This window comes from Papaver somniferum, unplaced genomic scaffold (genome assembly GCF_003573695.1).
Source record: "Papaver somniferum cultivar HN1 unplaced genomic scaffold, ASM357369v1 unplaced-scaffold_33, whole genome shotgun sequence".
NCBI lineage: Eukaryota > Viridiplantae > Streptophyta > Magnoliopsida > Ranunculales > Papaveraceae > Papaver > Papaver somniferum.
Window position 1 is genome coordinate 4003457 of NW_020644373.1, and position 72089 is coordinate 4075545.

A 72089-nucleotide genomic window follows, 5' to 3' on the forward strand; every position below is an offset into this window, starting at 1 on the left:
ATAAGTTTCGATCTAACGGTTGAAAGATATTAGCTTGGAGAAATCAGGTTTTCATCTAACGGTGAATATTGAATACTTTGTTATCAAGGTAACTTAGATTGCAAACCCTGATTTGAAAACTATATAAAGGATACATCTAGCAATTGGAAAAACTAATTCGCACACATCATGTGTGATACTAGTTAGTTTGCTAGAGTTGATTCTCCTTTAACCTTAGGTTTCTTCCGGAGACCCTGTAGGTTAACGACTGAAAGACTTCATTGGGATTGTGAAGCCAGGCGAAACTACTTCTCTTGTAGTTGAGCGATATGATCTTTCCATTTTCTATCGTACGAGTTCAATTGAATAATTGACTTGAGATTATATTTCTGATAGATAAAGATAAAGAGAAATCACAAACATCTTCGTCTCATCGTTTTTGATTCCACAACATCTTGTTTCGCTACCATACGATTAAGATTGTTTTGAGGTGATTGATATTTCTAGGCTGTTCTTCGGGAATAGAAGTCCGGATTATCAATTAGTTTTTGTGCACCTTGATTTATCAAAAGACGAAACAAAAACTCTTAGGTCTATCTATGGGAGACAGATTTACCTATCATAGACTTTTCTGTGTGATACAAATTTGTTTATTAAAGTCTTCGACTTTAGGTCGTAGCAACTCTTGGTTGTGGGTGAGATCAGCTAAGGGATTCAAGTGCGTAGCATCCTGCTGGGATCAGAGACGTAAGGAGCGCAACTGTACCTAAAATCAGTGTGATATTGATTAGAGTTCAACTACAGTCCATATCGAAGTTAGTTTGTAGTAGGCTAGTGTCTGTAGCGGCTTAATATAGTGTGATGTTCAATCTGTACTAGGTCCAGGGGTTTTTCTGCATTTGCGGTTTCCTCGTAAATAAAACTTTTGGTGTCTGTAATATTTCTATTCCGCATTATATTTTTATATATAATTGAAATATCACAGGTTGTGCGTTAAGATAAATCAATTAAATATCCAACCTTTGGTTGTTGATTTAAATTGATTGACACTTGGATATTGGTCTTTGGTACCATCCAAGGTATCTCTCTAGTATTTTATAAAGACTCGCACATTTCGATTTGCTTGATCGAGATATTGTACTCTTTGTGTAGATGGTGGATTTTCGACAAAGGTTAAAATCGTAAAACCATAATTATACATATTCCTGATCCAGCAATCAGATGAGTATTGAGGCTCATGTCTCTCGTTAAAGCGTGAAATGTCACACTCTGATCGAGCGTACTCATCTCAGAATATCTCCAAAAGTCTCTGATCGAGTATATTACTTCTCAGAGCATATATATACAGTCTTCCAGCTGAGACCACGACATATTCCATTAACTGAGCAATTTCAGTAATCACTTCTGTAAAGAATCGAAATGATTGGACGGCTCCTAGATATATTACTCACTAGTATAGAGCATCACGTCTTCAGAACATCGCAATGTTCCCTGACTTTACAGAATAAACATTCAAATCGAGCGTTCTGCTCCAGCTAGCTTATACCTAGATTTCTGAATAATTATAATGCTCCCAGACAACATGCCTGCTAGTATAGATCCATCAATTAATTATTTCTAGTCGCAAGATTCATCAATCGAATTCCTAGAAAATATTCTACGTTTTGTATATATTTCGTGACTTTAATTTATGGATTTTCCCAGCAGAATTCCATGGGTTAGTAATAAATATTCAATGTACGGGCATCTGAGCCACCATCGAGTAAGCCCCGAGAAAATGGTGCAAATGTATCAACAATAAATGCACTAACGAGCACCTGAATGCGCGAACGAGCATTCCAAAACATGAAGGAACGATGAAACCATGGAGAAAATAATAATAATAAAATATTTAAGGAGGCGTCTAAGGGGATCAAGCCTACTGGCCGGCCGGTCATGCCGTCGTGGCTGGTCCCACGCCCCTTCTTTTATTTTATTATATTTTATTATTTTCCTTGATCCCATGAAAATCCTTTCGTTGAGAAAATCCCTTCAATTCGTGGTATTTCCTTCACATCAAGGAAATTATACAAAAATTACATAAAATTAGGAAAGGTGTCACGGGACCGTGGTCACTAGTCGGACGGCCATGCCCTAGTCGTGACCGGTCCCACGCCTTGTAATTCCTAATTTTATTAATTTTTATTTCCATCGTCTCATGGAAATTCCTGGATCTCATGAAACTCCTCAGTTTCATGGTATTTCCTTCACATCAAGGAAATTATGCAAAATTACATAAAATTAGGAAATGTGTCACGGGACCGTGGTCACTAGCCAGACGGCCATGCCCTAGACGTGACCGGTCCCACACCTTGTAATTCCTTATTTTATTAATTGTTATTTCCATCGTCTCATGGAAATTCCTTGATCTCATGAAACTTCTCAGTTTCATGGTATTTCCTTCACATCAAGGAAATTATGCAAAATTACATAAAATTAGGAAAGGTATCACGGGACCGTGGTCACTAGCCGGACGGCCATGCCCTAGACGTGACCGTCCCATACCTTGTAATTCCTTATTTTATTAATTATTTCCATCATCTCATGGAAATTCCATATTCTCATGAAACTTCTCAGTTTCGTGGTATTTCCTTCACATCAAGGAAATTATGCAAAATTACATAAAATTAGGAAATGTGTCACGGGACCGTGGTCACTAGACGGCCGTCCATGCCCTATCCGTGACCGGTCCCACACCTTGAAATTCCTTATTTTATTAATTATTTCCATTGTCTCATGGGAATCCATTGATTTCATGATATTTCCTTCAAATCATGAAAATAATATAAAATTAGGGTAGACTCACAGGACCGGGCCTTATCCGGCCGACCATGTCCAAGCCAGTCCCACACGCCCTTATTTTATTATTATTAATATTACTTATTTCTCTCATCTCATGGAAACTCCTTCACTTCAAGGAAACTCTTTGATTTCAACAAACTCCTTGATTTCATGATATTTCCCTAAAATCATGAAAATAATAATAAATTAGGAAAAGTTCCATGGGACAGTGCTAATTGGTCGGCCGACCATGCCTTACCCATTTCCGGTCCCAAACTTCATGATTCATTCATTTTATTATTATTTTCTTCATCTTATGAAGTTTCCTCAGTTTCAGCAAAAACCCTGATTTCTTCGTATTTTCTCAAAATGTTGCTCAAACGCACATTAGAAAATATCAAAATTCTCAGGACTGAGACACAGACACTTTGGAGACGTGAGCATGTTAAGGTTGGCTCTTTGGCTTGCAAGGAGCCGGTCCTACGCATTTTCACAATTTGACCTAATTTGCGCAATTGCTTGTATTAGATCTAGAACTTTTCCAAACAACTTGGAATTTTATGAAATGATCGTCAGTCGATCCCGTGACCAACTAGGGCCGGTTTCATGACCCCTTGGTCGGTCCTTCATCTCTTCATAATTTATTAGGTTTTAACACCTAAGGTTCAGATGAACATTATGAAAAAGCGGGGGTCTAACAACACCACCCAATATTTCGCTTAGCAATCTGTATGGACTAAATCCAATATAATTTACTAGAGAATCAACTAGACAGTCAGACTCAATCTAGACTAAATAATATCGAGGAGTAAATATCTCTCTCTTGTTTTGATTTACTCGAGCTAATAGAAATCAGCGAGTCTTTAATCAAACACAAGGAATAACTCGGATGGTACCAAGGAACAATATCCAAGGATCAATCAATGATAATCAACAACCAAAGGTTGGATTACTCTAATTGATGATCTAATGCACAACCTGTATTATTTCAATTATAAAGATAAAAGAATATAATAAGGAAATTGAAATAACACAGACACCAGAAATTTTGTTAACGAGGAAACAGCAAATGCAGAAAAACTCCGGGACCTAGTCCAGATTGAACACACATTGTATTAAGCCGCTACAGACACTAGCCTACTCCAAGCTAACTTCGGACTGGACTGTAGTTGAACCCCAATCAATCTCCCACTGATTCAAGGTACATTTATGCTCCTACGCCTCTGATCCCAGCAGGATACTACGCACTTGATTCCCTTAGCTGATCTCACCCACAACTAAGAGTTGCTACGATCCAAAATCGCAGGCTTTGACAATAAACAAATCTGTCTCACACAGACAAGTCTATCAAAGGATCAATATGCCTCCCACAGATAAACCCTAAAGGTTTTTTTTCCGTCTATTTATAATAATCAAGGTGAACAGGAACAAATTGATAATACGGTCTTATATTCCCGAACAAAAGCCTAGAGTTATCAATCACCTCACAATAATCTTAATTGTATGGTAGCGAAACAAGATGTTGCGGAATCACAAACGATGAGACGAAGACGTTTGTGATTACTTTTTATATCTTTCCTATCGAAGATATCAATCTCAAGCCAATCAATCTGATTGTACTCGTACGATAGAATATGCAAGATCAGATCACACAGCTACGATAAAAGTAGTATCGGTCTGGCTTCACAATCCCAATGAAGTCTTTAAGTCATTAACCCGGTTTGAGAAAATAAAACCAGAGGTTAAAGGAGAATCGACTCTAGTATGCAAACTAGTATCACACGTAAGGTGTGGGGATTAGTTTTGCACAATACTAGATGTCTCCTTTATATAGTCTTTCAAATCAAGGTTTTGCCTTGGTCACAAAGCAAACAATATCCACCATTAGATGAAAACCTGATTTATATTCAAGAAAATATTTCTCAACCGTTAGGTCGAAAACTTAGCTTGTTACACACACTTGACAATGCACACTTCTAGGTTTGTTGACCGTACCCAAACGTATGCACTTGTTGGTTCAATAATAGTTAACCAAAAGGTTAACCATATGAGCATATCATATCAACCATGTTCTTCTTCACCATAACTAGTTCAAATGACTTCAAATGAACTAGTTAGAGAGTTGTTCAATTGCAATAAAATATCATGTATTACACAAGACACAATTGAAGCAAAAATGATTTGATTCACTTGAATTGGTTCATGAACTTTTATAGCCACGGTTGCAAACTACATTCCTTAGTATTTTTAAGTTTAAGTTCAGAAATCATCTTCAGATATATAACCTTTCTCAAGTTTACGGACTTAAGTAACCGGGAAGAGTTTACAAACTCCAGCAGAAAATATCGGCAAGAGACTTTCCGCCGGTTCGCAGACGCAGCTAGTTCGTCAACTCCAGCAGAATTTTTCGGGATGAGAAGTTCGGCAATTCACGGACTGAGTTCACGGACTTGGAAACAAGCCATTCTTCCGGTTTCTCTTGATTAACAAAGTTCGCAAACTTTGGTTCAAGGAATAGGACTTATACATAAATGTGTTTCCAAAACAATGTTTATGTCCACTATTGGTTATGTAATCTAAACTCTCATTTCAATCATTAAAACATTCTTAGAGGACGTTATACAGTTGTTAAACCATTTCTCGTCAAAGCAATTTTCAAAGTGATTGAAACATATCATGACTTTCGTCACTCGGTAAAGATAAACTTGATCGAAGCGAAAAGCTTACCAACACATATTTCGAGATATAGATAGGCGAGGTACTCGGCTCGAAATACCAAATGTGTATAATCCAAGTCTATATATATAACATACGACTTCTTGTCTCAAAGAGTAGGGGATAGAGTAGATAGACTTTTGAGTGATAGATAAGTTCAAGTCTTCACATACCTTTTTATCGAGAAGTTTCACCGGTTCCTTGAGTAGTTCTTCTGCTTGTATGATGAATCTCCATGAAGTCCTTGAGCTCAACTACACTTTCTATCCTAGTATGATACTTAGCTATAATAGACTAGAAATCAAGGCTTATAGTTTTGATCACTAACATTGACAAACATGCTTGAGATAGCAACGCATGCGAGGTTGACCGAGCAATGCTCTAACAATCTCCCCCTTTATCAATTTTAGTGACAAAACTATCAATAGATATGGAATACAAAAAAGATAAAGAAACTTTAGTAGCTCCTATTCCACATGTCTAATCTTCAACATTCCTCGAAATCTTCGTTACTTCCAAGAACTCCAATGATCCCAAAGGTTGTAAGTTTAGTATCACCGTTGTTGAAGATCCGTAGCTATAACAATGAGAAAGCATCGGTCTCGATCATTGTTATACAGTGTCATAGTATTATTACACAGTGTCAAAGTCCAATTGTATCACAACTTCAACAATAATACTATGGTGATATGTATCACTCCCCCTTAGTCAATACTCCATCTCACATGGAAACCACTCCCCCTTACAAAATGATCTGAAAACCATATGTATTTGTGGTGTGAACTACATATTAATACTCTCCCTTTTTGTCAATAAAATTGGCATAGGTATAAGAACGGGGTCATATTGAAATTTCTGTAACAGACATTTCATGACTAAAAGAAAATACATACCATCTAATTTAGATGCAATCATATAGTCGAAGCTAATAGCATTCATCAAGGAGTTTAAAGATACAAGATAATCCCTCTAATATTCCACAGCCGCACTCCCCTCAAGATATTACCATTAAGCCCAAGTTCAAAAGAACTCTCCCCCATTTGATGTCATTCTCGAAAGAACAACAAGAGCGACCTTAATTTCAAAATAAAAGAAGGATTTTATTGGACACCAAAAACCATGAGAATGATTTTTTATATACAAAAACTCAATCAAATTAATCATATGTAAACCCATGATTAATTTAATTGGAATACTCAATCAAATTAAACACAAAAAGTGATCAACTTAATTGATTATGCTCGACATAAGAGAACTTACGGAGCATACGACTAACATAATCATTAGAAAATGAATAGGATAGTCGTTCATATACTCAACATAAGAGAAATCTTACGGAGTATGAAGATACTCAACTAGATTAATTACAAGAGAATCCATAATTAATCTAATTGGAATACACAACCAAACTAATTACAAAATTAATCAATTCAATTGTCATTTGTTTTGCTCAACATAAAAGACTTATGGAGTAATAACTAAATAACCAAACAAGATGATTAATTTAGTTCAAAAATGCTCAACATAAAGTACCTTACGGAACAACCAACAAAGCTAATCAAAAATTAATCAACTTGGTTGTATCGTGCTCAACATAAGACACATTACGGAGCCTCACAGTAATACATAAAATATGGATCAGGGATGATCAATACTGCGGAATACTCAAGGATTCATTCTATCTTCAATCACTATTTGCATAACGATATGAATAGACATAATCCTTGAAAACAAAAGATTTTAACCTATCTTCGATCAAAGAATTGACAATATATGCTTAACTTTTGTATTTGTCAAAAGTCTATTCATTCTTTTACCAGTACGTGAATACCGATCACAAACGACTTTACTTTTGACAGAATATGGGACCTTTAAGTTCATGGACGCAAACATACATATCCCATAACAATTTTCAATATGTAAAATCATAGATATTAATACTACAAAAACATCATCCTCCAAATATTTTTAGAATTTAATACCAATAAACCTAAAAGATAAGAAGATGAAAAATAATAGTTATGTGTAATCACAATCATGGATATTCAAGCACTAGTTATTCTTCCAACTAAATCAAAAAGAAGACATACTAGGCAACAATATCTTTGAGAAATTCCTTATCATTCCCGAACTCCTTGTCGTCAACAGCAATTGGAATATAAGGTTCATGGAGGAAGGAGTCAATACCAACGAACCGTCTTGGCTGATGATGTCGAACCAGGGCCTTCTGAATTTCCAAAGATCTTAAAACGCAAGCCTTTATTTCACTAATCTCCTTTCTTCCTTCCTTAAACTCATCAAGAACATCGGAAAACTTCTGAGAGTTAGAAGGGACAGCCCTTGGATTTCTTGTATTCCTCCTCTTTCTTTTCAAGGAAGGAGTTACCGAAGATTTTTCTTTTTCCTTGATTGATGGCTTAACAATCATATTGACATATTTTCCATCCAAACATATGATGCTTAGAGAGAAGTTATAAACAACTGGTTTTTGTGAGTGGAATTCACAATTTCATCAAGCAGTCTTAAGATATAAAGGATATCAGAGAAGAAAAAGGAATGTAGGGTTCGTAACCTTTAAACAGGTTCGTGGATGCCCAATTCTAAACCCTATAAAGAGTAGAATTGTCGATAATAACCCTTTACTTTATTTGATATACAGGAAAAACAAACCAAAAAAAAACTTTTCCAAAAGCCTGAGTGGTATACAATCTTATCTCTTTTGATCAGGCACATGAGACAAGATTTTTCAAACAACACAATCAATTTGTGTTGTGGTGAACAAAAATTTGTCCACCATTTTTCTCTAGAGAGGAACCCTCAGACTTCTGTCTATCAACGCAATTTGACCACACCTTCTTTTCCAATGGTCTTATTTTGTCTTTGGAAACCAACTTCTTAGACGAAGATAAAATCCTACATACCTCTGCAGTCTTCTGAGCAATTTTAAGCTTCCTTGCCAATCGATTTGCTCTTCTTTGAAGTTTGTTGGCGTGCCTCAATTGATGTTTGTACTTGTAACATCTTGATAGTTCATGACCTTCCTGAGAACAGAACGAGCACGTCAAACTTGGATAGTATTCAGACATCTGTGGTGTGAGCGCAGCTAGACACATAGTAGATCCTGAAACATTACAACCAAAGTTTCCAAAGGATGGGTCAATTGATTCTTCCAGCTTGATTGGATTCTCCTATTCACCGAAACCATCAAGGTTGATATATGTATTGCTACAATTATCAAAATCAATGTTTTCACATAGAAGACTGACACTTGATTTCCTGTCTTCCTCACAATCATATATCTCAGAAATCTCATCAAGTGTTACAACAAGACCTTTGTTCCCAGTATATTTTCTACGATTTGGGCACTCGTTTGCAAAATGACCAAATCCTTTACACTTAAAGCACTATGGCATATCCTCGTCATCAGCCTCGTCAGCATCCCTTTTTTTAGGAGGAGCGCGATTGTGAGGTTTATCTGATGACCTAGGTTTGTCTCTTGAAAACCGTTTACTTCTCTTCAATAGAAAATCCCTAAACTGTCTGTGATCAAGGAGACTGATTTGTAAAGATATTCATCCGAAAAATCATCCTCAGACCGATCATCCTCAGAGACATAAACACTTTTACCTTTATCAAGTAATTTAGTGTTCTTCTATGCTTTAAAGGCAACATCCTTTCCGATTTTGGATGTTTTCTCATGATCAAAGATCTTTAGATTTCCAACCAATGTATTTCTGGAAAAATTATCAAGGTTATTTCCCTCAACAATGGCATGCTTCTTAGACTCGTATCTAGATGGCAGCGATCTGAGAATTTTCATAACAATGTCCTTTTCAGGAATAGTCTTACCCAATGCAAAAAAAAGCATTAACAATTTCAGACACTCTGTGATTAAACTCATCAAATGTATCTTTACTAGAAAATCAACTAGACAGTCAGACTCAATCTAGACTAAAGTATATCGAGGAGTTAATATCTCTCTCTTATTTTGATTTACTCGAGCTAATAGAAATCAGCGAGTCTTTAATCAAACACAAGGAATAACTTGGATGGTACCAAAGACCAATATCCAAGGATCAATTAATGACAATCAACAACCAAAGGTTGGATAACTCTAATTGATGATCTAACGCGCAACCTGTATTATTTCAATTATAAAGATAAAATAATATAATGCGGAAATTGAAATAACACAGCCACCAGAAATTTTGTTAACGAGGAAACCACAAATGCAGAAAAACCCCGGGACCTAGTCCATATTGAACACACACTATATTAAGCCTCTACAGACACTAGCCTACTCCAAGCTAATTTCGGACTGGACTGTAGTTGAACCCCAATCAATCTCCCACTGATCCAAGGTACAATTATGCTCCTACGCCTCTGATCCCAGCAGGATATTGAGCACTTGATTACCTTAGCTAATCTCACCCACAACTAAGAGTTGCTACGATCCAAAATCGCAGGATTTAATAATAAACAAATCTGTCTCACACAGACAAGTCTATCAAAGGATCAATCTTTCTCTCACAGATAAACCCTAAAGTTTTTGTTCCGTCTTTTGATAATAATCAAGGTGAACAGGAACCAATTGATAATCCGGTCGTATATTCACGAAGAACATCCTAGAGTTATAAATCACCTCACAACAATCTTAATCGTATGGTAGCAAAACAACATGTTTCGGAATCACAAACGATGAGACTAAGACGTTTGTGATTAATTTTTATATCTTGCCTATCGGAGATATCAATCTCAAGCCAATCAATCTTATTGTACTTGTACAATAGAAGATGCAAGATCAGATCACACAACTACGATAACAGTAGTATCGGTCTGGATTCACAATCCCAATGAAGTCTTTAAGTCGTTAACCCGGTTTGAGAAAAGAAAACCATAGGTTAAAGGAGAATCGACTCTAGTATGCAAACTAGTATCACACGTAAGGGGTGGGGATTAGTTTTGCACAATACTAGATGTCTCCTTTATATAGTCTTTCAAATCAGGGTTTTGCCTTGGTCACAAAGCAAACAATATCCACCGTTATATGAAAACCTAATTTAGATTCAAGCTAATATTTCTCAACCGTTAGATCGAAAGCTTAGCTTGTTACACACACTTGACAATGCACACTTCTAGGTTTGTTAACCGTATCCAAACGTATGCACTTTTTGGTTCAATAATAGTTCACCAAAAGGTTACCCATATGAGCATCTCATATCAACCATGTTCTTCTTCACCATAATTAGTTCAAATGACTTCAATTGAACTAGTTAGAGAGTTGTTCAATTGCAAGGAATCTCATGTACTACACAAGATACAATTGAAGCAAAGATGATTTGATTCACTTGAATCGGTTCATGAACTTTTATAGCCACGGTTTGCAAACTGCATTCTTTAGTCTTTTTAAGTTTAAGTTCAGAAATCATCTTCAGATATATAACCTTTCTTAAGTTCGCGGACTAGGTTCGCGGACTTAAGCAACCGGGCATAGTTTACAAACTCCAGCAGAAAATCTCGGAAAAAGACCTTCCGCGGGTTCACGGATTGGGTTCGCGGACGCAGCTAGTTCGTCAATTCCAGCAGAATTTCTCGGGATGAGAAGTTCGGTAGTTCGCCGACTGAGTTCGCGGACTTGGAAACAAGCCATTCTTCCGGTTTCTCTTGATCAACAAAGTTCGCAAACTTTGGTTCAAGGAATAGGACTTATACATAAATGTGTTTCCACAACAATGTTTATGTCCACCATTGGTTATGTAATCTAAACTCTCATTTCAATCATTGAAACATTCTTAGAGGACGTTAAATAGTTGTTACACCATTTCTCGTCAAAGCAATTTTCAAAGTGATTGAAACATATCATGACTTTCGTCACTCAGTAAAGATAAACTTGATCGAAGCGAAAAGCTTACCAACACATATTTCGAGATATAGATAGGCGAGGTATACTCGGCTCGAAATACCAAATGTGTATAATCCAAGTCTATATATATAGCATACGACTTCTTGTCTCAAAGAGTAGGAGATAGAGTAGATATAATTTTGAGTGATAGATAAGTTCAAGTCTTCACAAACCTTTTTGTCGAGAAGTTACACCGGTTCCTTGAGTAGTTCTTCTGCTTGTATGATGAATCGCCATGAAGTCCTTGAGCTCAACTACACTTTCTATCCTAGTCCGAGACTTAGCTATAATAGACTAGAAATCAAGACTTATAGTTTTGATCACTAACATTGACAAACATGCTTGAGATAGCAACGCATGCGAGGTTGACCGAGCAATGCTCTAACACATTATTTGAATAAATGATTAAACCAGCATTTAATCATCCTTTCACCAACTGGTCCTCAAGAGACTTTGGTATTTTGCTCACTTGAGCATCTGGGCGTTACATGGTCGACTCATCATCCCATGTAGCCGGTCCCTCCTTCACTCTGTGGTTTATTTTCAATAAATCATCAATTAATCAGCAATAGATCAAAACTATGGTTTCAAATCCAAAGCTCTGCAAAACATAATTCTGAGCAGATTCAAACACTAATAATTTTACGTTGATCCCATGATCAACATTCTAATTAATTATACTTTATTTGGTCTTGTTACCAAAAATTCATCAAACGAGCAACATTCGTTCAGATGAGCAATATTTGCTTAGACTAAGGAATATTGGTTCAACTATCAATATTCAACAATCCATCGAATGAACAATATTTGCTCACCTTAAGTATCAACATTTACTTGAAAATTATACCTCTGTCTCAACAGACACATTCAACTCATGAGTTCTAGAACATTTTCAAACCACGTTTGACTCAGCAATACAAGGACTCATCGTCCCATGAAGTCAGCAAATGACTAACTAAATACACGTCTGCCCTGCAAACTCCACAATCACGAGACATTAATCGTGTCATATGGAGGGATATTAACTAGGGTTTTGGTCTGGCGGTCTACGACACGTGTGTTCATCCACGATGAGAATGTGAGCAAGTCGTGCAATCAGTTGAAGGAGTTAGCAAAGTAGTGGGTAGAAAATTAACCAAGTCTCCGCACGATGAGCAACTGGTTTTAACACGATTTCCACTTTCCCACTCTTTGACTCCAGCAACTGTCACACTTCATGGGATCAAGGTGTTTACAAGTCTAGCGACATAAATACTTCTATGAACCGATGATTGAAAGACACAAAAATTATTGCAAACAAGACAACGTTCATACAGATAATCTTTTGTCTACACGAACTCATCGTATTTGCAATTACTCAACTCAATCGTTCAGAAACTATTTTCACGCAGAATACACAACACACCTACAATCTTTGATCACCATTGATCTCACACATTTCTCAGCTTCCCTCCTACAGATCGACCCATCCTCTCTTGTGACCGAATTGACTCTGGAACGCTATTGTCTTTGTTTAGGACGGAGTCCTACATATTGGTCTCTTGAACTTAAAGCGCTCCCTTCTTGCAGTGCATCTGTGTGAGGTTAAATATTTCACTCGGTTCAAGGAGACTCCTCCGCACGGACGTCTCATAAATTACGTAAAAACCAGCAAATCATTTTTCCCTATCTACAGATTGGCGATCACAGTGGGAGATCATTCTATCGGTTGCAATATCAGTTCTCACAAAGATGGTCGGTCTTAGGTCTACTTCAGAATCTCCAGATCCTCGCCAGAGTCTTTCAAATAAAAACACTCCTCATGCTCGTTCGAACGACTCTGGTAACGTTCATCATTCTTATTTGACTACTATTTTTCTTTCTATTGATGCATTCGATGGAGAGATCCCGTTATTGGCAGAATTGGCGCGGAGGCAAGAAATATTGGCCGGAAACATCAATCGGTTAAAAGAAGCGATCGATAACCTCTTCACCTGTATGGTGGAATTGACAAGGCTTTTGTGAGCAGAAATGGTGGAACGTCCAAACTCTACTGACGCTACTCAAACCAACAGTTTCACTACTTACGAGAAGCTGGTGGATCAGGAAGTCACACACTTGATTAAAAATCTATGTGAACTCCTGCACTTCTCAAGGGATCAACGTACAAACACGTTTGCTGCACTCAACCAAATATCATCAGACGTGCAACTAACTCTGTCATGCCTAGCAGTTGAAGAAACATTCATGATGTCTGAGCATTCGATCAACAACATCACATTCGGAGAGGAAAACCGCATGGCAGATGAAGGGCATAATTGAGCCTTGTACGTGACTGGTTTTATCAAAGACTCTGAATTCAAAAGAGCCCTTGTCGATACAGGCGCTTCTACAAATATTATTACTATGAAGACTCTCAAAGCGTCCAAGTTCCCACAGAGTAAAATTGTTCGCCATCCTATCTTGATGACAGGTTTTGAAGGAAGCCAGATCCATACATATAGATATGCATACATAGACCTGAAGATAGGGCCTATTCAATCAAAGACCAAATTTCACGTGATCAAACAAGAGCCTGAATATCACATGATACTCGGACGACCGTGGATCCACGACAACAAGATGGTTCCATCGACATACCATCAATGTATGAAGGCTCTGCTCAACAACAAAATTGTTCGTATCGCGGCTTCATCATCTCCTTATGCTCCTGTCTATGATGCTGAATTCCTTGAGTTTCAAAAGGATATCTCTGAACCTCCAAGCAAGATTTAGAGTACTCCACTCCCAAGCTGGAAGTCCATTGAGGAAGTTGCCGACAAACCATCATCCTCAGGCGCTAAGTCGATCAAGTCATCTGTTATACCGAGTAAACGCTGTAAGGATCGGGTCTCAGCTCCGGGATCTAATTTCATAGCCATTCATGATGCGGAGGGGAGGATCATTTACCACCGACGCAAATATTAGCAATTAACATGGGAGAACGATGAAAAGTCTCCCCGCCCCAAGGAATCATGTCAGAGCGAACCATCACTCGATGACGAAGAGGTTCAGGATGCTCCAAGACAATTGCAAGACGACACTGATTCCACCACTGATGATCTCGAAACAATCAACATCGGGACGGAGGATGATCCAAGGATAATTTTAATTAGTTCCATGTTGTCACCAGAGGAATGGACAGAACTGATAAGTCTGCTTAAAGAGTATCAAGATGTCTTCGCTTGGACATACGAAGAAATGCCTGGTCTAGATGAAAAATTAGTTACTCGTCATCTGCACATCACTCCTGGATCCAAAGTTGTCAAACAACCGCCTAGGAAGTTCAGACACGAAGTCGAGGAACAAATCAAAGCCGAGATTCAGAAGCTATTAGCAGCAGGATTCATCAAACCTATTCAACACCCAACATGGCTAGCAAACGTTGTTCCTGTCAAGAAAAAAATGGCCAAATCAGATGTTGTGTTGATTTCAAAAATCTAAATAAATGTTGTCCGAAGGACGATTTTCCCTTACCCAACATTGATATGCTTGTTAATGCAACCAGTGGTCACGGTATGTTCTCATTCATGGATGGTTACAGTGGATACAACCAGATCAAGATGTACGAGCATGAGGCCAACAAGACCGCATTTCGTACTCCTATTGGGAATTTTCACTACACTGTGATGCCCTTTGTATTAAAGAATGCCGGTGCTACCTATCAACGATCCATGACTTCCATATTCCACGACATGATGCACAAGCAAGTGGAAGACTACGTTGATGATGTGGTGGTGAAGTCGAAGACTCGAGCATCCCACCTTGAATTTCTGAGGCAAATTTTTGAAATATGCATAGAATACAAATTAAAGATGAATCCTTTGAAGTGTGCTTTTGGAGTTTCCTCCGGAAAGTTTCTAGGGTTCCTGGTCACAGCAGAGGGAATCAAATTCGATCCAGACAAGACAAAAGCTATTACTACCATGCCTCCCCCACGCACTGTGAAGGAACCCCAAAGTTTTATGGGCAAGGTAAATTATATTCGACGCTTCATTCCTGGATTGGATCAACTCATTGCTTCCTTTACCCCTCTACTGAAGAAATGAGCAAGTTTTACATGGAAAACCGTCCAACAAGAAGCATTCCAGAAAATATAGAAGATACTATTATCACCTGCTGTCATGAATTCTCCGGTCCAAGGACGACCACTGATACTTTACACAGCTTCCAGCGATGTTGCTATCGGAGCACTTCTTGCTCAAGAAGACGAAGAAGGTATCGAACGACCGATCTACTACTTCAGCCGTACAATGAGAGACGCTCAACTCCGATACCCAAAATCTAAAGAGCATGTTTAGCATTGGTGCATGCAGTCCAGAAATTCAGGCACTATTTACTATCCAACAGAGTCGTGCTCGTTTCCAAAGCCGACCCTATAAAGTTTTTATTATCAAAGCCAGCCTTGATAGGGAGACCAGCAAAGTGGCTACTCCAGATGTCGGAATTTGACATAGCTTGTGTACCGCCTAAAGAAATCAAAGGCCAAGCAGTTGCATACCTGCTCGCTGCTTTTCTAGGAGAAGATGCAACAATGTTACATGAAGATGTGCCTGGTGAGTTTCCAGAGATCTTAGTTATTAAAGAATAGACGTATCTTTTATACTTTGACGGATCTGCCACCCCTAGAAACGACACTGGAGGAGCGGGCATAGTGCTAGTATCTCCATCTGGCGAAGTTTTCTCACATTTTTTCAAGTTGGATTTTCATTGCACCAACAATTCAGCAGAATATGAAGCTTTCATGATGGAATCTTATACCTCAAAAGCTTTGGTAGAAACTTACTGAGATGCTTAGCTGAGCATGAAATCCCAACAATTTTAAAGAAATACACGATGGAGAACATCAAAGAAAAAGGAAATTATTTCTCCAAATCCATGAGAAATATTATTGGCCGACCATGGAAGACGATGCAGCTGCGCACATTCAGAGGTGTCATCAATGCCAAGTCCATGGTAATCTCATCCACACTCCTTATCTCCCATTGAATTCTGTGAATAGTTCATGGCCTTTCTGTAGCTGGGGACTAAATATCATCGGGAAAATCAATCCAACATCTTTGAAGCAACATGAATACATCATCACTGCAACTGAGTATTTCATCAATTGGGTTGAAGCTATTCCTCTTCGAAGTACCATTGGGGTCACGATTGCAGCCTTCATCAAAGAATACATAATATGTAGGTTCGGTGTTCCTAAACACACTGTCACTGACAATGGGACTCCTTTTGCTAACAAGCACGTGATAGAATTGCTGAGGAATACGGCATCAAACAAGTTTTATCCACACCGTACTATCCCCAAGGAAACAGAAAAGCAGAGAGCACCAACAAGACTTTGATCTGAATTCTCAGTCGAACAATTCATGATAATCCTTGAACGTGGCATGAACAACTGCCTATGGCTTTATGGGCCTATCGGACCGCACCAAGAAGCTCTATCGGAACTTCACCATACTCTTTCGTCTATGAAGTTGACGCCATACTCCCAACAGAAATTAAAATTCCTTCAGCAAGGATTGCAACAGCTAGTGGAGTACAATGGGATGAAGCCTAGGTATCCAACTCAAGAATTTCTGAACTGGACATGCTTGAGTCGAGGAGGGCTAAGGAAGAAAAATACGTGGAAGCATATAAACAAAGGATCTCCAGAGCGTACGACAAAATGGTAAGACCCCGAACATTACAAGTAGGAGATTTGGTATTAAAAACAGCAAAACACATTCAACAAGATATGTCTTCTCCCAAGTTCTCTCCAAAATGGGAAGGCCGTATGTAATCATCAAAGCGGTGTCCAGCGGATACTACAAAATCTTAGCAGTTAATGGAGGAGTAGAAGGAAATATAATCAACGGAAAATGGCTCAAGGCCAATTACGCCTGACCAACAACAAGTAAACTAATCTTTTATCATCATTCAAGCACATTTCAAAATGTAATTTATTTTCCTTCAAAAGAGCGTGCAAAGTGTTCATTTTTTCATTAAACGTTCATTAATTGAACAAAATTCCTTCATACTGTCAGTTATTCTACCTTACCAAAATAAACCTACAACCCTCTCAAATACTCACTTAGAGCAAACCATCCAACAATAGATAATTCTTATAGAAAGCCATGTCAAGCCTCTGCTGAATTTTTTTAGTTTTCACTTTCAAGTTCTGAACAGCTTTCTCAACCCTTGCCGACTCCAAGGAAAGTGCCTTCTCCTCCTCCAAGATAGCAGTTGTAGCAGAAATCGCGTCAGCAGCAGCCGCTGCCCTGTCAATTTTGATCATCTCAAGACGATGATGAAGCCAGCCTATGTTGAATCGCAAGGTCTCACAATTCTAAATCATGACGTCCCATCTATGCAACTCATGATTCTTAACGTCTCGCAGATTCATCTTGATCATCTCTTCAATGATCGGTAATAATCCGGCGACGGTAGTAAAGAGGGTCGGTAGAAAGTCTCTCCACACTTCGGTTGTATCAATGTTCCCATACCTTCTCCAAATCTTCGTGTACAGAGAGGCATGACATTTGGGAATGACGAATCGCCAATTACCTCGTTGTTCGGGCAAGTATTGGTCATGGGAGTTTCAAACAGAAGTCCAGCTGTCGGGTACTCAGGAGAGCGAACTCTAGTTCCAGTCCCCACGGAATTAGTAGAGTTCTCATCAACACGATTAATGCCATCATCATCAGCCACGGTCACAAACTTCCTATTCTTCCTAGCATCGACAACACATGAACATCAACCTATGATGAAGAAGTTTTCAATTTCAATAAAGATTGGATAGCGTGATAAAAGCTTCAATCAAGAGGTCATATAATTACTTACGGATGTTCCGGATGCACGAGATGACCTATACCGGGCAGGAGCCTTAACAGTCCACTGGGGTCTCAAACAACAAGAAGAAGGCTGATTTCTCTGATTATCCTGCAATAAGTTATTTTCTTTGATCAGTCATCCTGATCAAATGAAGATGGAAGAAAACGTTCAACTCACCGAGACGGACACTTCTACATCATGCTTTTCCCGATGTTCATTTTGAGAAGAAGCACTACTGCTAGACATGGTGATGAGAGTTATGATCGTGATCAAAATTTCTTTCGATAATACACAGGGCCAGAAGACGATGTGTCGTGTAAATATAAAAACCTAAACATTGAAGGTATGGATACTTATCTTATAGCGGATAGTCAAATCTGTTGTGGTTTTTATTGAAACCCTAATTCTAGAATCAGAGTGTATCTGGTAACATAGAAGAAGTGCGACAATACTGGGGGCTGACAGTTCAGGCATGTTAAACATGGCGATACTGGGGATTGACACTTCGGATATAACCAACGTTGCAATTGTGAACTGATGGTTTGGCGGGCCGTGCGTCTCCTAGCCAGCTCGTATAATTATACTTCGTGGATAATTATTGTCTACATGGACATTGGTCCATCCTATTCAGCTGGGTGTGAAGAAGATTTGGCAAAAAATACGATAAAGGATTATTGTTCAAAAATAATTTCTAACGCAACATCTCTACAGCCAAACTGCTCAAACAACCAGAAAGTATCTACTGCAATGAAAAATAAATGATCTTAGAAAGACTCGCGAGCAAGACTAATCATCAGATGCATCAGATTCATCGGAATCATCAGATTTGTCAGAATTATCAGATTCATCATCATTATTATCTTTCGAAGAATCTTCATCAGTTTCTTCCTCAGAGTCACTGTTAGAGACATTGACGAAGTCCGATCTCTCATCAGGATCGCTGTACATCATATCCTAGTACTCTTCTTCTTTACGCTCAGCTTCGAGGTCAGATTCAACCAATCGCTCAATCTCCCTTGTACGCTGATGTGGCTTAATTTTTCTCTCCCGTGGCACCCATACGGGTTCGTATTCCGAAGCATCCGAATCCTAAGCCACACCGTCAGCACGAGATTGAAGTTTCTCCTCAGCTTCTAACCTTCTACGCTGGAATCGGTCCCTCCTTTGTCGATAATCAGCTAATGTCTCATCCTCGGCTTTTCTCTTCAAGAGTTCATCACGAGTAACTTTATGGTCGTTAATAGGCATGTTGTGTTTCGTTTCCTTAACATGATCCGTCTTGGCTCGAGCTTTGGCTACAGAAGTCTTGGAATCCTCTTCGGAAGAGCTAGAAGAATAGTAATAATCATAATCGCAGCTGCTGGAAGTCACCATTGTTAGAAACCAGGAGCACAAAATTACAGATATGTTGATATCGAATTCACTACAAAATGGTAATTCTCAACTCTTACCTCTTTACAATTCCACTAGCGCAGTGATTGTGATGTAAGAGTTAACACCCCAAAATTTGCTCGTTCCTTGAAACCTGCAAAAACGAATGAAGCCTTATCATTTGAAAATTGAAACCTGATTTTCCATAAAATCATGAACATAATTTTCATAGTGTGAACAGCCACAGCTGAGTTATAAAACTTACACCAAGGCAATATTTCATCATAAATAAATTGTCTAACTTCAAGGGTTGCTCAAAACCTATTATTCACGTAAAAAATTTCAAATTTTTTATTTAACGTGAGCACACTCACGTAAATAAAATATGTTATATATTTTATTTTTTGGAACATGCCACAATTTCATATAAATTTTTTTTTCCTTCGACACGAAGGTTTATGCTAATTTTTGTGAAAGCTCACGCCTTTAAGATGAATTTTGGTTCTCATGAAAGCTCATAAACAAAATTGTATCATTAGACACATGTCTATTTAAAATAAAATCTCTCCTAAATCAGGGATTATTGCTATTTTCTTAAACTAACGATCAAACGAAAGTACGTTCGTAAAACGAGGTTTTTCATAAAACTCGCGTCCAAAAATATGTACATACACATATGACTTTTATGATGAACAACTCATGAAACTTCTAAAAAAAAAGAATTTTTTTTTGCATACCTGCCGGTGCCGGCCGGACGGTGGTCGGACGGTCGGCGACGGTGATTTCCGGCGAATTTTCCTGCTCTCTTCTGTTGATGACGTGAAAGGAGGAAGAAGATGAAGGTGGCGGTCGAACGTGTGAGGAGAAACAAAAAAAAAAGAGAAAGGATTAGTTCCTTTTATATCGAATTTTGTTTCCAAAACCTAATTTCACAAGGATTTCCTCTCTTGAGCCGGGCCCGTGAATCCTAAACCGACCAAGGTTCCATCACCAAATTAGCGGTTCTACATCAACTTATGCTAGTTAGACGATACTCTATCATGCCATTGGGATCTTCGTTCAATCCATGGTCCTTTCATGCGATCGAAAATACCGTAACATCGTATTTTACGACTAAGTTCAACTACTTACTTTCGTCTGTAACTGTAACGAGAAAATCACTACTCAGTGCTGACTGAGGAACATGACTGTCCCTCACTAAGAAGGGGACTTAATGTAGATGGTGGATTTTCGACAAAGGCTAAAATCGTAAAAGCAATATTATACATATTCCTGATCCAGCAATCAGATGAGTATTGAGGCTCATGTCTCTCGTTAAAGCGTGAAATGTCACACCTCTGATCGAGCGTACTGCCTCTCAGAATATCTCCAAAAGTCTCTGATCGAGTATATTACTTCTCAGAGCATATATATACAGTCTCCCAGCTGAGACCACGACATATTCCATTAACTGAGCAATTTCAGTAATCACTTCTGTAAAGAATCGAAATGATTGGACGGCTCCTAGATGTATTACTCACTAGTATAGAGCATCACGTCTTCAGAACATCGCAATGTTCCCTGACTTTACAGAATAAACATTCAAATCGAGCGTTCTGCTCCAGCTAGCTTATACCTAGATTTCTGAATAATTATAATGCTCCCAGACAACATGCCTGCTAGTATAGAGCCATCAATTAATTATTTCTAGTCGCAAGATTCATCAATCGAATTCCTAGAAAATATTCTACGTTTTGTATATATTTCGTGACTTTAATTTATGGATTTTCCCAGCAGAATTCCATGGGTTAGTAATAAATATTCAATGTACGGGCATCTGAGCCACCATCGAGTAAGCCCCGAGAAAATGGTGCAAATGTATCAACAATAAATGCACTAACGAGCACCTGAATGCACGAACGAGCATTCCAAAACATGAAGGAACGATGAAACCATGGAGAAAATAATAATAATAAAATATTTAAGGAGGCGTCTAAGGGGATCAAGCCTACTGGCCGGCCGGTCATGCCGCCGTGGCTGGTCCCACGCCCCTTCTTTTATTTTATTATTTTCCTTGAACCCATGAAAATCCTTTCGTTTGAGCAAATCCCTTCAATTCGTGGTATTTCCTTCATATCAAGGAAATTATACAAAAATTATATAAAATTAGGAAAGATATTACGAGACCGTGGTCACTAGCCGGCCGGCCATGCCTTACCCGTGATCGGTCCCACACCTTGTAATTCCTTAATTTATTAATTGTTATTTCCATCGTCTCATGGAAATTCCGTGATCTCATGAAACTCCTCAGTTTCAAGGTATTTCTTTCACATCAAGGAAATTATGCAAAATTACATAAAATTAGAAAAGGTGTCACGGGACCGTGGTCACTAGCCGGACGGCCATGCCCTAGCCGTGACCGTCCCACACCTTGTAATTCCTTATTTTATTAATTATTTCCATCATCTCATGAAAATTCCTTAATCTCATGAAACTGAGAGGTATTTCCTTCACATCAAGGAAATTATGCAAAATTACATAAAATTAGGAAAGGTGTCACGGGACCGTGGTCACTAGCCAGCCGGCCATGCCCTAGCCGTGACTGGTCACACACCTTGTAATTCCATATTTTATTAATTGTTATTTCCATCATCTCATGGAAATTCCTTGATCTCATGAAACTCCTCAGTTTCATGGTATTTCCTTCACATCAAGGAAATTATGCCAAATTACATAAAATTAGGAAAGGTGTCACGGGACCGTTGTCACTAGCCGGACGGTCATGCCCTAGCCGTGACCATCCCACACCTTGTAATTCCTTATTTTATTAATTATTTCCATCATCTCATGGAAATTTTTCTTAATCTCATGAAACTTCTCAGTTTCATGGTATTTCCTTCACATCAAGGAAATTATGCAAAATTGCATAAAATTAGGAAAGGTCTCACGGGACCGTGGTCACTAGCCGTCCGGCCATGCCCTAGACGTGACCGGTCCCACACCTTGTAATTCCTCATTTTATTAATTATTTCCATCATCTCATGAAAATCCCTTGATTTCATGATATTTCCTTCAAATCATGAAAATAATATAAAATTGGGGTAGACTCACGGGACCGGGCCATAGCCGGCCGACCATGCACAATCCGGTCCTACATGCCCTTATTTTATTATTATTAATATAATCTGTTTCCCTCATCTCATGGAAACTCTTTCACTTCAAGGAAACTCCTTGATTTCAACAAACTCCTTGATTTCATGATATTTTCCTAAAATCATGAAAAATTAGGAAAAGTTTCATGGGACCGTGCTCATTAGCCGGATGGCCATGTCTTGGTCATATCCGGTCCCATACTTCATGATTCCTTCATTTTTATTATTATTTATTTCATCTTATGAAGTTTCCTCAGTTTTAGCAAAAATCCTGATTTCTTCGTATTTTCTCAAAATGTTGCTCAAACGCACATCACAAAATATCAAAATTCTCAGGGCTGAGGCACGGATACTTTGGAGACGTGAGCATGTTACCTTGACCGACCAAGGTTGGCTCTTTGGCTTGCAAGAGGCCGGTCCCGCATATTTTCATCATTAGACCTAATTTGTTCACATTAGGTTCAAACTCTACCAAACAATTTTGGAATTTTCATGAAATGATCTTCAGTCGATCCCGTGACCAACCATGGCCGGTTTCATGACCCCTTGGTCGGTCCTTCATCTCTTCATAATTTATTAGGTTTTAACACTTAAGGTTCAGATGAACATTATTTGAATAAATGATTAAACCAGCATTTAATCATCCTTTCACCAACTGGTCCTCAAGAGACTTTGGTATTTTGCTCACTTGAGCATCTGGGCGTTACATGGTCGACTCATCATCCCATGTATCCGGTCCCTCCTTCACTCCGTGGTTGATTTTCAATAAATCATCAGTTAATCAGCAATTGATCAAAATTATGGTTTCGGATCCAAAGCTCTGCAAAACATAATTCTGAGCAGATTCAAACACTAATAATTTTACGTTGATCCCATGATCAACATTCTAATTAATTATACTCAGTTCAGTTACAGGTATTTTAATTTAATATTTTATTTGGTCTTGCTACCAAAAATTCATCAAACGAGCAACAGTCGTTCAGATGAGCAATATTTGCTCAGACTAAGGAATATTGGTTCAACTATCAATATTCAACAATCCATCGAATGAACAATATTTGCTCACCTTAAGTATCAACATTTACTCGAGAATTATACCTCTGTCTCAACAGACACATTCAACTCATGAGTCCTAGAACATTTGCAAACCACGTTCGACTCAGTAATACAAGGACTCATCGTCCATGAAGTCAGCAACTGACTAACTAAATACACGTCTGCTCTGCAGACTCCACAATCACGATACATTAATCATGTCACATGGGGGGATATTAACTAGGGTTTTGATCTGGCGGTCTATGACACGTGTGTTCATCCACGATGAGAATGTGAGCAAGTCGTGCAATCAGTTGAAGGAGTTAGCAAAGTAGTGGGTAGAAAATCAACCAAGTCTCCGCACGATGAGCAACTGGTGTTAACACGATTTCCACTTTCCCACTCTTTGATTCCAGCAACTGTCACACTTCACGGGATCAAGGTGTTTACAAGTCTAGAAATATAAATATTTCTCTGAACAGATGATTGAAAGACAAAACAATTCTTTCCAACAAAACAACGTTCATACAGACAATCTTTCGTCTACACGAACTCACCGTCTTAGCAATTACTCTCAAATGATTAAACTCAATCATTCAGAAACTATTTTCACGCAAAATACACAACACACCAACAATCCTTGATCACCACTGATCGCACACATTTCTCAGCTTCCCTCCTACAGATTGACCCATCCTCTCTTGTGACCGAATTGACTCTGGAACGGCTATTGTCTTGGTTTAGGACGGAGTCCTACATATTGGTCTCTCGAACTTAAAGCGCTCCCTTCTTGCAGTGCATCTGTGTGAGGTTAAACATTTCACTCGGTTCAAGGAGACTCCTCCACACGGTCGTCTCATCAATTACGTAAAAACCAGCAAATCATTTTTCCCCATCTACAGATTGGCGATCACAGTGGGAGATCATTCTATCGGTTGCAATCTCAGTTCTCACAAAGATGGTCGGTCTTAGGTCTACTTCAAAATCTCCAGATCCTCGCCAGAGTCTTTCAAATAGAACTCAAATGGTCACATGACCGACTAGGATACTCACTCCAAATATTTAAATATTATTATTTTAATATTTTCCAAATTTTGATCAAACTAGAAAAGTTCTACCTGCTCATTCGAGCAAAAATCGAGAATTTCAGTCAAAGATCAGACTCTTCTTGTTAGAGCATTGCTCGGTCGAACTCGCATGCGTTGCTATCTCGAGCATGTTTGTCAATGTTGGTGATCAAAACTATAATTCTTGATTTCTAGTCTACTATAGCTAAGTCTCGGACTAGGATAGAAAGTGTAGTTGAGCTCAAGAACTCCATGGCGGTTCATCATACAAGACGAAGAACTCCTCAAGGAACTGGTGGAACTTCATCGACAAAAATGTATGTGGAGACTTGAACTTATTTATCACTTAAAAGTATATCTACTCAATCTTCTATCTTGAGACAAAAGTCGTTTTACTATGTAGACTTTGATTATACACATTTGCTATTTCGATCCGAGTTTAACTTGCCTATCAATTTCTCGAAACATGTGTTGGTAAGCTTTTTCTTTGGCCAAGTTCATCTTTACCTAGTGAATAAAGTCATGTTATGTTTCAATCACTTTGAAAATTGCTTTGACGAAAAATAGTTTGTGAATAACAACTATATAACGTCCTCTAAGAATGTTTCAATGATTGAAATAATAGTTTAGATTATATAACCAATGATGGATATAAGCATTGTTGTGGAAACACATATATGTATAAGTCCTTATTCCTTGAGCCGAAGTTTGCGAACTTTGTTGATCAAGAGAACCGGAACAAGAGCCCTGAACCCAGTACGCGAACCCAGTCCCCGAACTGGCGGAAGTTCTCGACCCGCGAAAATCTGCTGGAGTTTGAGAACTCCTTTCGGGAACTTAAGTCCGCGAACCCAGTCCGTGAACTTGAGTAAGGTTATATCTAAAGACGATTGTTTATGAACTCATGTTTATATAAACTAAGGAATGTTAATTGAAAACCATGTCTATAAAGTTCATAAACCGATTCGAGTGAATCAAATCATTTTTTATTCAATTGTGTCTTGTGTAGTTACATAAGATTTCCTTGAAATTGAACAACTCTCTAACTAGTTCATTTGAGTCATTTGAACTAGTTATGGTGAAGAAGAATATGGTTGATATGAAAGTGCTCATATGGCTAACCATTTGGTTAACTATTGTTGAACCAACGAATGTACATGCTTGGGTACGGTTACACAAACCTACAAATGTGCATTTCATTTGTGTGTAACAATCTAGGTTTTCGATCTAATGGTTGAAAGATATTAGCTTGAATATAATCAAGTTTTCATCTAACGGTGAATATTGAATGCTTTGTTAACAAGCTAACATTGATTGCAAACCCTGATTTGAAAGACTATATAAAGGAGAACTCTAACAACTGGGAAACCTAATCCCCACACCTTACGTGTGATATTAATTATGTAATCTAGAGTCGATTATCCTTTAACCTTTGGTTTCTTCTCTAAAACTAGGTTAACGACTTAAAGACTTCATTGGGATTGTGAAGCCAGATCGATACTACTTTCTCGTAGTTGTGTGATCTGATCATGTTGTTTCTATCGTACGAGTACAATCGCAAAGACTGGCTTGAAATTGATATCTCCGATAGGCAAGATTTAAAAGTAGTCACAAACATCTTCGTCTTATCGTTTGTGATTCCACAATATCTTCTTTCGCCGCATCGATTAAGATTATTATGAGGTGATTGATAATACTAGGATGTTCTTCGGGAATATAAGTCCGGGTTATCAATTGGTTCCTGTTCACCTTGATTTATTAAAAGATGGAATAAAACTCGTAGGTATTTATGTGGGAGACAGATTTATCTATTATTGTAGACTTTTCTGTGTGATACAGATTTGTTTATTAAAGTCTTTGACTTTGGGTCGTAGCAACTCTTAGTTGTGGGTGAGATTAGCTAAGGGAATAAAGTGCGTAGCATCCTGCTGGGATCAGAGACGTAAGGAGCGCAACTGTACCTTGGATCAGTGTGATATTTATTGGGGTTCAACTACAGTCCAGACCGAAGTTATTTTGTAGTAGGCTAGTGTATGTAGCGGCTTAATACAGTGTGTGTTCAATCTGGACTAGGTCCCGGGGGTTTTCTGCATTTGCGGTTTCCTCGTTAACAAAATTCTGGTGTCTGTCTTATTTCTATTTCTGCATTATATTGTTTATCTTTATAATTGAAATATCACAGGTTGTGCGTAAGAATCAATCAATTGGAAATCCGACCTTTGGTTGTTGATTGAAATTAATTGATACTTGAACATTGGTCTTTGGTACCCTTCAAGTTATGTTTCTAGTATTTGATAAAGACTCGCAGATTTCTATTTGCTTGAGTATAGATCAAATCAAGAGATTGAGATATTAACTCCTTGATATACTTTTATCTAGATTGAGTCTGACTGTCTAGTTGTTTTGCTATTGAAAGTATATTGGAGTTAGTCCATACAGATTGCTTAGCGAAATATTGGTGTGGTAGTTGTACCCCCGCTTTTTCAATTGGTATCAGAGCAGGCAAAGACTTTAAACCTGATAAGTTTGTGTTTGCTCGATCCTTAAAAATTGTCCCATGGGAAATTTCTTTGGAAAACTTGCTCTTGGCATCTGTAACGCACGCCAGAAATCCTTAAAGATTGCTCAAGGATTATTATGGATAAAACCTCCGGTTTCACATGATAACCTCATTTCATCTAAAAAGGAAAATTTAGATGATGAGAATCAATCTAAAGGAAAAAATAAAAATAAAGAAAGATTGAGGAAACGTTCATCACGCTCAAGGATATGGAACCTCACTAAACTAACTCTTAATCTCTTTGAGGAATACTATCATAATGGATCAATTGACAAAGATCTATTCAGAGCGTTCGAAAGCGTTTTTAAATTCTTAGAAAAACTTAAGTCTGTTAAGCCTAAGAATCAATCCGAAAAAGGTTCTGTACATGTTAAACCATGGAATAATATTGTACAGCCTAGGAATCGGAAGAATCTTCCCTCTAGTCAGATCAAATGAAGGATAGGAAGCTCTGACTTCCCTGATTATCATCATTACATTGATTATATCACGGGGTCTGTTCACACATATCAACCAGAAATGTTGCATGAGAATTCCTCTGCACATTATGCCTCTTGGTAACAAGCCTGGCACTACCCCGTTTGTATATATCTTGGAATGTGGCAAGAAATGGTTTGAGATGTGTACAGTTTCGTTATATTTTGTTTAGAGTACCAAATAAAGCTTTCTACTGCATCCATCTTGTCACGGGATGCATAACCTTTGATGTTCAAACGTCTAATAAAACCCCACTTTTCTTTTGTGGGTCGCGGTTCATAAATGGGTCCAAGCCCATGATTGGGTCTTATAAAGAAGAAGTTCGCGCACTCTCTTCGTCATCCCATCAGTCCGCGTATGAGAACCTCTAGGGTTTTTGTGTTTCATTCCAAGTAAGTAAATTCCTCTTGGTTACTTCAATTTTATAGACCTCATGATGAGTTCAAAAAACTTAAGTGTCTCTAGCATGGATTTACCTTGTGACCAAAATTCTCTTAGGATTAGGTTTGTGAATGATTCTTGTGCTAGTGTTTTTGAAAATATTTCATCTAAAGGTTTTATCCTAGAAAAGAAATTGGATCTATCTAGTGGACACAAAGAGGATTTATTTTGCTTCATTAAATTCAATCTTGGAAACATCTTTGATGGTCATGGTCAAGGATTTGATTCTCTTACAAGAATTTTCTATGCCAACATTCATGATGTTGATCTCAATAAGATGGAATTCAATTCCATGATAAATAGAGAAATATTTCTTGTTGATAGAGAATTAATTTATAAGATTACCAAAATTCCGTTGGGAAACCTGCGTCTTCCTAGACCATGTGATGAGCGTCCATCATATGATGACATCTCTCTTGGGCTTTGTGGCAAGAAGGTCGCTTGGAATCAAGGAAAGTTTCCTACTAATGATCTTAGTATTGCATTGATGGCATTTGGAAAACTTGGTATCTCCAATATTTATCCCTCCATAATTGAAAATTCTTGGTGGAGTCATGAGTTTGCGGAATTGGTTTATTTCCTTGAATCGGGTTTTCAAAGTCTCGATATTTGTGGTTTTATCATTTTTCAGATGACTTCAATTACTTCACCATCAAGATGTTAGGTTACCCTTGCCTGATTGGTCAAATTTTTCGTGATCGTGGTTTCGATTCAATTGGCAACTCTCTTGGGGTTCCCAAACCGATTCATCCTTGTACCTTCAGACACATAAGGGAGAATGTGTACAAAAGACAAAGAGACGCTTCCCTTAATGGTTGTGACCCTACCACCTCGAGTCTTCTTCAAAAAATTCACAAGGGTGTGTGTAAGGTCAATTCAAGGGTGAAGTGTGTGCAAGAACAATTGTCATTGGTTGCAACTAAGTTTCCCGAGCTCAAGGAAGAGTTGAACACAATTCAAGCATCTTAGTGCATTTCCGATGAGGAAGATAATGAGTAAATGATTTCTTTTAATTTTCCTAATAAATCTTCTTTTTTGATTTTATTTAGAAGAATAACTAGTGTTTGGAATAGCCATTATTGTGATTACACATAGCTATGTCCAACGTTTTCATCTTCATGTTTTTAGGTTTATTTGGTTAAATTCTAAAATTATTTGAAAGATGATTTTTGCAGTATTAATCTTTATGGTTTTATATATTGCAATTTGTTATGGGATATGTGTGTTCGCGTCCGTGAACTATGATTGTCCCATATCTTGTCAAAAGTAAAGTCTTTCGTAAGTCGATATGCATGTATTTATAAAAGAATGAATAGACTTTTGACAAATTACAAAAGTTAAGCCTATTATGTCAATTATTGATGGAAGATAGGTTAAAATCTTTTGGTTGCAAGGATTGTGTCTTTTGTATGTCATTGTGCGAATAGTGATGGAAAATAGAATGAATCCTTGTGTATTTCGCAGTGTTGATCTTCCCTGATCCATATTTTATGTACTACTGTGAGGCTCCGTAAGTTATCTTATGTTGAGCACTATTGATTGAGTTGATTATTTTATGATTAACTTAGTTATTGCTCCATAGATTCTCTTATGTCGAGCATGACCAATTAAATTGATTACTTTTTGTGGTTAATTTGGTTGTGTATTCCGATTAGATTAATTATGGGTTGTCTTGTGATTAATATAATTGAGTATTTTTGAGTCTCCATAAGTTCACTTATGTTGAGCATTTACGATTAAATTAATCATAGTTCTCTTTTCGTTAACGTATGTGATTTGTTATGTCCAAAGAAATCCTTCTTTTCTTTTGAAATTAAGGTCGCTCTTGTTGTTCTTTCGGGAATGACATTTTATGGGGGAGAGTTCTTAATCGAACTTGTGCTTAATTTCCAAATCTTTGTGGGGAGTGCGGTTGTGGAATATTATAGGGGTTATCTTGTATCTTTAAACTCCTTGATGAAAGCATTTAGCTTCGGCTTTATGATTGCATCTAAACAAGATGATATATGCTTTCTTTTGGTCATGAAATATCTGTTTTGGAAATTTCACTGGGACCCCGTTCTTGTACCTTTGCCAATTTTATTAACAAAAAGGGGGAGAATTAATATGTAGTGCACACTACAAATACATATGGTTTTCGGATCATTATGTAAGGGGAAGTGGTTTTCATGTGAGATGGAGTATTGTCTAAGGGGGAGTGATACATATCACCATAGTATTATTGTCAAAGTTTTGATACAATTGAACTTTGATGTTGTGTAATGATACTATGACACTATATAACAATAATCGAGAATTATGTTTTCTCATTGTTATAGCTACGGATTTTCAACAACGATGATGTTGAACTTACAACCTTTGGGATCATTGGAGTACTTGGAAGTGACGAAGATTTCGAGTAATATTGAAGATTAGACATGTGGAATATGAGCTACATAAGTTTCTTTATCTTCTTTGTATTCCATATGTATTGATAGTCTTGTCACTAAAATTGACAAAGAGGGGAGATTGTTAGAGCATTGCTCGGTCGAACTCGCATGCGTTGCTATCTCAAGCATGTTTGTCAATGTTAGTGATCAAAACTATAAGTCTTGATTTCTAGTCTACTATAGCTAAGTCTCGGACTAGGATAGAAAGTGTAATTGAGCTCAAGAACTCCATGGCATATCATCATACAAGACGAAGAACTACTCAAGGAACTGGTGTAACTTCATCGACAAAAAGGTATGTGGATACTTGAACTTATCTATCACTCAAAAATCTATCTATTCTATCTCCTATCTTGAGAAAAAAGTCGTTTTACTATATAGACTTTGATTATACACATTTTCTATTCGAGCCGAGTTTAACTCGCCTATCTATTTCTCGAAATATGTTCTGGTAAGCTTTCGCTTTGGCCAAGTTCATATTTACCTAGTGACAAAAGTCATGTTATGTTTCAATCACTTTGAAAATTTCTTTGAAGAAAAATGGTTTGTGAATAACAACTATATAACGTCCTCTAAGAATGTTTCAATGATTGAAATGAGAGTTTAGATTATATAACCAATGATGGATATAAGCATTGTTGTGGAAACACATGTATGTATAAGTCCTTATTCCTTGAACCGAAGTTTTCGAACTTTGTTGATCAAGAGAACCGAAACAAGAGCCGTGAACTCAGTCCGCGAACCCAGTCTGCGAACCCAGTCCGTGAACTGGCGGAAGTTCTCGACCCGAGAAAATCTGCTGGAGTTTGAGAACTCCTTCCGGGAACTTAAGTCTACGATCTTGAGTTAGGTTATATCTAAAGACGGTTGTTTGTGAACTCATGTTTATATAAACTAAGGAATGCTAATTACAAACCGTGGCTATAAAGTTCATAAACCGATTCGAGTGAATCAAATCGTTTTTGCTTCAATTGTGTCTTGTGTAGTTACCTAATATTTCCTTGCAATTAAACAACTCTCTAACTAGTTTATTTGAGTCATTTGAACTAGTTATGGTGAAGAAGAATATGGTTGATATGAAAGTGCTCATATGGCTAACCATTTGGTTAACTATTGTTGAACCAACAAATGTACATGTTTGGGTACGGTTACACAAACCTAGAAACGTGCATTTCATTTGTGTGTAACATGCTAGGTTTTCGATCTAACAGTTGAAAGATATTAGCTTGAATCTAATCAGGTTTTCATCTAACGGTGAATATTGAATGCTTTGTTACCAAGCTAACATTGATTGCAAACCTTGATTTGAAAGACTATATAAAGGAGAACTCTAGCAACTAGGAAACCTAATCCCCACACCTTACGTGTGATACTAGTTGTGTAACCTAGAGTGGATTCTCCTTTAACCTTTGGTTTCTTCTCTAAAACTATGTCAACGAGTTAAATACTTCATTGGGATTGTGAATCCAGACCGATACTACTTTCTCGTAGTTGTGTGATATGATCTTGTTGTTTCTATCGTACGAGTACAATCGCAAAGACTTGCTTGAGATTGATATCTCCTATAGGCAAGATATAAAAGTAGTCATAAACATCTTCGTATCATCGTTTGTGATTCCACGATATCTTCTTTCGCCGCGTCGATTAAGATTATTGTGAGGTAATTGATAATACTAGGATGTTCTTCGGGAATATAAGTCTGGGTTATCAATTGGTTCCTATTCACCTTGATTTATCAAAAGACGGAACAAAACTCGTAGGTATTTCTGTGGGAGACAAATTTATCTATTACTGTAGACTTTTCTGTGTGATACATATTTGTTTGTTAAAGTCTTCGACCTTTGGTCGTAGCAACTCTTAGTTGTGGGTAAGATCATCTAAGGGAATCAAGTGCGTAGCATCCTGCTGGGATGAGAGAAGTAAGGAGCGCAACTGTACCTTGGATCAGTGTGAGATTGATTGGGGTTCAACTACAGTCCAGACAGAAGTTAGTTTGTAGTAGGCCAGTGTCTGTAGCGGCTTAATACAGTGTGTGTTCAATCTGGACTAGGTCCCGGGGTTTTTCTGCATTTGCGGTTTCCTCGTTAACAAAATTATGGTGTCTGTGTTATTTCTATTTCCGCTTTATATTGTTTATCTTTGTAATTGAAATATCACAGGTTATGCGTTAGAATCAATCAATTGGAAATCCGACCTTTGGTTGTTGATTGAAATTGATTGATACTTGAACAATGGTCTTTGGTACCGTTCAAGTTATCTCTCTAGTATTTGATAAAGGCTCGCAAATTTCTATTTACTTGAGTATAGATCAAACCGAGAGATTGAGATATTAACTCCTTGGTATAATTTGATCTAGATTGAGTCTGACTGTCTAGTTGATTCTCTATTGAAAGTATATTGGAGTTAGTCCATACAGATTTCTAAGCGAAATATTGGGTGTGGTTGTTGTACCCCCGCTTTTTCACTTCTGAAAATCCAAGATATTGCTCAAACACACACCAGAAAATACCAAAACTCTCAGCATTAAGACACAAACATTTTGGTGACACGGGCATGCTTCCTTGACCGACCAAGGCCGGCGCTAAAGCTTGCAAGGATCCGGTCCCACATATTCTTATAATTTTGACCTAATTTGCTCAATTGCTCATATTGGGTCCAAAATCTTTCCAACCAACTTGGAGTTTGCTCAAACGACCATCAACTAGTCCAACGACCACCAAGGGCCGGTCTCATGCCCTCTTGGACGGTCCCTCACTTTTCCATAATTAGGTTTTACCACCTAATGCTCAATCGAGCACTATTTCAATAAATGATGAAACCGGCATTTAATCATCATTCTTTCACCAACCGATCAACTAAGGACCCTGGTGCACGCTCACTCGAGCACTTGGGTGCCACATGGATGTCCATCATCCCACGTGGTCAGTCCCTCCCTCACTCATGACCTATTTTCAGCAATTCATCAATTGACGAACAATTGATCGAAAATTAGGGTTTTGAACAAACGCTCCACAAATCATCATTCTGAGAAAATTCAAACACTAATAAATTTATGTTGATCCATCAATCAACATCTGGATTAATTATATAATATTTGGTAGTCTACTAATATTTTAATTAATATTTTATTGGGTCACGTCACCAATAAATAATTCGTCGAATTGAGCAATACTTGCTCAGTTGCTCGAATATTGATCCAACTATCAATATTCAGTGATTTATCAGTAATTCGTCGAATTGACCAATACTTGCTCAGTTGCTCGAATATTGATCCAACTATTAATATTCAGTAATTTGTCGTACTGAGCAATACTTGCTCGGTTTCTCGAATATTGATCAAAATATCAATATTCAGTAATTTATTGATGCTCAGATGCTCGAATTTGCAATATTTGCTCAGACGAGCAATATCTAAGAACGTCTAACATGTTCAATCCATGAATCATTGAGCATTCGATCACTCATGCTCGATTCAACAAAACTTAGACTCACTTTATAATAGTCAACGACTGACTAATCAAATACACGTCTGCCTTGCAGACTCCACATTCATGAGACATCAATCACGTCATATGGGGGGATATTACTTAGGATTTTAGTTTGGCGGCCTATGGCACGTGTGTTCATCCATGATGAGAAATGTGAGTAAGTCATGCAAACGGTTGAAGGAGTTAGCAAAGTAGTGGGTGGACGATCAACCAAGTCTCCACATGACTCGGAATTGGTTTTACCATGTTCTCCCACTTTCCCGTTCTTCCACTCATGAAAGCGTCACACTTACTGGGATCAATGTGTTCGCTGTTCAGATAATATAAATAGGCTCTGAATCAATGATTAAAAGGACATTCGATTTTTAACAATCATCAATCGTCTACACACAAGTCTCGATCAAACTTATTTACTCATATTTGCAGAAACCTTCAACACATCCACAATCGATCATTGTTCCCACAATTGTTAGCTTCCCTCCTACAGATCAACCCATCTCCCTCTTTGTGACCGAATTGACTGTGGAACGACCATTGACTTGGTTTAGGCCGGAGTACTACAGATTGATCTCTCGAACTCAAAGCACTCCCGTGCAGTACATCTGTGTGAGGTTAAGCAATTTGCTCGGTTGAGGAGTCTTGCTCGAACTGTCATCTCTTCATTTCCCTAAAAAATCAGCAAATCGTTTTTCCCCATCTACAGATTGGAGACCACAGTGGGAGATTAATCTCTCGATTGCAATTTCACATTTTCACAAAATGGCTGGTGTTAGGTCTGGGTTGGTTACAAATACAAACGACGCTATCACTAGTAACAATAACAATGATGGTAGTCCAGAAACCATCCCTGCTTCCAACAATGGTGGTGATACTACTCCTCCTCAAACCAATGCTGAAAATCATTCTCTCTTCGGCCGACATCCTGAAGAAGTCAGAGAAAATCCACCCACCATAGCTAATCTCATGAAGGTTCAGGAAGTTCTCGTCAGGAATCAAACTGATATGGCTACTACTCAGAAAGAGCTACGCAATTATCTCAAAACTCTCACAGAAAAAATCTTACAGAAAACTAAGGAAGGGTTGGAAAAGTAAAAGCCAAAGAAACGGACCCTGAAATTTCACCAATCCATGTGGTGGATGATGATGAAGCCTCCGAAGCTGCAGAGAATCCACCGGAGAAGGAGTCTGCAGGTTTCATCACTCGTGAAGATCTGGAACGCTTCCTGGCGGCTCGAGGAAAAGAAAAGACACCATCTGTCCATCGACATCAACCTCCCTATTCCTATGTTGTACAGAGAATTTCTCTCCTGAAAGGCTATATTTCTCCAGCGTTCACACTTTACAATGGAACAGGGAACTCCCAAGAGCATGTTTCTCGATTCCTGGAGGCATTAGGAGAACATGAACACAATCATGTTGTCCGACTAAAGGAGTTTTCAAAGTCTCTGACCGGACGAGCATATACTTGGTACAACAACATCGCACCAAGGAGCATCGCTAGTTGGGGAGAAATGGTTAATGCCTTCTACAGGAAATACTTTTTCGTCTCAGAGCAGATTACTCTCTCTGACTTAGGGAGAATGGCTGAGAAAAACACCGAACATCCGAACAAATATGTGAAGAGGCTCAGGATTCAAGCCTTGGATTGTCATGATCCTAATGTTACTGAGCAACAATTGGTGGACTTGTGCATCAACGGGATGATCCCTGTCTACATAGCCTTGCTGGAAAATCTCTAGTTCCAAACTTTCTCAGAACTCCATGAAGCATCCAAATGATCAACAACTACTGCTCCAGTCTTACTGGAAAGAACAAAAACTGTCAAAACCGAGGAGCCACGAGACACTCGAACCAGCACCAGGCGCTTAGTCAACAAACAGTACAATGTTCAACCTTCCATGAATGTTTCCAAATGGGGCAATAGAAAATCTGATGCACAACAACATAAGAATGCTCCTCCAACGTCTACGAAAGCACCAAGGAAGAACAACCAAACTCGAAATGCACAAGCACCGGCTCAGCGTCAACAGAATGATCAGGAAGTGCCAGACTTTCCTTTCCCTATTGAAGACATGATCGAGTTGTTAGAAGTCTTGATCCAAGATGGTGCAATCAACTTACTTCTCATCGGGAGAGAGCCGACAGATGAGGAAGTGGAGAATCCGCGTTACTGTCGCTTTCATAGGTATGTCAGTCATCCGACCAGTGATTGCAGAACCTTGAAGCGCATATTCAAGGAAAAAGCCGATTCAGGATAACTGGGGACTGAAGGAGTGCACAAGAATCCTCTCCCAATCAGAACTTTTGCAATCTACTAACAACCAATCAAAGAAGTGGTTAAATCATTAATCGAGCATGCCTGCGAATTGCTTTATTTTTCAAAGGATCAAAGGGAGGACCTGTTCACGACTCTGAACCATGTAGTGTCTGGAAAACACTTATCTATCCCGTAAGTATTCTCTGAACCTTCACCCACTGACAAAGATATGTATGACTGGGGACTGCTCCAAAATACATCTCAAAGGAAATGAATTCAGAAGGGTGCTAATCGATGTTGGCACAGCTATCAATGTTATCCCTTTGAAGACTCTCAGAGATGCAGGCGTTACTCGACAAGAAGCCACTCATGCTCTTTTCTCAGTCAGAGATCACGAAGGAATATCCAGAGATGCATATGGTTACATCAACCTCAGAATGAAAGTCGAGGAAACCTGGTCAGAAACCAAGTTTCACATAATTAGGAAGGACCCATGATATGATATGATACTTGGACCAACATGGATTCATGATGAAAAGGTAACTCCAACACCTTCAATTGCACATTTCTCTGTTGAAGAAAGATCCGACTCAGAAGAAACAGAGGACACTCCATAATTCGAGCATCTAAAGAAAGTTCAAGCCGTGATAGGACTTACACAAAAACCTGAAGAGAGCGCACATGAATTCGTCAAAAGATTCCGCACCCAGGTAAGTCTTATTCCCCCTCATGCATCTATATTATCAACTTTCAAATATGCAACCTTGGTCTGGGGACCCAATTTTACTCGTAACCAAGCTATCACCAAACGTTATGAGTGGTTAGTCTCGCCTCAGCAATATTTCACCAAGTGGTTGGACGCAGAGCCTCTCCGAATCCAGAGTCTCACCAACACAATCATTGCTAGAATAATGATCGATCACGGCAATCAATATCCTAGGTACTCTCCCTTGCGTGAGTGTCCATGTACCGCAAGATTGGAAATCTCCACCAACATGGAATCCCACTATACGATGGAATTCCGAACCAGCAGAAGATATTCAGGGCCCGAGCAACCAAGCCTAACAAATTTTATGAAGGGGATTTAGTTCTCAAGGCAACTAAGCGTAATCTCCATTCCACAAGAATTTTTAAATGGGAAGGACCTTTTATGATTGTTAAGTCAGTAGTTGGAGGATACTACAAATTGGCTGATATAAAGGGCAAGACAAGTGTGCCAGTGATTCACGAAAATTGGCTAAAGGTTTTTGACACATGAAACATTCAGCGTCCCAAGGAGTTTTATGTTCGAGGCATGAATTCTCAAAGTACGTTTTCATTTTAGGATTTTATTTCACATGTATTTTCAATTTTCCAGGAGTTTGTAATTCATGCATTCAGTATTTGAATTCAGCAATTTATCAAAGTTCTTTATTTGAGAAAATATCTATCAAATCCAAAAAGAAAATCCACAATCACTCACTTATTCAAAACCAATCAAAAAATCAAAACCAAAATGAAACCTCATATCTCTCAGAAGTTCAAGGTTCAAGAGATTATGGAAAGAAAAACTAAAGGAAACCGGCAAAGTAAGCTTTCTGCTTCTATGCATTCTCCAAGACTTGCAAGGCCGCTTTCTCCAACTCCAGCTTTTCAGTCAATTCAGCAATCTTAGCCATTTTCTCCACCACAGCATCACTGGTAATAGGTATATTATTCTCTACTGCGTCCTTAATGGTGTTGATCTTTTGACGAAGCCACTTCAAGTTGAAGCCAAGTTCTTCAGATTTCTTCAAGTTGTACTCCCAATCAAAGAGTACATCTTGAGTGACAATACTTCTAGCCTTGGTCCATATATCATCTATGACACGCAAAATATTTCCTACTTGCATTGTCAAGAAGTAACTGAGTTTAGGGTCTCTCTCAATGAAGATGTAACCATACATCTTCCATAGATTCTCGTACATATCATCATACCATATGGGAACACTAAATCCACCAACTGATGTGTGATATGGGAGCGACTCACCGAATGAAGGATCACAAATAACCCTTGCATTAGGGTATTTATGCACTATTATGCGGTTCTCAATTATTGGAGAAGCTTCAACAATTGTGGGAGCAGTTTCTTGGGCAGTTTCTTCTATTTTGGGTCTGGTTGCTTCTATTTTTGAAGTAACGATGATTTGAGCTTCATTCTCCTCGACAACTTCAGTATCAATATTCTCATGGCATTGAGGTGCAGAGATGGTAACATCATCAACTCGGTTCACCATATGGTTTGAATCATCATTCACTCCATTATTCTCAACTTTGGCATTTGGTACCTAATATGAAGATTACATGATATTAGAGCAATTCAAGCATGGAAACCAAAGGCAATTATAAAATCCAGCATCTCGTCTGAAGAGATTTTATATTTCCCTGTATAAGACGACGAACATGGATAAATTGGTAAGGAATCTAAGGTTCAGTCATATACCATTCTCTTCGTATGAATGTTTTCTACAATATATCAAAATTTCATAGCAATTGGATAAACGAGTAAAGAGTTGTGGACAAAACATTGGACTACATGCCAGCTGAAAAATTTCAGAAGGTCTCCTGGAAGTTTACTGTTTCGCTGGTTTCGACCCCTAAACATGCTCAAAACTTAAAAAAGCTTTTTTTTAAAAACTTGGAAATTTCATGGGCATAAGGATACATGGGTAGATCGCGAAAATCTGACAACAGATGAAGATTTTATGGCGTTTTTTCTAAAACGTTGAGTTCTGAATTTTCTAGATGACGTATTTTGCTAAAAGTTTTCATTCATTCGTGTGGATTCTCATTCATTCACTCACAAATCAGCAATATTATACTTCTATGAAGAGAGTACAAAATGTATACTTACTTGAGGGGTTTCCAAGTTATTCAAAGGATTAATGTGGTCGACACCAACATTGGAAGCACTATTATCATCATTCGGTACCGATTCTTGAAGGTTCTCTTTCTCACCACCATTCAAAGACGAATGAACAGACTGGCCATGTTGGTTTTCCACAAAAATTTCCTCCTGGATATGTCCGCAACAATCATTATTATTTTATTCAAGAAGTATCATGATTAATTATACGAAGGAATACTTACATCAACTTCATCTGCATCGCTGGATTCGTGAGTTGTGGACTCAGGAAAACGGAGACCGTCAATACTTGATGGAGCAAAATTATGGAATGGAAACAAACATTGTTTTCATGATTCTAATTATGCGGACAAGGAAAAGTCATGGTAGAAAGAATATCAACAACTCACCAAAGAAGCGGTTGGGGACTGTACATTATTCGGTATCATCCTATAATTCGTCATACTTCTGTTTTCTCCACCCTGGGGACTTTCTTGCACTTATGAGAAGTCTACATTAATCCTAGATCTCACAGCACGACCATCCTACAATATAGTTAATGAAACAATTAAGGTGTGATCATCATGCCTTTACCAAAATCGTAAGAAAAATACTAACCTGTGAACATTCTGGAGGTGTTTTCATTTTATCACCACTAGAAAGATGCTTCAACCTTGGTCGATCAGAAATCACATCAGCAGGAGGAAACTCTCGTACCAGAGACTTAACATCCATTGCAAACTTATGCAAGCGCTCAAGTTGCTGACGCCAGAAGTATACATGACCCGGAGTCGCATAAGTAGATCCGTCAGAACAAGGAAACAAATAATCATTTCCTTCCACATGTGTGCAATATAAGTGCTCCTTCATATATTCAACCGATGCCTTATTTATTCGATGACCCGGGGAACACTGCTCAAGACCCATTTGTCGAGCCACTCTGTCAATGTTATATTCTTCCACCTGGAAATTTCCGTGCATTACCGACATTAAATAGCCATGAGTGAAACTCAGTATAAAAGATTTTTCTCCATCACTCAGACTGGTACCAGACTTCAATATGACATTTTCTTCAGCAGTATTGAAAGTGATCAATTGTGAGAAGAGTGGAGGAACCGACACCCAAGGGAGAAAAGCAAACTCAGACTCGATGTCTAAAACACTGGTGAGGCGTATCTTATGTTGTGGTTGCTTTGTCGACCAACGCATGATCCTGGCATTATTTTTCTCAAGGAAAGCATGGCGAGTGTCGACATTTGGCCCTTGCAAGATGCTACGAGGAATCGGTGCATACTTCTCAAAGTGCTCCCACATCATATCTTGTAGGAACATAGTATTAACATATGTTTCAATTTTTATGAAGCCGTTGGAGATACTGGAGTCTATGACTAAGGAATCTAAATGGGAAAACAGTGAACCCAAAAACAGACTGCCGATAGGAAGTTTCTCACCTTTGGCCATCTTTATGGCAAAAGGAACCACAAATGACTTCAACAAATGTCCGCTATCCTCAAGAACATCTCTGGAGAGACACAAGGACAAGAAAGCAGCGATGGTCAATGGACTATCGACAGGTTCTTCAGGAACCTCATCTCTCGGCCACCGGTGTTTCAACCATTGAGCATAACAAGTTTTGGGTGACTTGTTGAATTCATGCATTGTAGTTTCCAACACGTCAGATATCACATTCTCCTTTGCTGAAAGCTCTTCAAGGAAATTGCCGGTAATTGGGAGATGCAACAAAGCGACTACATCTTCTAAAGTGATGGTGAGTTCTCCCCATATGCATATGAAAGTATGAGTAGGGATGCACCAGTGAGCAAGCAAATCCACCATACCTGGTATGTCGTGATGAATGATTAAATCCCCAGCAGCTTGAATAACTCGTGTCACATGTGCACGATCCAGCATGGTCCTTACACGACTATGACCCAACATATGCCTTGCCCATCCAGAGAAATGTGCCAGAGGATTTCGAGAAAGCTTAAGTTCCACATGCGAACCCAAATAGTGTTTCCCACTCAAACAGAACCTAATTATTGATTTAGGAGATACTAACTTGTTCTGAGTAGTACTCCTGGGATTTATGAGCATCTGAAACGAAGAACCCGAGGGACGCTTTTCGGATTTATACAGAAAGACGAAGAATTCATCATCAGTATTTGGGATGTTCTTGTTTTTAGGAGTTTCCTCTTTCTCCTTGGAAGTCACTGAATCATCATTTATGGAAGAATCATCATCTCTGGAAGACACGTCTGTAGAAACATCCTCTCTGGAAGTTTCCTCTCTATAAACATCATCTTCAGAAGCGCACGGGAATCAGTCATCTTTGCGAAGTTGCTGTGATATCCGTACACGAATTTCATCAACATAATGGAATTAAAGCAACATATTAATTATGGTACTCACTTCAGCGTCTACAAAAATGGTAATCCTTAACTCTTACCTGTTTACGGTTTCACGAACTTAGTGATGATAACGTAAAACTTCGAAAACTTGCTTACTTCTTCAAACCTGCGAAGACGAGCAATATCTATCATTCAAGACTCGACACTGACTTTTCACGAAACTGTGAACAATTCACATAAACTCTTCATGTGAACGTTCCATGATTTTATGTCGCAAACACACATCATAAAATCATAAAATACAATTGTTTATCTCTAACAATTACTCAAAAAATGCTATTTGATTTTTTATTAAAAATTAAAAAAAAAACTCACGTATGTTTAAATTTTTTTCCCTTTTACGTGAGTTATTAAAAAAAAAACCTTATTTTTGCTCAAACGAGCATTCGTCTATGAAACGAGGGTCTTTTCTATTTTTGTGAAGGTCCACATATTCCAAATAAAATTTTAGAAATTCACAAACAAAATTTTATCGTGAAGTGAAGGTATATTTCAAAAATATCTTAGGATTATTGTTTATTTACTTTAACTACGAACGAATATACGTTTCCGAAAGGTATTTGTGCGGGGGTTCATGCTTTGAAAGTAAATTTTTGATTTTCTATGAAACCTCATAGACAAATTTTATCTACTGCAACCAAATCATGTTTATTCAAGGATTCATGTATCTCTTTCATATTAGGAATTGTTGTTCGTTTCTTTAACTAACGAACGAACGGGCATATGTTTTCTAAAATAATCTTTTCATGAAACCTACACATGTGCATACCTATGGAATTTTGTTTTAAACAACTCATGGAAATTTCATGAACTAACAGTAAAAGAAAAAAAAATCGCTTACCTAAAATGACCGGAGTTGGCCGGAATCCCGTCGGGCGGTGATGGCGACGGCCGGCTCCGGTGAAAAAACAAATTCTCCTGTTTGCTCGAGCGTGAGAAAGGGAGAAGAGGTGCTGGTCGGTCAAGCTTGATAAAAAAAATTAATTAGGGATTCTTCCCTTTTATATTAATTTTATTTCCAAAACCTAATAAAACATGGTCTTCCTTTTTTGGGCTTGGGCTCGCAAACGATAAACCGACCAAAAGTGGACTTTTGATCTCTCCGTGCTCATGAGATGGCACTCTATCTTACTATCAGGGTCCTTACCTGAGCATTTGCTCGTATATGACATCATTGGAGCAAATCGAGGATTCTGAGAATACCTTTGTACGACCGAGTTAAACTGCTTTGACTGGAAAATCACCATATAATGCTTACTGCGGAACATGACTGTCCCTCACTAAGCAGGGGACTTAATGTTGATGGTGGATTTTCAACAAAGGTCAAAATTGTAAAATCATGATACTGCATGTTTCTGACCCGGCTTCAGGAACGCATGTGGCGATTCATATTTTACGATCCGTGAACCGTTTCACGATCTCTAATCGAGTTCCTCTCAGAGCCAAAACGCCTGCAGGACGTCGGCGACACTCGTTGTTCCCTGACTATGTAGAGAGACCGTGTATAGATTCAGGCGGCTCTTCTACATGATTGTTTGTCGAGGGGGATAAATGCCTTTAAGACGTTAACAACTCTGCACGATTGTTCCCCGACTATGCACCTTTCAGAATGAGTATGATGCTTCAACTATCTCATATGTCGATTGTACAATTGATTTATTCTACGTGACATTCGCCACTGAATTCCTAGAAAATAATCTATTACATCTCATTACTTCGTTCCACGAATCCCCAGCCGACTCCATGGATTAGTAATAGATAACCAATTCATCTCATTATCCTGTTCCCTGAATTCCCCGGCTGAATTCATGGATTAGTAATAGATGCACAATCCATAATCATTCTCCGCTGAATTACATGAATTAGTAATAATTACTCAACAATCGGGCATCTGGACTATCACCGAGTAAGCCCCAATAAAATGGTGCAAGTGTACTCAACAATGATGCACGAACGAGCACCCAGATGCACAAACTAGCATTCGAAAATATGGACAAATGTGGAATCCTACACAAAACAGGAGAGAGAAAGTAATAATAAAAAATAGAAAATAGGCGCTTAGGGACCGGCCCGGCCAGCCATGCCGCCGTGGCTGGTACCCCACGCCTCTTACTTTTATTTTTCTTATTTTATTTATTTTCATGAACTCATGAAAACTCCTTCATTCAAGCAACTTTCCTTGTTTGAGAAAAACTCACGGTTTCTCCATATTTTCACGCTTTCATAAAAAATAATAAAATAGGGAAAGGTGTCGTGGGACCGGGCTACCTAGCTGGCCAGACATGCGCTAGCCGTGGCCGATCCCACACCTTGCGATCCCTTGTTTTCATAATTATTATTTCCCTCATCCCATGAAACTCCTCTGTTTGAGCAAAAATCATGGTTTCTTCGTATTTTTTCAAATATTGCTCAAACCACGAAAAGGACAAAAACTCAAATGGTCACATGACCGACTAGGATACTCACGCCAAATATTAAAATATTGTTATTTAATATTTTCCAAATTTTGATCAAACGAGAAAAGTTCTACCTGCTCATTCGAGCAAAATTCGAGAATTTCAGTCAAAGATCAAACTCTTCTGAAAATCCAAGATATTGCTCAAACGCACACCAGAAAATACCAAAACTCTCAGCATTGATACATGGACGTTTTGGTAACATGGGCATGCTTCTTCCTTGACCGACCAAGGCCGTCCCTAAGACTTGCAAGGATTCGGTCCCACACATTCTTATAATTTTGACCTAATTTGCTCAATTGCTCATATTGGGTCCAAACTCTTTCCAACCAACTTGGAGCTTGCTCAAATGACCATCATCTAGTCACACGACCACCAAGGGACGGTCTCATGCCCTCTTGGTCGGTCCCTCACTTTTCCATAATTAGGTTTTATCACCTAATGCTCAATCGAGCACTATTTCAATAAATGATGAAACCAACATTTAATTATCATTCTTTCACCAACCGGTCAACTAAGGACCCTTGTGCACGCTCACTCGGGCACTTGCGCGCCACATGGACGTCCATCGTCCCATGTGGTCGGTCCCTCCCTCACTCATGAACTATTTTCAGCAATTCATCAATTGACGAACAATTGATCAAAACTTAGGGTTTTGAACAAACACTCCACAAATCATCATTCTGAGCAAATTCAAACACCAATAAATTTGTGTTGATCCATCAATCAACATATGGATTAATTACATAATATTTGCTAGTCTACCAATATTTTAATTAATATTTTATTGGATCACTGAAAAGACGAGGGTACCTAAATACACCACAATCTTTTTATTTGATAACAACCTATTCAATATCAACCGTGTATAAACCTCTTGGAGCAACAATCAGTCAAGGAATATTTCAATACAGTGTCCACTTGAAATAAGGTTATTCCGGACTGGCCTAACACGTGAATCATTATATTAGACAAGTGGAGAAATCCAATATACTTTGTGTCATCGTCTATGGATATGAAATCGAGACAATACTACAACAAAGTGTTCACTTGATAACCGAAACCTTATAAATAAATATCAAGTGCCTAGATAACGTACAAGTGTAATTACTTTAATTATATTATAAAAACAATTATAATGCGGAAATAAAGTAAAGCACACACCAGAATTTTATTAACGAGGAAAACTACAGTCTTGTAGAAAAACCTCGGGACCTAGTCCAGATTTGAATACTCAATGAATTAAGACGCTATAAAAAGTAAACCTGCAACTTCGTGTAGACATTACTAAGTAAACTTAAATCCTAGTTACTCAGCTTCAGCAGTATCCTAGTGTTTGAGGGTGAAAATGGTTTCTGCTGTTTTTGGTAATTTTGTGTGTGTGGATGAGAAACGAGTCTAGAACCTAAATAATGTACTGCATGGGATTAATTTTGATTCGAGAGATCAATCTTTACAAATCTGGCCTAAACCAAGAAATGGCCATTCCAGGCTTGCTTCGGTCAGAAAGTGAAGGAGAAGGGTTGGTCATAGGGAGGGAAGCGAAGAAAGTGTAGAGACCATAATCGTTGATTCTGAAAGTATGGTTGTTTGTGACTTGTATCAGAAAGTAGAACTGGCTAGCTGAATGAAAAACTATCGGGTGATTTCTGGATACTGTTTTGGTCTCCTGACCAAAACTTGTTGTCTGGTGGAAAATAGGTGAAACATATTTATACAAGTCATAATAAAACGTACCATGGTCTCGTAGGAAGTTGAAACAATTGAGTAGTGGAAGAGTGGAGTCACGTGTAACGTCGGGAATTATGTTTCCATAATGAAGGATCCGTTTACACCATTACTTCTTGCCATTACTAACCGCCCAGCTTTATGACACTTTCTTGTAACGGGCGTATTGCACGCGGCACACTGTAAACCGCCACACCAATACCCCGATGAGTATCCCCCAGATTGTGACATGTTTGATGTCTCGAGTGTTTTCGTGGAAAACATGTAGCACTTTGCTATGTGTGGCAAGTTAAAATCAATAGGCTTGCCGCATAAAAATAGCATGTGATGCTAGTAGGATCGTTTTAGCTGGTCGCCTAAAACTTGCCACACGTTTGTCAGTTCGGTGGAGAACTTTGATGGATGAGATCGCATCTCATGAGGAAGGGTAGCCGTTGATTATGGATACCTTGTGTTGGCGCCTGATTGGTCGACAAAGGAGTAAGGGTCGGTTGGGTATCATGGGGCGTGGCTAAGTGTCGCCGGCTGGCCTATGGCATGGCCACGCTTCCTCTCATTGTTGCTCCTACTCCGGGGCTCCTTTGTTCTTTGCTTTCTGATTTTGGGTAGGACTTTGCACCTACTAATCCAGGGCGGATCAATTGCTTAGTCTGGGATTGTTGCTACATGCACCAGTCTGGATAAATTTCATGTAAACATATTAAGTTGCTCAATAAATACGAGAGGTTGAACACTCATCACTTTACATGGCTCAGTTTCTTTGCAAAGTGACGACACATTAAATGTGAGGTTTTATAATTTAACCTTGAACTAAAAACCATCATCAACATTAAGTCCCCTGCTTAGCACGTAACAGTAGCATTGTTGCGGGGTAAGCATGAGATGGTGACATATGAGGATAAAAATGGAAAGGGAAGACATTAAGAGATTTCTAGGAAAATTTGACTAACCTTTGACAGGAGGCATGAGTAGTCTATGATCCTTGTGTTGGCATACTTCTGGATTGGCCACAAGGAGTTGATGCCATGTAGTGTTGATGCAGCGAGTCTTGAATACAAAGATGAGTGTTGAGGTGGTGGAGCCGTCAGCACTCTAATGTGTTGAGGCAGTATGCATGACAGCACAGTTGTGAGTGTTGAGGAATTTGTATGTCTTAACACTAAAAGGAGGATGTGTTGAGGCAGTATGCCTGACAACAAAGTAGTGAGTGTTAAGGAATTTACACGTCTCAACACGAATAGGAAAAGGTGTATTGAGGCAGCATGCCTGGCACCACAGTAGTGAGTGTTGAGGAATTTACACGTCTCAACACTAAGAGGAAGAACGTGTTGAGGAAGCATGCCTAGCAACACAGTAGTGGTGTTGAAGAATTTGCATATCTCAACACCAAAAGGAGGGATGTATTGAGGCAGCATGCCTGGCAACACAGTTGTAACAGTAACAAAAATTTCTTTGGGGCTTTGAGCCCTAACCTAACCCTTTCGAGTAGGAAAATATAATTCTTCCTTAATACGCATACGATTCTAATATCAGATGCTTATAAATGTGGATAGTGCCTTGAACCCAGCATGGGTGTTTTAATAAAACAGGTTATCCCTTAGTAGCACTAGGGGATATAGTTAGTAGAAATTATATAAAAGTTTTGAAATATTTAGCATGATTGACATCTGGCGGACATGAGTAGCTAGGGGTACTTTTATCTTCCCTTTTATACCAACTCTAATTTCTAAGCAAGGACAAATTTTCTGTGTTGTTCCTCCATATTTTCCCCTTCTTTCATAAACACCAACCATTGATTTTCAAGACAAAATCGAGCAAAAGAAGGATTTTGATTTTTAATGTAAGTTGAAGCCGCGCTCCGTCTGTTACCGGCTGAAATCATTTTATACAAAGGTAGGGGTTTCTTCGAAACTGGTATTTCAATTACTTTGGTTTTGTGATTAATTCGATTTTTCAAATAATCTGTGACTTTTATATTGCAATTGATTTTGTATTTCAATTCGTTGGAAACTTTGGTATCTTCTCTTTGTGGTTCTGATGTCAAAGATCTTGAATCCCGGGTCTTGTTTTCATAATCCATTACTATCGATCGATTATTTTCTTTCTAATAGATTCACTGTTTACCTAAAAGAATGGTTGGAACTGAGTTTTTATCTCGATGGGCATCAATAGGTTTCAAAATGGTCTTGGAGTCCCTTTTCTCCACTGGTTACTCTTTAACTGATTTCAAAATTTTGAAATTAATATTTTACATGAGACCATTCTTACTAATTTAATTCACAAATGCATGACTGATTTGGTTGTGCTTAAGCTAGATTATGAACTTCATTTTCCATTTTTACTTCTAGTCCTTTTCGTTTCAGTACATCAGTTTGACAAAGTAATCTATACTGGTAAATGTTTGTTTTTCCACTTGATTTCGAAACATCTAGTTGAGTACTTCCCCAACCTTTATTGTGAAAGAATTAATTCTAAATTGATGCCATTTTCTTTTTCATTATAACATAAGTATTGGAAGTTTGAACTAGCCTATCAACTGTTTGTGAAAATGACCCATTGAACCTCATATTTGAAAACATTATAAGAATTGATTTTCTTTCTTGGGTTCAGTAAGTAGAGTTCCCTTCTGCCCCTTGTAGCTCAAAGACTCCACTCCTTTTGATTTGGTTTACACCACCAGATTGATATTTCTATAACAAGCTTTGTTTGCGCAACTCAACATAATAAATGTTCCGCCTCTCATGCATATTTCTACTTATGCCTTGTATTTTTGTTTATGCTCAGTCTGTTCCTTGGAAATATTCTATGAAATGTTTCATTATTTGCAGTTAACTGGAATATTTCCTTTCCGAATTTTTTACCTCTATAATGAGTATTGTGAGTGTTTCCTTCTTGTGAACAAGAAAAAATAGGAAACTAGATGACTACCATAGGAATGTCAGGCCCACTGGGGCCCCCCACTTACGAGTGGCTACCCGGAAGATCGTTAGCTGTAACGATGGCTGGTAACCAGAACTACCTTGACATAAGCGCTGGCCAAAGAATAGTAGAGTAATCAAATTTGATTTACAGCTCTTTATCTTGTCATGAATTTCAGTTACATAAGGCTTTTCTTTTGGTATCATTTTAGCGGCTGCTCTTGTCCATTTTCTTTTTGTTTCGCTGGTACGACATTTTTATTACCCCTATTGCTCACCCCGTTTTGTTTTGTTTTCCCCCACAGACTTTGAAGAGAGGTTAAGGCAGTAAGCTTGGGAAGAGCTTATGGCGGGTAATTTGAGCAAAAGTTGGTATTTTTGCATGCATTTATAATGTGTATATCACGGGGATAGCTGGTGTGGTTTCATTTCTTTAAATGCTGTTTAAATATGTCAAGTGTTGCATTATGAAAATCGAATACGATCTCTCAGATAATTCTGTAGCTTTAATTATTGTACTTGATCCATTTGGTTCAAAACTGTTGTGCACAGTTCTCTTAGGTTTTAATATAAGTAACATTCATTATTCATTTCTATTTTTGTCCGAGCCATTCATTTAAATTAAGCTAGAACTGTGAGTGAATGGCCCATGTGATCTCATCTAAAACGTTTTATTATATTTGTTTTATATCTTTTTACTATGCCTCACAAAAAAAAAAACTGATGTCGTAGCTATAATGACATATCCACTTACTAATCATGGTTGCTTAATTTCGGAAATGGATGTATTTGTATTTTAGCATCTTCTTTATATTTTCATTTAGCTTCCGAGTGACGTAGCAGGGGTTTGCTCTGCTAATCGGGTTGAAAACCAACCCGTTAGATGGGAAATTCTTTGGTCTGTCACAGTTGGCATCAGAGCTCATGTTCCGAATTACCAGGACAGTGTGGTTTTCTTGTTTGCTAAAAGGATCAATTTTCGTGGTGATTTATTTACATTTCTGGTTTGTCGCATTTGAGTTCATCTCTGATTGTTTGACTGTGAAAAATATTTCTTTCCATTTGTGTTAACATATTCTAATTTGTTAGGAAACCTTGATTTACCATAATGATTTTGCTAAAGCATTTTTATGAAAAGTTCTTCACAGTTATTGTTTGTATGAGTTATTTTGTTTTAAGGATCGGGGTAAACCAGCCAGAACCGTGATATCCATATAGTTTGGTGTGTTAGTAATGTACATTACTAACCAATTTTGAATCTTACGCATATTCTGTTTTGAAGATGTCGTGGTGCACGAAATCTGCAGTCTCAAGCTTCGTAGGTAAGAGAAAGGAAACTTTGTAATAGGAAAACACGCGTTGACAACAATTTAGAATACCGGTAGGTTCTGTGTTAGACTATTTTCGATGTCGTTAAGGATCTCCGCCAGTACTGCTGTAGACTTGAGGGAATCCAGTAAGGTTGTGGCAAAAAAAAAAAAAATCAGTGAGGCGCAGGTTCCTGTTGAAGTGGTTAATGGGCAATGGAAAGGTGTTAGATGTTACGCAAGTAATTGAGAAGAAGGCTAGGCTTGCATGGAGGTAGAGGATATTTTCTTTCCTTCTTTTTATTTGCTTTATGCACTACTTTTTCAATTGATGTCCACCTTTTCCATGTGAGTGGTAGTGCTCAACATCTTCCTAACTAAAGCCATATGTGCAAATCAAATGATTTATTATTTTGGAATGATTTCTTAGTCATGAACTTGACAAGTTCCACCGGCAAATTCTCTTATGATATAACCATGTTTTGACTCTCTTTGTACCCAGCTTAGACCTTTCATTTTCTGTGTTACCCTAGCGCAATGAATCTGCGTATAAATTGATAATTCTAAATGTGTTTGGGAAGAGTAGGAAAATACATGGGTAGTCATCTAAGTTTTGGTGTTCCATACTTAAATCGAGCTTTATGTTTATTTCTGAAAATTGTTTAGACTTGTTTGCAGAAACGGCCCTATGAGCAACACTTTGAAAATGCAATCTGATCTTATTACTTGGTTAAAGCTTTTTGTTTATTTATTTATTATTTTTATAACCAAGTTCACCAGTGTATTCATTGTACTCTAACTACCTTGAGGCATCAGTTAATTATGAGATATTTGTTTGTGAAAATACTTTTCTTCGGGTGCTGTTCCAAACTGGTTTTCAAATCAAAAGATAAAATTTTCATTTGCTTATCTTTGCCTTACCGTGATTAATTTTAGATCCACTTTACTTTGTTAAAAGATAAAGCTTTATTGTCAAGCTGATATCCAATTCTTTTAATGGTTCTCATACTTCTGTATGTATCTCGGTTTATTAAACTTAACTATGTTTGTGTATTTGCTTCCACTTAATGCCAAAATAAAATATTTAGCTGGGTACTTCCCTTTTTCTTTGTGATTCTTTTTCTTTTGTCATAAACTGATGTCATAAACTGATGTTGTGTTTAGTTTGTACGAGTTATCAATTTCATTATGTGTGGACTAGTTGTTTTGTCATGAACTGATGTTGTGTTTAGTTTGTACGAGTTATCAATTTTATTATGTGTGGACTAGTTGTTTTACTTGAATATTTGGATTTGTGAAAATATGAGACTTTCCTATGTTATGCCTGACTTATATCGAGACGTCTTTATGTGCCCACACAAGTGAAAGCAAAGTATCAATGACCAGCATGCCTGACAACACAATAGTGAGTGTTGAGGAATTTGCACGTCTCAACACTAAGAGGAAGGATGTGTTGAGGCAGCATGCCTGGAAACACTGTGGTGAGTGTTGAATAATTTACACGTCTCAACACTAAGAGAAAGGATGTGTTGAGGAAGCATGCCTGACAACACAATAGTGGTGTTGAGGAATTTGCATGTCTCATCACCAAGAGGAGGATGTGTTGAGGCAACATTCCTGGCAACACAGTAGTGAGTGTTGAGGAATTTACACGTCTTACCACTAAGAAAAAGAATGTGTTGAGGAAGCATGCCTAGCAACACAGTAATGAGTGTTGAGGAATTTACACGTCTCAACACTAAGAGGAAGAATGTGTTGAGGAAGCATGTCTAGCAACACAGTAGTGAATGTTGAGGAATTTACACGTCTCAACACTAAGAAGAAGGATTTGTAGAGGCAGCATGCCTGGCAACACAATGGTGAGTGTTAAGGAATTTACACGTCTCAACACTAAGAGAAATGATATGTTGAGGCAGCATGCCTGGAAACACAATAGTGGTGTTGAGGAATTTGCACGTCTCAACACCAATAAGAGAGTGTGTTGAGGCAGCATGCCTGAAAACACAGTAGTGAGTGTTGAGGAATTTACACGTCTCAACACTAAGAGGAAGAATGTGTTGAGAAAGCATGCCTAGCAACACAGTAGTGAGTGTTGACGAATTCACACGTAAGAGGAAGGATGTGTTGAGGAATCATGTCTAGCAACACAGTAGTGGTGTTGAAGAATTTGCACGTCTCAACACTAAGAGGAAGGATTTATTGAGGAAGCATGCCTGGAAACACAGTAGTGGTGTTGAGGAATTTGGACGTCTCAACACTAAGAGGAATGATGTGTTGAGGAAGCATGCCTAGCAACACAGTAGTGAGAGTTGAGGAATCTGCACGTCTCAATACTAATAGGAAAGGTGTGTTGAGGCAGCATGCCTGGAAACACAGTAGTGAGTGTTGAGGAATTTACACGTGTCAACACTAAGAGAAAGAATGTGTTGAGGAAGCATGCCTAGCAACACAGTAGTGAGTGTTGAGGAATTTACACGTCTCAACACTAAGAGGAAGGATGTGTTGAGGAAGCATGCCTAGCAACTCAGTAGTGGTGTTGAAGAATTTGCACATCTCAACACTAAGATATTTTAAAATTTATTGAATATGCCTAATAGATATAAAACATTTAGTTTAAGGATAGTTACTTAGCTCTGTATCCGCTAGGCATGTCCTTCGCGCATGATTGGGCTTTGGGTATTTTAGGCTCCCCCATGAGTGAGCAACATCAGGCGTTAATGATGACATCAGGATGATGACGGGTTGATAGACGGACAAAATTTTCCAGGTATTTGATGGGATGAAACAAAAGCTGGCCACAACTATGAACCTTGGATGGCTGCGATCACGATCCTTTACAGGGACGAGTGTGGTGGCTACGGGCACGAACCTTGGAAGAAGGAGTGTGGCGGCTACGACACTATCTTTGGAAGGAAGGAGTGTGGCGGCTACGACACTATCTTTGGCAGGAAGAAGTGGCGGCTACGGCACGATCCTTGGCAGGAAGGAGGCGTTGAAGCGGCTTCGGCTCTTGGAGAGGACGTTGAAGCTTATGGGGAAAAATGCATACGCTTCGTCTTCGTATCTTGGAGCGGCTTATGGAGTGAACGCTGAAGCGGAGCGGCTGCTGGAACGAACGTTGAAGCGGAGCGACTTCTGGAGAGAAAGTTGAAGTGGCTCTTGGAGAAAACTCCAGTGAGGGCGCTATTAACCCTTGACTTCGAAAAACGACTTGATACGATATGGCATATGGGAAGACGGCACAAATAGTGTTGGTCGGAAAGTCGTGTTTTTTTCTCATGGGAAGGAATACGTTTCTTCTGTTTGATTTTTCCTTGCAACTGTCAGAGCCTTGACGGTTACAATGTTGAATTCGGAGGCCGCGTCAACCAGCGTGTTGTTAAACTCGACATCCTTCAAGTGAACAGTGGTTAGGAGTTCCCAGTTCCATCTATCAATTGTGCTTTCCAGGAAAGGTTGAGGTTTGGGAACGGCTTCCCTGGCTGGAAACAACTGCTTTCCTTATGCAGTGTGGTTGAGGGCTGCGAATATGTCTTGACGCTGCGCCTTGGAGAAATATCGAATCTCACATAAATGTTCATCATAGACCGCACGATTTTGTGGGCGAAGTCCCCAGAAATCATGCAGCTTCTGACGGGAAGAGGGTGAACTCAGGAGAGTTGCTGATTTTCTTTGCCTCGATTTTGGAGAAGTCGTTCCTGATCTTCACGTGTGATGAAACTGGATTGCTGATTCCCTTTACTGGGCGTTCAAAAGCAACGCGGGCCTCTCCATCTGTAAACGCGCGTCTTGTTGAAGTGCCTGCGCTGGATGTTAAAAGTATTCTTTGTCAGCTCCATTTGGGGTTGACGTGACTCTTGTGGTGGCCGCTCCGTTAGTGTCTCGAGGAAAATAGGTATCTCTTTCTAAGTTGTAGCCATGTCTGCCTGAGCCTTACGAGAACCTTTTGTCTTTCCATCAAATCAACAGTGGTAAAAGGAAGTGTAACGCCTGAAGGGACATTTACGCGTCGCTGGTGTTGACAAGTGGCGTATCAATGCCATTGCAAGGAGCTTTAATACCGAGGATGATTTCAGTGCTAGTGTTTTCAGGGTTTGTTGCTGATCTGGACCTGAGTTCTACCATCTTGAGATCGGGGTTGAAAATTAAATTGGATATTGGAAATTGATATTGCAACCAAGAGATTAATCTCCATTGTGGTCGCCAATTGTTTGAGGGTGAAAACAGTTTCTGCTGTTTTTGATAATTTCTTGTGTGTGGATGAGAAACGAGTCTAGACCCTAAACAATTTACTGCATGGGAGTACTTTTGATTCGAGAGATCAATCTGTACAAATCTGGCCTAAACCAAGAAATGGCCATTCCAGGCTTACTTCAGTCACAAAGTGAAGGAGAAGGGTTGGTCTTAGGGAGGGAAGCGAAGAAAGTGTAGAGACCAGAATCGTTGATTCTGAAAGTGTGGTTGTTTATGACTTGTATCAGAAAGTAGAACTGGCTAACTGAATGAAAATCTATTAGGTGATTTCTGGATACTTTGTTGCTCTCCTAACCAAAACTTGTTGCCTGGTGGAAAATAGGTGAAACCTATTTATACAAGTCGTAATAAAACGTATCGTGGTCTCGTAGGAAATGGAAACGATTGAGTAGTGGAAGAGTGGAGTCACGTGTAACGTCGGGAATTATGTTTCCATAATGAAGGATCCGTTTACACCATTACTAACCGCCCCCGCTTTATGACACTTCCTTGTAACGGGCGTATTGCACGCCGCACTCTGTAAACCGCCAGACCAATACCCTGATGAGTATCCCCCAATTTGTAACATGTTTGATGCCTCGAGTGTTTTCGTGGAAAACATGTAGCACGTTACGTGTGGCAAGTTAAAATCAAGAGGCTTTCCGCAGTAAAATAGCATGTGATGCTAGTAGGATCGTTTTGGCTGGTCGCCTAAAACTTACATCTGTCAGAACTTTGATGGCCGAGATCGCATCTCATGAGGAAGGGCAGTCGTTGATTATGGATACCTTGTGTTGGCACCTTATAATGGCACAATGGTGTTTTGGTGTACGCCAGTGGCAATGCAGCATGGCTGCATGCCTCGTGCATGCCAGTAGCACGGTTTTGCAAGTGGCGCCTTGCGTAGCCATGGCCACTAGATTTAGGCGGATGGTCGCCTAAAACTTGCCACAAGCCTCCCATCTCAGTGGAGAACTAGGATGGATGAGATTGCATCTCATGAGGAAGGGCAGTCGTTGATTATGGCTACCTTCTGTCGGCGCCTGGCAACTTTGTCTAAATTGGGGTTTGGCATGCCGAAACCTTAATTAGCCAATGAGGCATGCGGCATGTGGCCGTGGATGGATGAGATGATTGACCCAAATTCAATATAAACCATTTAAGTTGGCTAGCCAAGTTGGATGGCTGAGATGATTCACATAAATTTATGTTAACTCATGAAATTTCGTAATCAGAAAATTCAGATGTGGGACCCTCACTAAAATCGTTGTAGAATTCTCGTACGAACTCGGATTTTGATGGTCCGCACCTTCATTCTGATCGTAAAAGAATTTCCTATCTTCCAACGTGGGAATATTTAGGTTTTGAGCTCGTATAGGAGGTGAAAACAGCATGACAGTAAAACTCAGGAAGAATTCAGATTGGATTCTGTCAGTTTTTCAACCACGAGCTAGCTCGCCTTTTGTGTTGTATCTCTTAGCTCGTTAGTCCGATTGATTTGAATTTTTAGTATGTTATGCTAGACATACATACGAAACTTTTGGTATGTAGCTCATACTAAAATTGTTTACCAAATGTTCCTAGTTGTTTTTAAAATATTTGGGAAGCCAATTTGGCATAGTGACCACTTGACGCAATTCCACCTCTTTTAATATTGTGCCAGGTTTAGAGCAACCTGATTGGTCATTAAAATAGAGGGCGCCGACCAAGTACGAGTGTGGCCACACTTCTGGCGTGTGGTAGGTTTAATGCGACCTGATTGGTCGATGGGGAATAAGGCCGGCAAGTATGGGCCCAGCCGCAACTCATGGGAGTGTGGCAGGTTTAAAGCGACATGATTGGTCGAGAAAGGAGTAAGGGATGGTTGGGTAGCATGGGGCGTGGCCAAGTGGCGCCGGCTGGCCTATGGCATGGCCACGCTTCCTCTCATTGTTGCTCCTACTCTGCGACTCCTTTGTTCTTTGCTTTCTGATTTTGGGTAGGACTTTGCACCTACTAATCCTGTGAGGATCAATTGCTTAGTCTGGGATTGTTGCTACATGCACCAGTCTGGATAAATTTCATGTAAACATATTGAGTTGCTCAATAAATACGAGAGGTTGAACACTCATCACTTTACATGGCTCCGTTTCTTTGCAGAGTGACGACACATTAAATGTGAGGTTTTACAATTTTAATCCTGAACTAAAAACCACCATCAATACCTTGTTTTGACAATATCTAGTAGAACCGAAGTTCTCTATAGATATAATTGTTTTGATAATATCTAGCAGAAACGAAATTCAATTGATATTTGATACTACATATCCTAGCAGAACAGACGTTCTCTTTAGGACTAAATAGAATATATCTTCTTAATGGTTCACAACAACTTCTTCTTCAACTCCTCAAAATCTTCAACCTTCGATTTGATCTTCAAAGTAACAATCTGCAAAAAAAAAACTTGATTCCTTATTGATTTGTCGCACAAAACGGAGTCTGTTAACAAAGGCAAATCAATGAATCTATCTTACGAATCCAGAAAAAACTTAGATCCGTAAAAACGTTAAATCTTTGATCTTGTTTGAGTGAGCCTTATGTCAGAAGAGAAGGTTCTCAAGAATAAACAGACTAGGTGCAATCAAAGATTCAACAATCGTTAGTCAACCAAATCAATAGAAAACAAAAGATAAACTGCAAATATCTAGTTTCCCACCAACGATACTAATAGAGCTTCTCAATCCCAAAGAAGACTTTAAACTGAGCGGCCGTAAGAGATTTCGCCTAATTAGGTTACTCTTCTCTCCGAATAGGCAACTACACCAGTAACAACACAACCGAGGTAGTTTGCTGTCACGAAGGATTAATTTGCTAGAGATGCAAACTTCAAGTATTTATAGACTAGGAAGTTTGGACACCAAGGAATTTCCAAAACCAAAAATATTCTCAAGATATTCATTAAAGCACAAATTCGGTTTCCATAATTTCTGGAAATGTTCTGTCTAAAAATAATGATCGAAATCTCTCAGAAATTCTTTAATTAGTAAATGCACATTACTAATTCTTATTTTCCTAAAAATAAAATTAAAAACCTTAAATAAAAGATTCTTAACTTATTTAATCTTTCGATTCTGGGATTTTCTTCCTTTAGCTATTAAGGAATAACTTTGCAAAATAAAAGATAAACATTATTGTACGATTATGGGATTTTCTTCCTCACCTTATACCCATACATAATCACAATAGCATTCAACCGATTATGGCGATGTCTTATCTACAAAGTTTAATGGTTAAGCAATAAACCTCGTATTATATTCCTTAATACTATGTCTAACTAGAGTGTAATCATGCTTCGCAGTTTTGTTTTCAATATACACGACTTGAAAGACACAAGATAGATATGGAACAAGTCAAGTCATAGTTACTAACATCAAGCTGAAGGATGATGTCTTTGTTGTCTTCAATCCATCTTCAGATCTTTGTGAGTAACTGGAGCACAATACTTATATCATTTCTAGTCTAACCTATCGAAGTTTTGTAGTTTACATAATAGCGACTCGAGTTTTGGAACTAAATATGACAACCAATCTTGACATACCAACGCTTGGTGGGTTCAACCGAGCAGTGCTCTAACAATCTCCCGCTTTGTCAATTTAGTGACAAAACTCTATTACATATGGAGATAAACGAATTACAAAAATAACTCATACTAATCTACATACGCTAAATTCACATTTCAACAACATAATAACCTGGAGATATTCAAACCATAAATGCCGTTGTTGACATTATAATAACAAAGCTATACTACTCCCCCTAAAGGTAAGATAGGTATATTTTCAATCCACACGTCTTTGTTATACCAATTAATATGATATGTTACTCCCCCTTAGTCTATGCTTTCACTCTTTCGTTTAGATAAACGTTTAAGCACCGATGTTCTTTTCCTTAGCGGTGCCAATCAATATAAAATCAATGCCAGTATCACTTGTTTATTCCATATATTTCTCCCTCTTTTTGTCACAAAATGACAAAGAAACGAAAAAATAAAGGACAACACGAAAAGAATCTTACCAATCTCAAAATAGACTTGCAACCTGTAGAGTTAGGCACGAGGGTTCCAGACACCATGCTCTGATAACCAATATCAAAACCGAAACTACAAGTAGTTTTATTTTGATATGTTATCAAGGAAACAATTTTCCGAAACAATTTTTCCACTTTAGTTTAGAAAACCAAAAATCAACTAAGCACCTTAGTTCCTTTGCTAAACCGATTGTACAAAAAGAATCGCTTATTCGATAAGATCAAAATAAAGATAACTCAATTTTCTCATCAAGTTCTAATTATCCATAAACTTAGACCTTTCAATTTTAAACAAGACAAGTACTAGGTTAGTTAACTAGTATTTCTTTTTAAGGCATTCGATTAGACTTGAATAACCGAAACCTCACTTCGATAAGTCTAACTAAGATCAGAATTAACTTAGTTTCTCTTATCCGGAATCGAATTGGACTAAACAACTCATCCCGTAAACCTTTTATTTCGTTAAGCCATAAAAATTCATACAAACCAAAATAAATCAACTTGCATAATTATTCACCTCAACCGGAAGCAATTGAAACAACATAGACATTAAAGCACCGCAATTGCACCGAAATTTTGTAAGCCTAAATAATTGATGCCACACAACAAAGCAAGATAACAATAGTTTTTCTTAATCGGAACCAATTGAATCACACATACATCCATACACACATAATGGAATAAACATCAATTGTACCGAAATTTTCTTAAGCAAAAGCAATAAATATATATATGAAATAAACTCAAGCTTTTCTTAAACAGGAAAACAATTAACTAACAACATTGTTACCTCAAATTTCGCATCTTCTTTTTCTCATTTTTTTTTTGTCATCCTTTCGCAAAGACAAGAGAACAGCAAAAGCAACTTTTACCAGAGAAAGGTTGAAATGGTTTTAACTATTACGCGCCAATAGTAATAAGCTAATACCAAAGACTCACATGTATACTATATACACAACTTATGAGAAATAAATTGATAATAGTATAACCGTGACTCACATATGGGATTAATTGTCATCATACTTTTATGATCATTTGATTAAGCAACCCAAAAAGTTAGATATGAAATACGCTAAATCAAAAGTCACAAAATCATTAAAAGGTAACCGTTTATGAGACCTATCTCATATAATGAGAACACGGAGATACATTCATTTGATCAAGAACGTTTAGCACAATATTATGAATGTCATGAGTATTGAAACTAATCATTCGAGTGTCATCATTGTGACTATCTTTTGATACCTTCCTGGTTGTCTTTAGAGAAGACTTTGGACTCCATTTAGAAATGGGTTTTACAGGAGCAACTTTGTTCTTCCTATTATTTCTTCCTGAAATCCAAGATGAATCTATTGAGGAAACATTAGGGTAACTGAACTTTTGAAAACTCTGAGAGTTAGCCTTTCTCCAATTTGGAACATCAGATCTGGTCTTTACAAAGTTATCTCTCCTTCTATTGTTTGAGCGATTCTGAGAAAACTTTGTAGAAGCCTGATAAGTAGACTTTGAACTATTATTATAATAATTCTTTTGCTCATTTTTAGGATAATGATGACCTAATTTAGCCAATTTTACGGAAACACGTGCATCTATGGTTTTCTCATTCCTTTTACGAAATCTGCAGCTCTTTTCCAAGTGTCCTTTATTTCCACAATAAGAGCAATGCTTAGTAACACATGAAACATGAGGCATAGTGTTACCTTGTTGTGGATTCTCTTTCATTGGAGTTTGACGGAATTTACGTTTTCCATCTTTTGCGGAAGATGAAGGTGCTACATATTTTTCTTTTATGGAAGAGCAATCTTTTGTGGCAACTTTTGAAGCAATTTCTTCAGCAGAGTCTTTAGGCTTTACAAAATTTGTCTCATGTTTAGCATTCAAAGTTTGTTTACCTTTGTATCCCAATCCTCGAGTGTCACGAGGAACTCTTGTTGATTTCAACATTGAGTCAAGTTATTTTGTGCTACTATCGAACTTTTTCAAGTCCGTTTTTAGACTCATATTCTCTTTCTCCGACATTTTTATTTTTTCGAGAGCATTATCTAAATCAACCTTAAATTTATCAATTTGAACTTTATAATATATTTCAGATTCGGTAGAATTACTTACCTTGGTGTTCTTTAGATTCTCCAACTTTGTGTGTATCTTCACTTCTCGATCATGACATTCTTCGATTTGATCTCTGTAACATTTCATGCATTCAAGATAATTACCAGAACCAATAATCTCTATATCGTTCTTCAATTCATCAAGTTCCTTTTTCAATCTTTTATTCTCTTCACTAAGATCACATTCAAGTTCCTTTAGCTCTGGAGTTACTTCAGTATCCTTTTCAGGTGTGCATTCAACAGTTGCATGAAAAGCTTTGTTCTCTTGATCCTTGGAACAATTAGAGCTATCACCATTATTTTGTTCTCTATTCTCTACACATTTCTGTGATTTTTGTGAAGCATAAGATGCATCGCTAGAAGAACTCATTTTCTTTTGTCTTAATAACTTTCTGAATTTTCGTGCGGTTGTATCGACACTACAATTCTCAGTTTGTGTCTTACAAGAATTTTCTGCCGAAGAACTAGTCTTAATTGCAGCTTTAAGGGTAATACCCTCTTCATTCTTGAATTGGTATTCAAGGTCAAAGATCTTTAATTTACCAACTAGAGCGCTTCTAGATAGTGTGGAAACATCATTAGCTTCCATGATGGCATGATTTTTAGATTCGTATCTTGGTGGTAAAGACCTTAGAATTTTACACACAATATCTTTATCAGAAATAGTTTTTCCTAAAGCATAAAAGGCATTCACTATTTCAGAAAGTTTTTGATCAAACTCATCAAAGGTATCGTCTTCATCCATACAAAGATTTTCCCATCTAGAAGATAGGGTTTGAAGCCTAGCTTCTTTTTTAGAGGCATTCCCTTCAAATATGATATTAAGAATATCCCAAGCCTCCTTTGATGTTTTACACTTGGTTACATGATGATGGAGGTCTCGAGTTACAACATGTATAATGGCGTTTAATCCATAAGAATTTTGCTTCGAAAGCAATTTTTCTTCATTATTGAATTCTTTCAATTCCTTTAGTCTAAACTCAGTGGTTGAGTTGTTGACCAGTACTTTTTGGTGTACATACCCATCAATAACTAAAACCCAAGTGTTAAAGTCATGAGCTTGAATAAAACACTGCATAGCCATTTTCCACCATAGATAGTTTGAGCCATCAAACCCTGGAGGTACGTTAACCGAATCAATTATCATTTGATTCAAAACTTTATAGGTTGGATCACACCAAACACTGATTGTTAGATCTTTTCGTGTTTTCCTGCTCTGATACCAATTAAAAAGGCGAGGGTACCCATATACACCACAATCTTTTTATTTGATCACAACCTATTCAATCTCTACCATGTATAAACCTCTTGAAGCAACAATCACTCAAGGAATATTTCAACACATTGTCCACTTGAAATAGGGTTAGTCCGAACTGGCCTAACACGTGAATAATTATATCAGACAAATGGAGAAATCCAATACACTTTGTGTGATCGTCTATGAATATGAAATCGAGAAAATACTACAACAAAGTGTTCACTTGATAACCGAAACCTTATAAGATAAATATCAAGTGCCTAGATAACGTACAAGTGTAATTACTTTAATTATAATATAAAAACAATTATAATGCAGAAATAAAGTAAAGCACACACCAGAATTTTGTTAACGAGGAAAACTACAATCTTGTAGAAAAACCCTGGGACCTAGTCCAGATTTGAATACTCAATGGATTAAGACGCTACAAAAAGTAAACCTGCAACTTCCTGTAGACACTACCAAGTAAACTTAAATCCTAGTTACTCAGCTTCAGCAATATCCTTGTTTTGACAATATCTAGCAGAACCGAAGTTCTCTATAGATAATTGTTCTGATAATATCTAGCAGAACCGAAGTTCTCAATAGATATTTGATACTGGATATCCTAGCAGAACAAGAGTTCTCTTTAGGACTAAATCTAATATATCTTCTTAATGGTTCACAACAAATTCTTCTTCAACTCCTCAAAACCTTCAATCTTCGATTTGATCTTCAAAGTAATAATCTGCAAAAAAAACTTGATTCCTTATTGATTTGTCGCACAGAACGGAGTTTGTTAACAAAGGCAAATCAAAGAATCTATCTTACGGATCTAGAAAAAAACTTAAATCCGTAGAAACGTTAAATCTTTGATCTAGTTTGAGTGAGCCTTATATCAGAAGAGAAGGTTCTCAAGAATAAACAAACTAGGTGCAATCAAAGATTCAAAAACTGTTAGTCAACCAAATCAATCGAAAACCAAAGATAAACTGCAAGTATACAGATTTCCACCAACGATACTAATAGAGCTTCTCAATCCCTGTTAATACATAAATTCTCGTTAGGTCCTACCCGTCCTATCTAGACAAATGACCTCACCTTTTCTAAGAATAGTAAGAGAGAGAGAGGGTCCCCCTTACATTGTACCTTGTCCTTCTTTTTTATAGACTTTCCAAAAGCTCCTTCCTTTTATGACATCATGCCATGTGTCCTAAACTCCTTTAATTACTATTGATGTCATTCATTCTCTAATAAAACCTTTTTCTTTGTCCTTTCCATTTAATAGGCATCTTCTTGGTGGACTTGGGCTTTAGTCCCAAAGTCCCCAGGTCTCATGTCGGGCTTGCCTCCCCTTTGGCGGTGCACTGGCCCGGCTAAAGAGGTAATATTTTTCATGTATCAACATTAGTCCCCTGCCTATTAGGTCAATTGCCAAATGACCCGATAGTCAAAGAGATCCTTTTGAGCGCCCTTCTCCACGATCCATAGACGTGGTGGATCTTTTTCTTTTGTCGGGTTAGCGGTCGTGGGAGACGTTCCAACTCCTTCGTCGTGTTAGGTTTTCTCTTTCCACTTTCTGACGGTTACCATTCCCCATGCATAACTGCCACGTCCAAACCCCAGGACCCTCTATATATAGGACTGCCAATTTGTTTTCTTTTCAATCTTAGCCTTTCTTCTTTTCTTCCAACACACCCATCCACTTTCCATGCCTAGCAGCTCTTCCAGTAGTTCTTCGTCCGAGGAGTCTAGTGAACCCGACCAGCCTAGGAACGAGAACCCTGACGAAAACGAGTATTCCGATCGGGGCGAGATCACCTGATCCACCCCGGCGGACGGTAAGTCATACACGATTGCTGAATTTACGAGTGGTCCTTCCTTAAAGCGCTCCCTGAGGCTAAGAGAATTCCGCGATGGTAAGCGCTTTTTCCCTCTAGATGACATCCTAGACTCTCGCCTTCTGAATGCGCCCGTACTTCCTTACCCTTCCGCTCCCGGATGTCTTTTGCGACCCGAGTCGGAGACCATGGACACCTTCGCATTTAGAACCGTGCCACGGATGGCCATCCATCGTGGAGACTACGATCATCTTGCCATCGACATTCGATCTAAATAGAAAACTCACCCGGTGTATCCGCATTGGGCCTCTCGTATGCGCTCCAACCCCAGTCATGTGGTTACTCTCCGCAAGGCAGGCATCAATGAAGCCATAGATTTGACTCTTAAGCGGGAAGTACATAGGTGCATTCGTGATATAACGCGGTTTTTCTGCCGTTGGGCTCCTCCCGTGCATACTCTCCTCACGGCATGGGGGGAAACCACCATCGTTTTAGAAGATGTCGTCGCTCTTACAGGGTTACCGATTCACGACAGTCATTCGTATGATGAGGCGGTTATCTTCGGAGCGCTGAATGACGAGGATAAAAAACTGTGTACCTATTTGCTAAAATGCAAAGATGACTCCCGTTGTGAACTAGTGCAGAAGAGCCAAGCGTCATTAGGACAAAGTGGAGACAGAGCGACCACGAGCACAGGTAGAAGGGGGCATCTTCGTCCACCTCGAAAGGAAAAAATAAGTGGGTGGAGAGGAAGGCTCCTCTTAAGCGCCCCTCTGGTGAGCGCCTGCTATCTATCTCTATCCATGCTTAAGAGGAAATTCATGGTCCATCGAATCCGACAAAAGTTGGTTCTGAATGGTCTGTTAAAGTTAACCGTCGCGCTTCTTTTTCTCTTTGGTTGAAATATTGGGCTCCCTAGATAGTGGATGGGAAAGCGCTCCCTCCTAAGCGCAAGGAGAAGAATCCCCGTGCGGAGCTAGCCGCCTTCATCTTGTTTTGGCTTTGCCATGACATATTTGAATACAGTCCCCAGGATACTATCAAGAGTGATCTCGTGCCACTGGCAGTGTTATTATCTCGCGGCGTCTCTTTTCTGCTGGTACTGATGTTCTTGGGTGGTTTGTACCGCCATCTCGATCTGTTTTGTCAGGATCTTCAAACGGTGGGTTTATCACACAAAATCGAGACATATATCCCGGCTTCTTTTATGCAGGCTTGGTATTGGGAACATGTTCCTCCGTGCGCGCCTGAGCCTAACGAACTCGCAGTTCACCGTGAAGAAGATGTGGAGCAGGATGATGGTTCGGTCAAGAAGCTACCGTTACTTACGGCTAACCGCGGATGGCCCTTTGGAATTTGAAGGGTAAAGTACCCCAGGGCGATCTTGGTAAACATTTATATGTGGCCAAGGATTTCGAGCCATTCCCCTATCAAAACGGTCGATCAGGTCCGGCACATTATGATTTCGTTGCCCCCTTTGACGTGGAATAGGACTCGACAAAGATTTTGTCAGAGGCATATTTTGATTCAGTGATAGAAGTGTTGCCTGGTTATCTTCCTGGTTTCTATACTGGAAAGTTCGTCGCCGTGTCTTACAATCCTGATCGCGCGGCTCGGCAATTGGGGTTCGACCAAGGGGTTCCTCATAGGTTCCCCCTCCGGAAAATTCTAGAATCGAAGACATTGTCGCTAGCTTCAATTGTTACGTCTTCAAGTAGGCGACCCGTCTCTCTGATCGCGGGGTCAATTTTTCGTTCAAACAGCCTATTTCTGCGCGGCCTTTGGCGGTTACTGAAGGGGCCCACAAGTATCATGACTTCATTCGGCGCCGAGCTTTGAACTTCCTTTTACGCGAATCATCTCCTTCTCGTGACTTGAGCGTTCAAGATCTTCGGGACCTCCACGCTTGTGGCCGAATCAAACTTGATGATGTCGTAGTTGCCGAGAATCACCTAGTTCCAACTAACAAAGGTCGCTCGGATCCTGTGGTGACCTCTTGGGCCCCGCCTGAGGGTCATGATCCCGTGAAGCCAAAGAAGGGGTCGTTTTATGATCGCAAGCCTCCGTGGTTAAATGTGAAGCCGCCCGTAGGTCCCTTAGCGTCACAGGTATTTTCCATTTCCTTTTCCTTGTATTGTTGTTATTTATCACTTTGTTCCTCCTTTATTTTATTTTGATGAGTTGGGCGGAAGAAATCACTTCCCCAGGAGACTCCCCCTGCCAGTCGCCTAGGGTGGAAGCCCTTCTCTTATGTAATAGAGGAATACTTGAACATGCCTGAGTGTGATTGGACTGAAAGTAGTCTAAAGAAGAAAGCTAGGATAGAAGCAAACCAATCGCCTGCTCCACGCCCTTGTTCCTCTGCTAACACCGCACCCTTACAGTCCGACTCCTTTATTCGTGGATCAGTTGAGGAGTCTAGGGGTTAGCTTTCCCTCAGGGTCTGATTGGGTGTCGCTGCGCCTTCATGTAACATTAGTTCACCCCCTAAGGGCTGAAACCGTTCGTGGGAGGGGAAACCTCTAGTATCTTCTAGTGTCGTGCTGCAATCGAGGAGCCCTTCTGGGTCTAGTCGGTCAGTTTTTAGTGGGTCCTCATCCCACGTGGCATTAACCGTTGATGATCCTGCAGGTAATTCCCTATTTAATATGTGTCTTTGTTTTTGTTATTCTTCTCTATTTGCCTTTCTCTCCTTTCTTTTCTTATAAATTTAAGTTGTCTTTTTAATGGTGCTCATTTCTCGTTTTTCAGGCTCCGCTGGTAGCTCTGAATCGTCTTCTAGTTCCTATGTGTTTCGTCCTAAGGCTGCTGATACTCCGCTAGGTTCGTCGATTCTCGAGGTTGGTTTTCCCTTCCTTTTTTTCGTTCTTTCCTCCTCCCCCTCTTTTTTTTTGACATGTTGTCGCTGGTATTAGGATATGAGTAAGAAACGAAAAGAAACCACGAGACCCAATATGGATGGTACCAGGCGCGTGGTCCCAAGCGGCGAGGGATCCTCTAAGAGGACTAAAGTGGATGACGGCGACTCCTCCATTCATTCGGAGAAGCAGGCCAATGCTCCTACGGCTGATATACCAACCACCCCTGCTGTAACAAAAGATTCCGAGAATGTACGGTTTCGTTTCCCTTTGGTAGTGAGCGCTGTCGAGGCTGGAGTAGACCCTGCTACCCATACTCTGGTTCACGGCTTCTGGGTGCCGACAGTTTATGTTGCCGCCTATAGGGATATTGTTGAGCATGGTGGCGGTCATATGGCGAAAAAGGGTCTCTTGGATGTTCCCTTTGTGTGTTATATGATTAGAAACCTCTTGGAGATCGCGGACTGCCTTACTCGTGTGGGAGATGATCCTATTGACGCAGCAACTTTACGTAGCTGGGAGGCTGCTGTGCAATCTGTGCTTAATGTTAAGTTCCCGGTGCAGTGGTTAGAGGAACTGCTGGTGAAGGTGAAGGGCCGGAATGATCCTCGTAGCCGGCTCACGAGTCAAATTTCTCAGTTTGAGGAGGAGTTGAAGAAGCTCTCGGGGACAACTTCTAGGAAGAAGGAGGCATTGGATTTATTGCTTGCTGATGTTGGAGTGGCTACTGATCAGGTGTTGCGAGCAGAAGCCGCTAAGGCAACTGTTCGAGCTGCGCTTGAGGAGAAACGACAGGAGCAAGAGCGACTCTAACCAGCTTAAAGCGCTCTGTCCCTGTGCCAGTTCTTTTTGTTTTCCTTTGTTGGGCTTGCTCTTAAAGCGCTGTGATTGTTATTTGTTTGTCTTTATGTTGTGGGATATTGTGGTATTTGACTGTCTCTGTTACTAGTATTTCATTATCGTATTCATTGGGTATGCCGATTGTCAGATGATTATACTCCTCCTTCCCTTCATGATCGTATTTATTATTAGTATTTTATATATATTTAGCCGGGTAATCCAAACATTGTCAATTGCACCCAATTCTCGCCAATTTACTCAACGGGGGTATTGCTCGTGGTAGGTAAGGATGATACGCGCCTGTTTATTCGTGAAACGCGCCCGGCATCCCTGGGATCCGGGTGCGTTTTTTCATCCGATTATCCATCTTCAGCATTTTCAAGGGCTGCTTCCCAGTTTGGTAGTCGATCAGGCGCCTTTGGCATGGCCAGGGCCTTTGTATATCCACTGGTTGATCAGTCGTTTTTTACAGGATGTGCGAGGACAAGCTGTACCTATTCTTTTATTTTAGTTCAAGAGGGTATTGGGTTGAGTGGGTGTTTGAGAAAACGTACGAGTGCCTTCGGCTTCTCTTGGTTCCTTTGCGCATCGCCTGTCGACTAGGCGCCTTTGGCATTCCAGAAACTTATGTGGGTTTGTCAGTCAATCAGGCGCCTATGACTACCTTGAGACCTTTTGTCAGTCAGCTATGCGCTCTTGGCATCCTTGGGACTTTTTGTGAATTCATCAGTCGATCGGGCGCCTTTGGCTTTCCGAGACCTTTTGTTAGTCAACCAGGCGCCTTTGGCGTCCCTGAGACCTTTTATGAATTTGTCAGTCGATCGGGCGCCTTTGGATTTCAGAGACCTTTTGTCAGTCAACCAGGCTCCTTTGGCATTCTTAGGACCTTTTGTGAATTTGTCAGTCGATCGGGTGCCTTTGGCTTCCCGAGATCTTTTGTCAGTCAACCAGGCGCCTTTATCATTCCCAGGACCTTTTGTGAATTTGTCAGTCGATCGGGTGACTTTGGCTTTCCGAGACCTTTTGTCAGTCAACCAGGCGCCTTTGGCATTCCCACTACCTTTTGTGAATTTTCCAGTCGATCGGGTGCCTTTGGATTTCCGAGACCTTTTGTCAGTCAACCAGGCGCCTTTGGCATTCCTGGGACATTTTGTGAATTTGCCAGTCGATCGGGTGCCTTTGGCTTCCCGAGACCTTTTGTCAGTCAACCAGGAGCCTTTGGCATTCCCATGACCTTTTGATATATTTGCTCGTCGGAATTTGAGAAGGAAAATTTTCTTACCACACGGAAGTGTTTACAACTTGCGTATGTAACCCATATTCCGCATCTCTCTCTTTTTTTTTTCTTTTTTTTTTAGGGTTAGTGGCGAGGGAACGGGTCGTATGTAATCGTTTGTCTTGTTGTCTCGAGTTTTCCAGCCGCCCGCTTGCGTTCAAATATGCTCTGAATGGCGAAACATTCCTCCGTTGGGTGCCCCATCCTTCCGTGATAGTGGCAGTATTTGGATGAGTTTTTATCCATTTTGTTGATATCCACTGTGGTCGGGGGTAGCTGAATTTCTCCTTCAGCGATCCATTGGTTCAAGAATCTAATTGCGCGTTCTTTGCCGCAAGGAAGAGGGGGTGGTGTTTTATAATCGCGTCTACTTCCTCCGTTTCTCCCTCGGCTTCTGCCATTGATCTGGGGTTGGTCTCTATTTTCCTTACTAATATTAGGTCTTACATTGTGTGGGGCTCCTGACGCGGTACTGACCGTAGTGCGCCAAACAGAATCTGTGGGTGCCTCTTCTATGCAATCGGCGATCCTCTCACCTGCTTCTTCTAACTCTACGAACGTATGGAATATGAAATTGATTAAACTCCCTCTAAAAGTCGGGGTCATTCCTTGTACGTAGATTTCGACAAGCGCCTCCTCGTTGATTTCTTCATGGCAGTCCAATGTCAAGCGTCGGAACCGTGAAATGTATTTTCCTACTTCCTCACCTATTCGTTGCCCGCTCTTGCTCAGATCTATCGTCGTGATCTTCTTTTTATCCGAGTAAAACTTCCCGAGAAAGAGCGTAGACAGAGTTTGCCAGGAGTCCACGCTTTCCTCCTTTAGGTTGTCATACCAAGTGAACGATGTGCCCGTGAGCGACTTAGGGGATTCTTTTAGGCACAATTTTCCATCAATAGCCTTGTCGTTCATTGTTGATAGGAATCAGCTGAGGTGCTCTCGCGCATTTCCTTGGCCTTCATACATTTTGAACTTCGAAGATGTGTAATCTTCGAGGTAAGCATATTCCCGGATGTGCGCGGGATATGGGCTATTCACGCGGCAATGATTATCTTGTTTTACCACGTGATAGTTTTGCTCCAGGTGCTTGGTTATTTCTTTTTGCGATGTTACTGTCGTCTCGTAACCTTTGTGTTGTGCGCTCTCTATTGCCTCTTCAGACGTACGTTGTCCTGCCACTACTGCATGTGTTATCCAGTTTTCAAGCTCTCGTCTCCTTTGTGCGCGCTCGTCCAATTCTTCCTGCATGATTTGCAGAGTGTATGATACGAGTTTCGCTAGCCGGGCTGCTTGCTCGTTCTTCTTCTGTGACGTGGTCACCTCTTTATTTTGGGATCCCCGGTTTACCGATTGCTTGATAACACCCAGGATCGGAGTTTCTTCCTCGCTGTGATCATCCTCTATCGTCACTTCGTCAAGGATAAGAGGTTGATTGGCCGTTTGGTTTCCTGTCGTGCCCGAGATAGCGCCTTCTAGGTGTATCATGGTGAGTTAGGCACGAGCCTCCGGGTGTGGTCGCCAAATGTTAATACCCAAATTCTCGTTAGGTCCTACCCGTCCTAGCTAGCCAAATGACCTCACCTTTACTAATAATAGTAAGAGAGAGAGTCCCCCCTCCATTGTACCTTGTCCTTCTTTTTTATAGACTTTCCAAAAGCCTCTTCCTTTTATGACATCATGTCATGTGGTCTAAACTCCTTTAATTACTATTGATGCTATTCCTTCTCTAATAAAACCTTTTTCTTTCCCATTAATTCCCCTCTTGTCCTTTCCATTTAATAAGCATCTTCTTGGTGGATTTGGGCTTTAGTCCCCACGTCTCATGTCGGGCTTGCCTCCCCTTTGGAGGTGCACTGGCCCGGCTAAAGGGGTAATATTTTTCATGTATCAACAATCCCAAAGAAGACTTTAAACTGAGCGACCGTAAGAGATTTCGCCTAATTAGGTTACTCTCCTCTTCGAATAGGCTACACCAGTAACAACATAACCGATGAACTTTGCTGTCACGAAGGATTAGTTTGCTAGAAATGCAAACTTCAAGTGTTTATAGACTAGGAAGTTTGGACACCAAGGAATTTCCAAAACCGAAAATATTCTCAAGATATTCATTAAAGCACAAATTCGGTTTTCATAATTCCTGGAAATGTTCTGTCCAAAAATAATGATCGAAATCACTCAGAAAATCTTTAATTAGTAAATGCACATTACTAATTTTTATTTTCCTAAAAATAAAATTAAAATCTTAAATAAAAGATTCTTAACTTATTTAATCTTTCGATTCTGGGATTTTCTTCCTTTAGCTATTAAGGAATAACTTTGAACAATAAAAGATAAACATTATTGTATGTGTTGAAAGTATGTCGACATCTTTACACATTAACCAAATATATTTCGGTATCTCTAATATTTCTAGAATAATAGAAAATTCGAAAAGATATTTTTGGATAATTTTTTGTGTTAAAAACACAAACCGTGCTAGGATTTGATTGAGACTTTTTGTGGCCGATTGCACGTGTTCAGAGGATCGGTTCCCCTTTGTTGCACATGTCCATAGGATCGGTTCTCACATATTTATGGTATCTAACTTGTATGTGTTGCACATGTTCATAGGATCGGTTCCCCTTTGCCTAAAAACGTGTTGCACATGTCCATAGGGATCGGTTCCCCTTTGCTGCACCTCATACAAGGATCGATTACCCTTTGTGAGAGATTGCACCTCTTACTAGGATCGGTTCCTCTTTACCCAGATTCGGTCATACACAATCACAAACTCGATCATACCATCTCAGGTGATTACTTAAGATCGGTTTCACTAATAAAAGTCATACCAATACATAAGTCAGGCCTTTGTGAATAGTTTTACCAAGAACACAAACAAGTCATGAGCGGTTATACTAAATCATACATATTGGCTGTTCACAAGATATGCAATGAATAACAATCCCAATAACGCCTGGCGATTTCCTTTTCGATTCATAAACAAGTTTATGAACTTACTTCCTTAAAACACATGTAAAACATTGTTTCCTATTATGAAATCCTCACCTTATACCCATACATAATCGCAATAGGATTCAACCGATTATGGCGATGTCTTATCTACAAAGTTTAATGGTTAAGAAATAAACCTCGTATTATATTCCTTAATATTATGTCTAACTAGAATGTAATCATGCTTCGCAGTTTTGTTTTCAATATACACGACTTGAAAGACACAAGATAGATATGGAACAAGTCAAGTCATAGTTACTAACCTCAAGCTGAAGGATGATGTCTTTGTTGTCTTCAATCCATCTTCAGATCTTTGTGAGTAACTGGAGCACAATACTTATATCATTTCTAGTCTAACCTATCGAAGTTGACTGTAGTTTACATAATAGCGACTCGAGTTTTGGAACTAAATATGACAACCAAACTTGACATACCAACGCTTGGTGGGTTCAACCGAGCA

The 72089-nt window shown here is 39.1% G+C and overlaps 1 protein-coding gene and 1 long non-coding RNA gene across 2 annotated transcripts; one reads left to right on the plus strand and one right to left on the minus strand.

Annotated features, from left to right (window-relative positions):
- The first annotated feature begins 47656 nt into the window (after window positions 1–47656).
- LOC113341981 lies at window positions 47657–50670 on the plus strand. The gene is made up of 3 exons (XR_003356301.1): window positions 47657–47848; window positions 49179–49226; window positions 50156–50670. It is a non-coding gene; the product is annotated as an uncharacterized LOC113341981 (long non-coding RNA).
- Window positions 50671–68722: 18052 nt separating this feature from the next.
- Window positions 68723–69550, minus strand: LOC113342021. The gene has a single exon (XM_026586686.1). The coding sequence runs from the start codon at window positions 69548–69550 to the stop codon at window positions 68723–68725; it is 828 nt and encodes a 275-aa protein (XP_026442471.1).
- Between the last annotated feature and the right edge of the window lie 2539 nt (window positions 69551–72089).

Coding starts and splice junctions, on each gene's coding strand:
- LOC113342021 (XM_026586686.1), bottom strand. CDS start 69,550: ATGAACGACAAGGCTATTGATGGAAAATTGTGCCTAAAAGAATCCCCT.